At 47.4% G+C, this 71,375-nt stretch overlaps 1 protein-coding gene and 1 long non-coding RNA gene across 2 annotated transcripts; one reads left to right on the top strand and one right to left on the bottom strand.

Moving 5' to 3' along the window:
- Nucleotides 1-8,421: 8,421 nt before the first annotated feature.
- On the bottom strand, nucleotides 8,422-37,630 carry GARS1 (glycyl-tRNA synthetase 1). Its single transcript, XM_059818547.1, has 17 exons — nucleotides 37,555-37,630; nucleotides 33,786-33,887; nucleotides 30,744-30,846; nucleotides 29,479-29,620; nucleotides 28,399-28,487; nucleotides 26,875-26,951; nucleotides 24,976-25,121; nucleotides 23,771-23,920; nucleotides 22,024-22,186; nucleotides 20,958-21,122; nucleotides 18,195-18,302; nucleotides 17,516-17,661; nucleotides 15,559-15,644; nucleotides 13,240-13,349; nucleotides 11,237-11,330; nucleotides 10,144-10,334; nucleotides 8,422-8,771 (listed from the first exon to the last, which is right to left on the bottom strand). Exons 1-17 carry the CDS (start codon nucleotides 37,612-37,614, stop codon nucleotides 8,646-8,648), a joined length of 2,058 nt encoding a protein of 685 aa, XP_059674530.1. The 5' UTR covers nucleotides 37,615-37,630; the 3' UTR covers nucleotides 8,422-8,645.
- Nucleotides 37,631-62,700: 25,070 nt separating this feature from the next.
- LOC132317240 (uncharacterized) lies at nucleotides 62,701-64,592 on the top strand. The gene is made up of 3 exons (XR_009484042.1): nucleotides 62,701-62,841; nucleotides 63,428-63,580; nucleotides 64,171-64,592. It is a non-coding gene; the product is annotated as an uncharacterized LOC132317240 (long non-coding RNA).
- Nucleotides 64,593-71,375: the final 6,783 nt, after the last annotated feature.

Genomic DNA, 71,375 nt, shown 5'->3' on the forward strand with positions numbered 1-71,375 from the left:
AGAAAATAAAACAGATTGGGAATATATCTATTTTTTCCTGTCTCAGTGGTTGCGGGTCTACCATGCTCTGGGGATGGCTTTATCTCACCTGAATTCATGTCTCTACAGCACAAATAAAAACATCTGAGCTGGTCATCCCCCATTTAAAATCAAAGAAGAGAAACAGAGAGATGGAGAAAGTGATTTTTCTGCCCTATTTAGATGTCTACTCCAGGATGAGACTCCGGGACTTCATTGACTCTACCGGCTACATCTCCATGGGCTTTGGAGGAGCCAGGCTCGGAGGGAGACATCCCCATCGGTTCATGGCAGCTTTAGCCACAGCAGCCAGTCTATTTCAGAAAAGAGCAGGGGCTGTAGGGACAGAGGCTACAACAGCCAGCAGTTATTAGACATAATTAGAGCACAGAGTCAGCACTGCAGATGCCTCTGCTGCAAAAACGTCCTAGCCCTTAACAATTTGTTTGCTGCACTGCGCCGTGCTGATGAAGCTCTGCCTACAAACAGTCCCGGCTGTGTGTGGCTTCCCAAGGGAGTGAGCTGGTGCAGACAGAGGTGTGGAAAGGCCGGTATAATCCACACAGAGGGAGATGCTTATTTTCCAGGTGTATTTTTTATGACTTCTTTGTTTTTATTTATTGGTAGGCAGAAGGTAGCCATGCAGAAGACAGAGGAGCTAGCAGGAGTTGTGGTCACCCACTGAAATGTTAACATATTTGTTGTTCTTCCTTACATTCCTTTTACAAAGCAAAATAAATTACATTTTGCAATTGTCCTTCTTTTTAATATCACGTCCCAGCACATTTTTGCTATATAGGATCCTCCAGCTATGAGATTGACCTCTTGCCCCTAGATTTTTTCTGTATTTCCTCTGATTTGCAGATGGTTTGCCTCTATTTTTCTAATAAAAAGCTGTACTAAAAGAAGCTGTGCTTCAGTGGTGTTGAATTCAGGTCATCCCGAATGGGATGGTGGTGGGGGAGGTGAGAGCTTGGGATGGAAGCAGCCACCTGGGACCAGGACACCAGCATCCTCATCTCAGTTCAACCCTTCATCCCATGGCAGGTCTGAAGGGGGGATTGTGTGAGACTGAGGTTTTGCTATAGGAATTGCTGAGAAGGAACTTAACTTTCCAAGTCTCTCTATAAACACTTGGAAAAACACATGCAAGGTCCTCACTCATCTTGGTGTAAATCAGTCTGCAAATATCAGTCATAAACAGAAGCAAAACACAGGTGAAAACTGTAACCGATGAGAAACCTTGTCTCCAAGCGTCTGGTGCACCCTGGTTGTCTCCTGCTCAGGTCATTATTGTTTGCTGCTGATCACAGTTTTGTGAACAGGAGCTCCTCAATGGGGAATGAGCAGGAAATGGGAACGAGACCTCTCTTGTTCACATTCACTCCTTGCATCACGAGCATCCTAAAACCACTCTTCTCCATGCCAGCCCAGTGCCGTGCTTCCTGGGACATGAGAAGACTCTTTTTTAAGAAGCAGAAAGTAGCATGGTGGAAAAGATACCAACCACTTTTATTTAACAAATCTCCTGGTGGCGCACTCAGCTAAGATGCCGGTCCCCAGGCACTCCTGTTCCCTTCCCGTGGTTTGCCCCAGACCTTAATTTTGCTCTGTGGTTTGTCATGGCACGTTGACTACACATTTGGGGACCTCTCTGAGCCAGACATGTGTCACAGGCCATTCAGTGACACAATGGGATGTTTCTTTCCAGTGTCCCTTAGCTATTTTCTGAGCAACTCTCACCGACCAGGTGAATTGCTGGATCGTCCAGCCTCCATCAATCCCCATTTCTGTTTGCACCAGCCAGTCGAGAGAGCAGACTTGCTCCTTCCCTCCTACAGAGGGACATTTGTTATTCAGAACAAAATATTATGTTGCCATGTTATTTAATCAAGTCAAAATTCATAGGCAGCATCTGTGCAGAAGATAAAATGTTTCAGGACAGTTTAGTCCTTTTCTTATCTGAGTGATTACGGTTATGTAAAGACTTTTCTTTCAAACATGGAGATGGAGTTTCATAAGCAAGGGACCAAAAATAGTGCCAAGTAGCCAACCATCTCCCCTTGATCACACTGGATTAGTACAATTAATCTGTAGGTATTAGTGACCAGCAGGGTTTTGCCTGGAGGATATAATATATATTTATTATTTCATATCTAATTTCCCCCAAGTGGCAGAAAATTCAATTGCGGGCTTTTCTTTTCATCGTTATATTTTTGCAAATGGGGTTGTGGGATTTGGAAAATTACTGAGGGGCTCCTGATAGGAGGGGACACAGCAAAGGGGGACGAGAGCTCTGCTCTTTTTTTACGTCTTCTGAGAACAATGCAATTGGGAATTGCCTGCTGGATGAGCACGAACCGGTACGGGACCTCAGCCAGGGCCTTCTGGGGTTAGTGGGAGGGTAGCAAATATCCACCAGTATAACCAGCCCTAAAGACATATTCCAGACACTCCTGCTATTGCTGCCTAACACTGGAGGAAACCAAAGCTCAGAAATACGGAATTATTTACCTGGGGGAGGATCAGGAATCCTTACTCTTGTGCTCCTGTTCAGTTGCTGTAACAACACATCTCATATAAATACCCCTTTCACTGATGTGAAGTCTTTGAAGAAAGAGCAGAGCTTTGCTCTGTTCCCGAAAAGAAAACCAAAAAGGAAAGTCCCTAGCAAGCTTTTTTTATTTTGGGTTTTGGGGAATAGGTGCTGAGAGTTTCTCGCTTTTCTTCACAGAGTCACAGAATCACAGAATCACTAAGGTTGGAAAAGACCTGTAAGATCATCAAGTCCAACCATCAACCCAACACCACCATGCCCTCTAAACCATGTCCCACAATGCCACGTCCACACGTTCCTTGAACACCTCCAGGGATGGTGACTCCACCACCTCCCTGGGCAGCTTATTCCAGTGCTTCACCACTCTCTCAGTAAAGAAATTTTTCCTAATATCTAGCCTAAACCTCCCCTGGTGCAACTTGAGGCCATTTCCTCTTGTCCTGTCAGTTGTCACTTGGGAGAAGAGACCAACACCCACCTCTCTGCAACCTCCTTTTGTGTTATTGTAGAGAGCGATGAGGTCTCCCCTCAGCCTCCTCTTCTCCAGACTGAACAACCCCAGTTCCCTCAGCCGCTCCTCATCAGACTTGTGCTCCAGACCCCTCAGCAGCTTCGTCGCCCTTCTCTGGACACGCTCCAGCACCTCAATGTCCTTCTTGTAGTGAGGGGCCCAAAACTGAACACAGGATTCGAGGTGCGGCCTCACCAGTGCCGAGTACAGGGGCACGATCACCTCCCTACTCCTGCTGCCCACACTGTTTCTGATACAGGCCAGGATGCCGTTGGCCTTCTTGGCCACCTGGGCACACTGCTGGCTCATCTTCAGCCGGCTGTCAACCAACACCCCCAGGTCCTTTTCCGCCGAGCAGCTTTCCAGCCACTCATCCCCAAGCTGCAAAGCAGCTGCATTTCACATCAATTTATAAATGAAGACGTAGAGCCCTGGTCTGAATCAGTGCCTCTTTAACCCGATTACAGATCAATTGGTTGCTTTTAGCACTGTATCAGTTAAAGGTTGGCGTAGATGGATTTAGCTTGTGTGGGCTGATTTGTGTGCTGACCGCTGGGAAAACAACTGACTACAACTCTGGTTCTTCCCATACCTCCAATTCTTCACAGACCTGACAGCGGCCACCAGAAGATGCAAAGCAAAGAGAGGAAGAACCACACACTAGACGGTGATCTTTCCTCCGAGTAGCTATTTTGAAGGTGTCACCTGCCAATTTTACTGATTATTCACCAGTTCTTGTATCAGAAGAGAAAATGAACCTCTCTTTTCTGTTCCCCTTCTTCACACAGTTCCTGAAAGTGGGGATGACCCTAAATGCTGTCTACATCCAGAGCTACAGTCCCGGTGATGCAAGCCGAGATATGACTTAGAAAAGTTCAATTGGCTTTGCCAGTGCTTTTCATTTTTCATAGCTTTATGAAATGAATGAGCAATGTTCTCCCATCCCCTTGCAGGGGAGATAGCTGCAGATTGCAGCAGAAAGCAGAGTGTTACATGATCAGCTTGGATAGGAACATGGAAATGAGTGCGGCAGAGCGATGCGGAGTTAGGTTGAGGTTCAGCAGCCCCCACTTATAAATACTAAACTCTGCCTATCTGACGCAGAAGGTGAATTGCAGGTCACAGCAAAGATAGGAATCAAAAAGGTTTAAGCTGAATTTCCAAAGTACATCTGTTGGATATGTCTTTGCTAGGACAAGCCTGTCACCTTCGGCTTTTTTTTTTATCAGGGGGATTTTTGCAACGCGCAGGCTAGGCAAGGTTCACGCCGCTACCTTCGGGCGTTGGCTGTGCTCCGCTCCCCGGCGTCCCCCTCCGTCAGTGGAGCAAACCCAGCGGTTTCGTGATGCCTGTTTGCAATGTCTGCTTAAGACTGAGACAAATCCTGTTCCAGACTCCGCTGATCACAGAGGCTGCCCAGGAGGCTACAACCATTCATGCTGTGAATAATTGCATTTAATCAGATGGATCCCCCCCAACTCCCTAAGTTTCATGGCAGAGGGATCCAAACTTCACTCTTACACCCCAGCTATGCACTCCCCTGAAGATGAACTGCTATGAACTACATTTCTAAGACTTTCTTAGGATTGTCATCTCACTTGCATTAAAATCTGGGTTGCAACAGCATTTTCAGCCATTGACTTAACAAAGAGCATTAGAGTAACGCGGTGCTGGAGGTCCAGGGCTGCAGCACAACTGAAACACCCAGAAGAGTTAAAAATAAAATAGATGGTTTCGGTGTCTAAATACCTTCCTGGCGCTTGCTATTTTCTGCCTGACAGCACCCTCTTCTGGGAAGCGGGTGCTGCTCGCTGAAGGGTGCACCCTGCTCAGCTCGCATCAGCCCCGCAGTGCCTGAGCACCAGCAAGCAAAGGGCAGAGCCCTCCCGGGGTGAATTTAAGCAGAGTGGCACTGGACAGTCTCTTCTGAGCTATTTTTTGCAGTTCCCTTTGAAGGAGTTTGAAGATTGTTGCATGATCAAGTGTTGGTCAAAGTCACAGCACCCAGCTGTTTGGTACCCACCAGCTGATGGATGGGTGCAGCTCCCAGCAGCCAGGAATCAGCGCAGGCACCTGGCAAATTGCTGTTTTGCATTGCTGGAGCAGCAGGTAAAATCTGCACCATCCTAATTTTTAATTAAGTATGTCCTCAGACACATCCCAGCTTTTTTATTTGTTTGCTTGAAACAAAGGCAAGCAAACACCTTTTTGCAAATCACGTGCATATTAGTCAGGACAAGAACGCGCGTGTTCAGCTGACTGTATCTCATAGCGACATGGACTGTGAGCTAAGAAGAGGATGAGCAGCTCAGCTGCCCAGGGACCCCGGGCAGGGCCAGGACAGCCACCATCAGCATCCGTCTGGCTGGGCTCCAGATTGCACCTCCTCCAAAATCATCCTCATCCCTTGCCCTGTGCAACAGCAGGAGCGCCTTGCTTGTGGCTAGTGTTGGTCAGGTCTCTGCTTGAACGGATTTAACATAGTGCAGCTGGTTGCAGGGCTTGTTTGTATTTTAAATAGCAAGGTTTTTAACTACAAACCACATGCAGGGTTTACCTGCGTCCTGGGCTAACGCTCCCCTTGGAAGGCCAAGCAGTGAAGTTGGGACACAATTTGCTAATGAGTTCCCCAGTGATGGATTCCCACTCACAGCTGCAAAGTTTTATCTGTTCTTACAGTAAAGAAGTATTGCTGTTGTGTTTGCTGGCAGCATGGAGGTGTTTAATTACCTTTTTCAAGCATGGAGAGCAGCAGGGAGATGGACAAAGAGGAGTTGACCTGAGTTTCCAGCCGCTGCTCAAAAGGCAATGGTGGGCAGCGGGAGCGGCTGGAAGTGACCGGGTCTGACACCTGCTTGGAGACAGGAAGGTCCTTCGATGCAGCTCAAAACCCAAGTCATTTCAGGGCTCTGCTCAGATCCTCCGAAATGGGGACACCCCAAAGCACTGATGGCTGTGGAAGGCCCTGCCTGCCCTCTGTACTCCTCTCCCTGCCGTGGGCTGCTGGCTGGGTTTGTGCAGCGCCCGGCACACGGGCACCTTGCCTTGTCCTGTCTGTGTTTCACTCAGATTAATAACCAGGATTCATTTATTACATTAGCTCTGTGCATCTTGGAGCATTTACCAAAGATTATGACCCTCATTCACCCCAACACAGGGGAAACTGAGGCTCGGAAAGCCTCCTAGCAGGGATCCACCGGCACACATCTCCCTGGCTTACACGTTGCAGGTACTTGGAGCAGCCCCAGGTCAAAGAAACACCCCGGCGCGTTCGCCCTGCTCCAGGGCAGGCAGCTCTTTCCGCAGGCCCCTTTCAGGCATAAGGCAGACACATGAAACTGCCAGTTTAACTCAAGGATGCCCTTTGAGGAGGAAAAGCACAATGGAAAGCGGTGACCACATGCCTGCTGTCACCACCAGGATGAATTCATGCAACCAAGCCCAGCAGAACAAAACAAAATCAACAGCACAGTGATTTATGGGCATGGTGAAACCACCAGCCTCCCTCCCTGCCCCTCCTTCTCCAGTGCCCCCAGTCCATCTGCTTCTGCAGAAGTGCAGCTAAAACTAAAGAAAATGACTCAGAAACGTTCACTAATTACTGTTTGCCTGCCAATCTGGAGAAGGTATCAGCCGCTAGGGCAGAGAAAGCAGCTTCCAGTCACACGGATCAATCGGTGTTTTCAAGCATCCTCTTCTGAGTTCCTTTTTTTTAAGCCTTTCCTTGCTGAGTATCAGACCTGCTTATGCAAGGCTCTAACGCAGCGAAAGCTTCTTAGAAGAGGTTTACGCACCTGTGGCTGACAGTGCCAGCAGTGGCAGATGCCTTATTTACATCAGGGCTGAAGAACGGTGGGGATCAGGCCTCAGGTTTAGTTATCAGGGACAGACAGGCAAGGGCAGGCAGGTAAAAAGCAACCTCCAGCTATACTGCTCAGGGTCTTCCCATTGAAACACCAACGTTGCTTCTCTCCACTGGCAATTTTGGGAATTTTTTTAGGGCATGAGGTCAGAGCCTCTCAAGAGCATCCAATTTATTTCATATCTAAGGCTCTGTGGTTCAGAAGAATTTATTATTAGTAATTTTTTTGGCTAAAGTTCTCAGGTCATCATTTGATTTCACTGCGCAGCATTGTCCGTGGTCACATTTCTAAGAGAGCACTTGCAGACGTGCCGAAGACTCAACCAGTGCAATGATTTCCAGCTCGGCTTCCCCTGCAGCCACGCAGCGGTGGCAGAAACAGAGACCGAGCCCTGCAGGAATCACCCCTGGGAGCCAGCTGCAGAGACACAGCAAGGAGAGGCCACGGCTGAAAGCCATGCCTGCTGCCAGGGCTCTGGAAGCTGCACAGTGCCTGCTCTGCCAGCCCAGGACGTCACCTACCCTAGCAGCTCTCCAGTCAGCCACGTCCAGCACAGTGCTAGAGTTCACATTTTCTAACTTGTCTTTAAATGAGTGTTTTAAACCCAAGCAAAAGCTTGGAGGAGGATGCTTCCCTACCGTCTGAAGGAGATAGGGATAGCCCAAGGATAGAAATCCCTGTGATGGTAGTATCACAGCCCTAAGTGCTAGAGGACATCTAAGTAGGCTGAGAAGAAATGACATAGAAGGAGACAAGACCTTGCCTCTCCTCTTCTCAGTGGGATGAGAGGCTGAAGCACAAGCAGGTGCGAAACGTCTCTTAACTGGTCTGGGTCAGGCAGGGTTTAGTGCTCCCCAAACTCTAAGGTGCCATTCCCACCTCCAGCAAGACAGTCAGCACCTGGGTTTGAATTTCTCCAGTGCCTGGGGAAGTCAAAGGGTACCTGGCTCTTTTCCCACCAGCTTAGGGGAGTCTCTGGTATCAGTCCTTGCTGCCAGAAGACATTTCATGAAAAAGCGACCCTGCCAGTGCTCCTAACTCTCCACGCTCCTAGCTGCTCGCTCCCTCAGTCAAGCAAACCAACCATGCCAAGCAAGAGCAAGAGGATTTTCCACCCCCTGTTCTGCTGCATGCAAATGCTCCTAATTCTGCAGAAATCAGTATTAAACACCTGCAGCCAAAAGAAAGCACTGAACCCATCTCTTAAGGTAGCCGCTTGAAGCACTGTGCAATGGTGAAAGGAAGACTGGCACCTTGATCATCCCTTCATAAACACAAGGCCAAGCATCTAGCACTGTCTTGCACAAGAGTCCGAGGTGATCTGAACCCAGACGAAAGGATCTGTGGTCCCTACTGCTTCCTGAGGCGCTGTAATAAACCTGTAACACCCATAGCCATAAGCAGGGGGTGGTGGGAAGAAGAAAAAAAAAAAGACATTTTTGAAGAAAGTACAAGGCTGCATGAACACAGAGAAGCAGGCATATATAATGGCGTTTTTATTCATAACACCTTTAACTTGGACTGCAATTATTTCAGTTTTTAAAGTTAAATTCGGGCAGCAGTTGAGGAAAAAAAACAAATATTCCCTGTGTGCACAAACAATGCAGCTTTGAATAATACACCATAAGTTTATTTCATATTAACATGAACAGTAAAAAGTGGACATTTGACAGGATTTTACTTCGGGTCCTTTTCTTTATTCCTCTATTGTGTCCTTTTTGCCAGTCTCTTGTCCCTCAAACTGCGGATACTTTGCCTCAACATCAGCCCAAGTTAGATAACCGTTCGCCAGGTCACGAATGATGGCAGGAAGTTCAGAGATCTGCAGGCAAAGTCACAAAGACACATGAAACACAAAGCCATCAGAATCAAATTGCTCAGCTGGATACTTGGGGAACATGGGTAATTTTTACATCAGCAACAGAACAGGTGCAAGGTATCTTCCTGCAAGATCATTTTCAGGGAGAAAAAACATTAACTAGGAGGACATCTTAAATCACAGTCTGTGTCATCTCAGCAGAGTGCTCAGTTATTCAGGGTGACCCGTGAGGGAAATGCAACTGTCCCTGTGGTGGCCCACAGCAAGGTTCATCCCTGGTAGAGTTATCTTACAGTTTTGGAAGGGAAAGACAATAATACACACATCCAAAAGATGTTGTAAGCCAGGATTTAGCCAGGCCCTATTTACCGTAAGGCCAGCATAAAAGAAGAAGCCAATCGCCTTTTCTTTGCTCCTCATAGCACACTGTCATGGAGTGAAGGATCAACTAGAGAAACCAGAAAATTTGCAGAAATTGAAGAGTAGCAAAGTCTCATCTCTGCTGCTCGGCAGTGAGAGGTCATCCGGGTGATACAGACAGACGGGTGCCCTGAGGAGCTGGCACTGCCTGTTACACTGAACCAAACCCACAGCCAGCTCAGCAGCCCCAAGCAGTACTAGTGCTTTTGTACAGAGTGGAGCTAGAACAACTCAGCCTCGCAGATCAGCACTAACTCCTCCTCCTACAGGAGCCAAACGGTGTTCCCGGTGGCGGCCAGGGAGAGAAGGGCACGACAGAGGTGCTGAGACTGCATGTCCACAGCTCTGAGCAGGTTTTGCTCGCAGGTGATGAGTTTGCTATTCCAGTCTGTATTACGGCTGTACTAGGAGAGCGTGGCTTAGGGCAGGCATGGCTTTTGGCCAACGGTTCACCAGCTTCACTGGTGCTGCACAGGTAACGCCAGCAAGAAGCAAGCTTTGAGGGGTTATGTCTGTGCTGTGCTCTGCCAGCCAGCCTGTAGCAGGCAAGGATCTTCTGCCTTTTGGTGCCTGTGGATTCAGAGGAGCCCTGCCTTTGAAAGTCAGGCACAACCCAGCAAATGCATTTACTCAGCAGCCCTCACTCAGAAAGAGGCACTCTGAAGAGCAGTGCAATCAGCACCAGGCATGGCTTTCAAGTAAGATCAACGCCTCTGCATCTCAGGAAAACAAAAGCCTCTCCTCACATTAGCAGCAGGGCTGGCATCTTCTGTTTGACCAGTATCTCTTCCCTGGGGATTTCTCAGAATAGCTAAATTGCCTACAAGAGCTGGAGGAAGCTCCCGCATAGACCAGAGTCATCACTGGATCAGAAATAGCAGCTAATGCTCTCCCCTAGCCCATAAGAAACAGACTTGGCTCTGTCAGCAGCCAAATGCGTCTGCCTGCCCTTTACCTCAGCTCGGATCTGGCGCATTGAGTCACGGTCTCTCAGGGTGGCAGTGTGAGGCGTCCGGTTAACGGTGTCAAAGTCGATCGTGATCCCAAAGGCCACGCCAATCTCGTCAGTCCTGGCATAGCGCCGGCCGATGGATCCAGAGGAATCATCCACCTTGTGAGAGATGCCATTCCTAGTGAGTGCTTCAGCTGCAAGAAGCAAGAAGGGGGGATCACCAGGACTCGTTACGTACTCAGCAGGCAACATAATCCTAGCAGCGACCTCCCACATCCTCATGGCACTACCTGAAGTGAGGCACCATGCGTCCTGGTTTCAAGCAGCATCGGGAGACCCTCATTTTTATTTTGACAGAAGATCCAGTGTTCTAGTCCCTGCCAAGACTACAAGCTCAAACCCACCCCTCAGGTACATCGCTAGTCTCACAGCTCTCCACATTGCATCACTCGACTCTCACCCAAAGAGCAAAGTCAACGACTTCTTCAACCTGTCATTGGAGTCCCACAACTCCGCTTTAACTCAAAAGCACGCCAGCCTTACATGTGTGCAGGGGCATGTCCAGCATGGGGAGGTGAGGTCCAGAGCAGAACTGATGCTGACAGCAAAAGGCACTGTCTGACATGCTCCTATCCTTCACGCATTCACTTTTAGATGGTACCAGTGAGCATTTTGACAGAACGCTTGGAGGATCAGCAGCTCTGGGACCGATTCAATAAATCAGCTGGCCAACAAGAGTGAAGAAAAGAACTTTATTCAAAAAAACAAAACCAAAAGCCCACTGCTCCTGACAGCTTATCCTAAGCAGTAGGAAAGATTTCTTTTTGACACAGAAGGAAAAAAAGAAATGTCTTTTACACTGCAAAACAACATGGGGAAGGGCACAGAGTTGGGTTTTTTGAGGCTAGACTGAAGAGTTTGATAGATACCCAAAGCTGACTAATACTAACCAACTCAGCTGTTTTAGTTCAACAGCTCTCCCTTTGCATGTGAGAGCCATGTGATCCCAGTACTATTTTCTCCCCATAGCTCTGAGGAAGAAACCTCTCTTCCCAATGCACATCTCTACTAGAGCCACAGCACTTAACACACTTACATAATTCCTTGACAAAAGGCATGAATTCCTGATTCTGGCTTAGAGGAAGAACGGAGCACTTGAACGGTGCTACAACTGCTGGGAAGCTGAAGAACTAAGGAAAAAAAGAAAAAGCACAAATAAATACAAATGTAATGGTTAGGCCAGATTCTTTGGAGGTGAGAATAAGCTCTGACTGAGGTTGGAGGCAGCATGACTGTTCCAGGGGAGTAGCTAGCCTCCTGCAAGACATTAGCATTTAGGGCTCCAGCAGTAACACCCCACACTGCTGAAGCAAGATTGATTTTCTCCAGCTGTCCTCCACTCCCCCTTCCCTCCCGACAGCTAAACATTACCTCCCACCAAAAGAGGTCTACCAGAGCCCTCCCTGAAGAAAGTGAACCTCATTTGAATTACAGAAAAATGAAGGGTAGAGGGGTCTTTCCAGGAGATTTAGTCTTATGCACAGTCTAAAGGGAAGAGTTCTCACAATCATCCCACTCCCTGTTTGGTTCCCACAGAGACTCCACACACAAATCAGACTCCACACACACATGGAGCATATGCAGCTCAAAGGTCTTTAGAATCCTCCACAGACACCCTCAGAAAAGAAAAATGTGCCAAAAGGGGGAGGGGGGAAATACCTTTCCTGGCAATCAGCAAGGCCTGTCAGGGTACAGAAGTAATACAACTGAGATGTACCACAATACAGAGCAGCCCAGGCTACATAAGAAGAAATGGGTACTAGAAGGAAGATAAGTCCAATGACTTCATGAACAGTTTGTGATTGAAAGTCAACTGTGTCCTAACTCTGGGCTCCTGAATCCTGTCCCCCTGACTCATAACTGTATCACATCCCGTGCCAACCATAGAATCATAGAATCATTTAGGTTGGAAAAGACCTTTAAGATCATCAAGTCCAACCGTTAACCTAACACTGCCAAGTCCACCACTAAACCATGTCACGAGCACCGAGTACAGGGCCACGATCACCTCCCTACTCCTGCTGGCCACACTCTTTCTGATACAGGCCAGGATGCCGTTGGCCTTCTTGGCCACCTGGGCACACTGCTGGCTCATCTTCAGCCGGCTGTCAACCAGCACCCCCAGGTCCTTTTCCGCCGAGCAGCTTTCCAGCCACTCGTCCCCAAGCCTGTAGCGTTGCATGGGGCTGTTGTGACCCAAGTGCATGACTTGGTACTTGGCCTTGTTGAACCTCATACAATTGGCCTGGGCCCATCGATCCAGCCTGTCCAGATACCTCTGCAGAGCCTTCCGACCCTCCAGCAGATCAACACTCCCACCCAACCTGGTGTCGTCTGCAAACTTGCTAAGGGAGCACTCGATCCCCTCATCCAGATCACTGGACCAGAGACACTGAGGAGCGCTGTTATTTTTCTTTCCTATAAACACAGTCTAGCAGCCAGAAACAAAGAACAGAAACCAGCATCAAGTTTGCAGCCAGCTTCCCATGGGCCACCAGCAATGGTGCACAGCATCACAGTTTGGGCACTGGCTGGAACAGGCTGGCAGTCTGTATGTAACACACACTTCCCTCTGGCCCTTGCTACAGCAAAGTTTCAGGCCAAGTTTTTAGGAATGCCCTGAATCAGGGAAGGTTGAATTTCATGAGGGACTGAGGAAACAGTTAGTCTATTGTCCATCTTGCTGCACAGAACTATGACTCCAGGAAAAGCAGCAAAGAGAGAGGAAATAAAACACTGAAGAGATGCCTTTCTCTGAGTGATGGGACATTGCCAAGTGTGAATCCAGAAGGAGGAATTTCTCACCCCCTTGCCAGTAATACAGTGAGAGCTTCATGTACACACAGCCCCAGAATGCTCTCAGTGTGCATGTATAAATGACACGTACGCTGGCAAAAATAGCAATTCAACAGCCCACCTGGGTTTTCCCATCTCTACTGTGTATTGTGGAGTCTTATTTTAGCCCTTCCCCTGGATGTTAGGGAAATGCAAATGCTTGCAGCTGGTTTTAAGCTGAGGCCTAGCCACAGGAAAGCTCACCGTTCTCTGCTCGTCTCCTTCCCGGATGTGGAATGTGTGTTCAAACACTGTGTACATGATCCTCCCAATACCAAATGAGGGTTCAATTACATTTGGGATGATTTCTTCCACTGGAATACAAAAGAACCCACATCATCATTAAAGAAGAATTTATACACAAAAAAAAAAGATGTGTTTACTGAAGCTGCCTTTCTGCTCAGAAGTTCTGATTACATGTAGCTGAGCAGATGGCAATAAAGGTTAAACATTTCTGCTCTAAATACAAATACCTGAAGTAGAGATTTGGACTCAGTCCACATACAGAATGTATTTAGGCTGTAAACAGCAAGTCAGGGCCCCTTCTCTGGCCCTGAGAGCACACAGCACAGCACAACTTGCATCCACGCAGATAAACCCTCTTCCACTTCACAACAGAAAAGCCTCATCCAAACTGTTTACTGGGAACAGTCCCTGCTCCACACCAAGCCACAAACTATGTCCAGGCATTGTCTGGGAGAGTGCTACTTGGCATAGACCAAAACTGTGCCAGGGAATATGCTAACAATTAAACAGCCTGGATGCTGGCATGGCAATGCTCAATCCCTGGCCCACTTTGGTTTAATGTGCAGACACAGCCTCAGCATCCAGCAGTTTGAGCAGAGAAGCATGGAGCTTCAGATCCAACTCAAATTCCAGCAAAAACTCCCTCCATATTCTTGAGTCGTTCAGCAGCCTACTTCAATGCTACTACCCTCCCTATTCTCCATCCCCCTGCAACGTATCATGACAGCGGGAAAGAACAAGGATCAACTAGTTAGCGTTTGCAAAAATTCTCAGAAGATGTCATGTGCTACGTTACTATATGCCCGTCATTCTCTCCAGTCCTTGCCACATGTCTGTCAAAGAGGCTTTTTCCTCCTTCTCCCCTCTGTGTATGAAAGCAGCTCAGTGGACAGCTGCCCTGCTCAGACAGTGCAGCTTTTTAGAAAAAGCCCAGATAGCAACTGGAGAAGAAACAACAATTATAGGCATCAGCTGCTTTAGAAAATCAAGGGTAGAATCCAGCTCTCCAGCACTGCACCTGGACTTGCCTCCCACTCTATGTGCCTAAAGAGTCAATCCTCCTCAATTAAGCACCGAATCCGGGGTGGGACTTCACCTTCCAAAAGGATGATCTTGTTTTATTTGTGCATTGACCAACCAGTTTTCAAGACAAGAGAGAGGGAAACCATAAGCTTTGCCTCCTGCTTGCAGACAGCAGCCCAACTGCCAAATGTACAAATTTAAAGGAAAACTTGCAACTGGGGTTCTACTTGCTTGCCCCCAGCAATACTACAATCACTAACGGTTACAACTCTGATTCCTTCTTTGAAGTTGTGACAAAGCAAAGCCTGGCACAACAGCAGCATGTGCTGAGTGAAAGACACCTGGACATCTCAAAGGCTCAACAGCTGCAAGAACAAATATATTCTGCACATGCTGTAAGTTGCTCTACTCCTTCCTAGGAGCATTTATCATGTTTCCAACCTAGGGCAGGATGGTCCACTAGTTACAGTATGAACTGGGAAAAAATCTACCTCAGTCTCCAGCTCTGTCAAAGACTTCCCAAGCAACCTTGGGTGACGCGCTTACAGAGCTGGCTGGAAGACAAGACTTCTCTGAGGAACTAAATCCATGCATTTTGGAAAGTTACCTTCTAGCCCCATTTCCCACAAAAGCTCTGTGGAGATGCAGTTGCTGACCAAAGCTGATGTAATTATGGGCTACCAGAGGAACTGACTGGACTTGTCAGCTTAAAGAGTCTGGTCAGCACTGCAGCCTGGCGAGCTGGCAGATGCCAAAAGACTTGACTCCAGGCAGTGGAGTAACAACAGGAGCTCTAAGCACAGGTATCTGCCATAGGGCTACCAACAGACTGCCACAACCCATCTGCTGCACTGCAACGGACTTGAAGATGAAAGCTCCCAAAGCTAGTGCACCTTCCCCAGCTCCTCCATCACTACAGCAGCTCGTTCTTAGCACCACGTGGGACCTTACAAAACCTAGTATATGCAACTGAAGCAGCATGAATATAATACACCACCTAAAGTCTATTAAATGGGTTACTGAACAGATCAGGCGAGAAGACAAGCCTGCATCAATGCTCACTGAAATCCCACTGTTGTGTGAAAGTTTTCCAACTCTCTTAAACTGTTGAGTTTCAAGAAAATAATATTTGGCATTTTTCCTGTGCCACTGCAGAATACTAACAGGACAATGCAACTGATAAAGTTCACATTCAAAGTGTATCCTGATCTGCCTCTTATTTTTGATGACGAAACAACAAAGATACATATTTACCATGTAATGTTTTCTGAAACCTCTTCACAGTAACCATGTCCTTTGTTAATTTAAAAGTTTTCCCTTCAGTTTCAACAGTGAATTCCCTGCAAAAGAAAAAGAAGTCACTTAAAAGCTACAGCAATAAATAAACAAGTTTTATTTCCTTAATTGCGCCAGTTGACTTTAAGAGTCGGATGACAGAAGCCAGGGCAAATCCCAGAGATCAGAGAAACATGTGGCATACTCATTAAAAGAAATGTACGTTAATAATAAAATTGCTACACGTACATTAAAAGCAACCATCTTCATAATCACAGTGAACTTACAGTGTGGTTAACAGCCTGAAGCAAACTTAATTAGGGAATGGAAGAATCTCAGGATGAAGCATATACACCAAAAGAAAAAAAAAGGGAAGCACACAAAACAGGCACTTGCTGCAGACTGTACATCTTGTCGAGTGCATGGACTTCTCATGAAAACTGAGCCGTGTCAGAAGGTACCGTGCATTTTCACAGATACCAAACAAAGGGGAGGATACAGCACAGTTATTTTATTGCTTATTTCTAAAGCTTTTGATATTATGGTCTTCTAACTACTTTCTCTTGCTCCTTGCTAACTTGCAACTAACACATACTCCTTGCTGAGGAGAACTTGGGCTGTATTGACCTATCCCACTTATCGGAAACAATGTCTTTATTATTATGCGTCCTAACAGAAAACTACTGCTGCTGTAAACCTGAGGGCTTCACGTCATGGATTTATACAAACCTGGTCATATGAAAGGCAGGTCTAACATAATGACACTGTCAACATGTACTGAGCAATGGTACCCTCCTTGCTGAAGCATTCAGATCGGCATAATACAAAAGCCAACATGTTTAAGAAAAGTGTATGCTAATCACCTGCATTTGGACCCAATACCAAATGGGCTGAAGTTTATAAAGGCTTTGCTCTGAATGCAGCTACAATTGGATGCTGAGTTTAAACAGTCATGATTTGCAGTCCACTATCAATTCAAACCTGGGATATTTCTTATAACTCATCTATTGAATCATTTCAGTGGGATTCTAGATGCACTAAGTTCACTTTCTTCTGGTTTTGATGTGTGTATACATCACCATATTCTGCAATAGTTTCTCTCCCCATTTTGAGTGCTACTGTTTTTTCTACAGTTTCACAATCATAGAAATGTAAAAGAAAGAAATCTTAGCTCAGGGGGGAAAAACCAACCAAACAAAAAAAGATGTAAATGTTACCATTCTGGAATGTATTCATTGATCCTACGCCTTGTACCTCTTCAAGCAGGAAATAAAGTTTATTTTTTATTATTGCACCATTAGCCTTCTCATAACATATACAGCTGTTGGCCTGCTTCAGCCAAATTTGACAACTGTAGATATCTCTTACATTTTCAGTTCCTGCATGTGTTAGAAATACAGGCAGACAGGTTGAAGAAAAACATACAAGTTGCTACCCCAATAAGTCAAAGGCTGTAACAGGTCCTAAAGCATATCACTGAACATTGGAGGATACTCACACAAGTTTGGTTCTCATTTAACTATTTTGTTCCATCACTCACAGAATTATTTGATTAATTTTAAAATTAAGTTCAAAACCATCTGCCAGCCCTGGTCAACTCTCAAACCAGAGTAGGGAAGCTGATAAACACTTCCCATTTCACTGAGGTGTCTCTCTTACAGGATGATCCTCCTAAAGACAGAAGCTGATTCCCATGCAAATAAACAAAGATTTGAATACCATGGTCACACATTTATGTGCATATATCAAGAGATATGTTGATAGATGACCAACAGTGACTTGGTAGAAGGGACAGCACTAAAACATTTCAGATGATCCACTCAGACTACTCTCACAAGGAAGCTGGTTTCAGGTGGCTCAAATTAATCCAGCAGCACTTTGGGAACCCTCATCAGAGGTGTCAGAGAAGGGTATCACGCACACACAGCCAGCTCACCCTTTCTCGTTGAGCAGCTGCTCCATCTCAGTGATGTAACACTCATCACACATGGAAAGGTATTCCATCACCACCTTTGCGTCCTTCTTATAAGCTTTGCCAATGGCTCCCTTATTTGCCTCAAACTGAACAACATTGACTGTTCTGTACGAGGCAGTTAAGGAGTTTGAGATGACAGAAAGCAGGGCCCGGTTCTTTTGTCAGAGCTAATTGTTACACAACATGAAGAAACCTCCTCTGCTACTGGACTAAGGAACTTCCCTCCAAGAGAGAAAAGGAACAATAAAAAATACTGAAGGTCACAAGGTCAAAAATTTTGAAAGAATACAATTTTTTTTTACAAGTACAGCTAGTAGCAGAACCATGGAATGACATGGAGTAACCTGGGATAGTAACCCCACATTCACATTTACACCATGCTTCACAGTCAAAATAGAGCCTAGCACTAAGTTAGAAAAAAACAAGCACAATAGTAAATTCCTTTTGCCCATCTGAGTAAAGTCACCCACATGCTCAATTTGTTGCAGGTTACTTCCCAAAGTCATGCTGGTCTGTAGCTCTATGTTTCCCTGTTAAATTTACAAATGTAACTTAAAATAGAGCTGCACAGCTCTCCAAGACATTACACTGTCAAATCACTTTTCACTTCAAGTGAATCTGGTTTATTCTGAAAGGATATAGGTTCTTTGAGAGGCTTCTCAGCTATAAGAGGAACTTTGGTGGCACGGGCATGGCAGGAGAGGTCATAGCAGGAACGATCAGCACAGCCAACGATCTCAATCCAACCCTGAAAAAACAAAAGTGGAAGCTTTCACCAACTCACTTTTTTGTCCACTTAACCATCAAATATGTTTATTCACCCTTAAGCCCTCCCTGCTCCCATGACTGTTTTTTCTACATAATTAGCTCTGTTACAATAAGCAGCCCTCACTCACTAGTTGCTCCTTCATTTGAATGATTCCATTTGTTTCCAGAGGAAATGATCAGTTATCTAACCAGCGCCTGTGTTCAGGGCCAGGTTTTCCACACGGTTTGGCAGAACACAGCACTGTGCCAACAGCTTGGGGCTGGGGCCAGAGCACACAGTCCTATCACTCACATACTATAGGCACACAAAGACACCATGCCTTCGGGGCTTTACTGCTCCGCAAGTACAGAATAGACAGCGGGCAACCAGCCACATTAGAACGGCCAAAAGCCCAGCTTGCGAGCTAGTTAAGACACAGATCATATGCAGGGGAAGCATTTCTTTCAACATTTCAGCATGTATGGCAAGGAGGAATCTCAAAACACCACTCACACACACAGAATTGATGAAGCCTTCCAACATTTGTAGCAAATACAACCACAACCTGGATTTTCAAAAAGACAATCCCATCTAAGAAAAGGCACATCAGCTGCTTTCCATTCACTCTGTCACATCAGTATGGATGTACAGGCAGCCAGATGCTGTGTGGTTTTCCAGTCTGCTGTGATATAGCAGGGTGTCAGGAAAGGTGTGTGAACAGAAGAAATCCCTGTGCTGGAAAAACCATGGTGTTCCAGAACGTCTTGGAGAATTTCTACACAAATTAAACCTAAACAAAATTAGGTTACTACAGCTACTTCTCAGAAGGTTTATGTAATAACTTTACAGAATGGATTTTAAACCATTCAGTGCAGTTAAATTCTTACTACTGAATGCTGTAAGTTGATATAAAAATTTTTTGGTCAGAGTTAAGTGACAAACCAAAGCGTCAGTCTAGCTCACGAGGTGGTTTTGTCATGCCCCTGGGATTGCTGTCTTCACCTCTGGATTAGGCTGTTGGACATGCTGCTCTGTGAGTGTTGTCCTGATCTATGACAAGGCTTGCAAAGTTTATTAATCTTATTTACATGGTGTGACCCAAGCATGTCTAGCCTGTTTTGGGTTGGCTGGGAAGAGAGGCTATGAACTTATGGAAGTCAGCTATCTTACATTCAGAGGAAGCCATTCCTTCAATCATTTCTACAGGTCTTTTCTGTATGAAGACAAATCACTCATCCAAGCTGCAAGAAATTTTTTTCTCATCTTAAGTTTGGTGGAATTTTACTGGCTGCTATTGCTCTAAACTAGCTGTAATGAAACATCACTAGTGATAAGCCTGTTTCAGCTCCTTAAAAGAAAAGAAGAAAGACAGAGGAAAAAAAAACAAAACAACCAAACTAAAACAAAAAACCCCACATGGACAAAAACTACCAAACACGCACAACCTCCTCAGCCCTAGGTTGTAGGAGGTTGTCCCTGCCCATAAATAAGGCTGTCTGAACCATCTGAAGCCTTGACCCTGTGTGGACACCTTTGGGCTGAGCATGCTACCAGTTTGGCTATCAAACTGGTCAAGTTCGTAGATGGGGTCTACTCATATAAGGGTGACTGCAATGTCACAGGCTAACCCCACAGACCTCAGCAAAACCCCTTCAATCTTTTGATCCTTTGTTGGGACTAGACCACAAAGAGTCCTCTAGGTATTTTCAGGAATCTGCACATATCCTAGACTTCTTGGAAAGACTAACCAGGCAGAAGAACATATGCTTCACTACACGAGGGAAAAATAATGAAATAACTTTTTCTTTTTTAAACTCAGACTCGACCTAAAAAGTAGATTCTGTACCCTTAAAGAGGGGAATGACTTCATAATCAATACAGTCTAGTTACTACGCCTTGTAACACATTTCTTTTGAAACTATCATTCCAACTGATATACTTGGCTGAGACTTAACTGAAGAGGCTGAAAGCTCTCCAAAAGAATCTAAAATCTGTCTAAGAGCCTTGCCCCTAGCTACCTACTGCTGGTTTACCTGATAAAGACACATTTTTCACAACCCACCCAAAAATATAAGAGAAAAACAAAGCACCCAACAAGGCCTGAACTGAAAAGCTCTTAGTGATTCACAGCAGGAAGATAAAAAATCCTTGAGAAATTTTTCTCCCAGCACCAGCTGTCTAAACTGTCAAGAGTGAACTCTCATTTCTCACAGCTTGGAAATGGGAAAGGAAGAGCAAGGATTCCAGCAGGAAGGAATCTGCCCTGGAATAACACCTACATCAAAACAAATCCTTCCCCACTGCTGTCACAGGAGTTCTAGTCTTTGAAAAGCACTGGGACCTTTCCTTTAATTCCAGATGAAATTCAACCAGCAAAATGTCCACAGGCAACTTCAGGCTCCACCAAAGGAGTCTGAGGCATTGACCTACAAACAAGCATGAACAGTTCATAAACTCTGTGCAAGACCACTGCACGGAGCTGACCTGTCCCCTCAGTCCCTGATTCAGAATATTTCCACTACCAGCGTGGGGCTGGACAGAAACATCAGACTCATAGGCCTAGTTTTAAAAAACAAGAAATAAAACGGAGCCCCTTCCTGCATTATCAACAGATCTGACAGGGAGTGCCATTTGCTGTTTCATTTTGCCACTTACATACGATGTTTTGGACTCTGCATCCCAGCAGTCACAGGCATAATGAGCCATCTCATTCTCCATATGCTGTCGGAAGCGCAGCTTCTCTGGGGATACACCGACCTTTGTAAGGAAGAGGTAGATTCTGCCAATGAAGTAACCGAGAACGGAGTTATTGATCACGCCCTGGAAAGGGAAAAAGCAGGAAGAAAAAAAAACACATAGACATTAATTCTGAAGGAAACAAAGGCATGATTTGTTGTCCTTCTGCAGACAACCTGACACGTTACAGACAGAACTTCTTGCAGCTGCCTGTGATAAAGTACTATGTCTCCCCCGAAACGATGACATCTTTTCAAATTCACTTAGTGCCACTGGCAGTATCTCCATCTGAACAAACTAGTACATTACTATTACTCCAGGACTCATCACTAACTGTCTCTGAAGATCACCTACTTGAAAATACCCTGCTGTATCCAGCAGCGCAGTCACTGGTATTACAACAGTGCACGGGAATTGCAGTTATAGCTCAGGATCCCGCAACAGCTGTACCCCACAGTTCACAGCCGCAATACAACAGGGGGGTGGTGTTCTTTTTTCATTGTTGTTGTTGTTTTGGTTTTTGGGGTTTTATGTTTGGGTTTGGGGGGGAGGTATTTTGTTATTTTTTTTATTTGGGGTTGGGGGGGGAGGGGCTTGGTAAACCCACTCATTCATAATTTGCATGCATGGAAAATCAGGTAGTGAAATGCCAACATGCAAGCCATATACTGACAGGATCGGCAGCTGAGTATTAGATTCCCAGCCACTGCTGAGCTTTTGGCAGATATTAGTATTCCTTACTGTTTCTCTCCCATCAGCTAAGCGTGAAGCTTAACCTCTAACGACTGTCCCAGCACCACCTGCAGCCTTTTGTTACTGATAACAAGTGCCAGGCTTGGATCTCAGTCACAGTGATTCACCAGAAAGGACTGACTCTTAAACCCAGGAGCAAACCCTAACTGGCACCAACACAACAGTTTGTAATTTTGCTCTCTTGAATATCGCTCTCAAGGCTAACTCCATGTGCTCGCAAGGGGAAAGTTACCTGTTGGACAGCATCTCCCAGCCGCATTACATGGGCGGACTGCCCGCTGACCTGGGCCTTGGAAGAGTACAGGAGAATGTTGAGATCTGCCACATTCTGAAACTTGGGGTGATTTTTCTCACTGGGATCCACAAAGTGCTCGATTTCTGCCATGGTGAATTCCCTAAGTGGGACACAAACAACCATGTGTATTAAATATTTTATGGGTCAGCCATAGTTCTTCTAATAAATGATTGTGCGTTATCCTCTCACAAGCAAGTCAGTAGTTTAAAAACATACAAACTCAGAGCCAAGGCAATGTATAGACTGGAACATGAACCAGTCTTGACACTAGATTTATTTTCAACTTCAAATTCCTAACAGAACTTTCTACAAATTCATCTAGAGATCTCCAGGCCATGGTTATCACCACTGTGATTCAGAGCAGAGAATACCACCTTTGGAAATACTTTCAGAGGTTCTCTGGAGTTTTTCCAGACTGCTGGGATGCCCGTATTAGAAGTATACATTTCCTACAGGGTCAATGAAGAGCAATCCACTGATTCATTCAGCAGCCTTAACTCATATCAGAAGTGCCTAAAATAGCCAGGTGAGGTGATAATTTCTTGAAGATAATTATACTGCTACATTCAGCACTGGTGTACATTCTGTTTTAAGAACTTGTCTTTAATACATTCATACTCATACATTGATTCTTAGCCTTCTTGCTTGAAATCACTTTACATTGAATTAGCTTGTTATCAAGAACCTTTAAAAAAGCTCCAGGTAATCATTAACTTTAAATCACAGGCAACAGGATGTAATTTGCTATGACAGCATAATAACAGTCTCCAATAAATGCGCCACAAGCATATAATTTATGTTTGACTGAAAATGCATTTCATGAGAAAAGTTCTCATTTCCAGATGCGCAAGAGAGAACAGGAGGGTTGAGAAAATTCCAAAGAGTTCCCTTAGTGCTAACAATGGTACTGCCTCTCACTGACATTTATAGCACCATGTTAATCAATTACCAAGTTTACAACACATACAGCGTGTGCATACGGCAGAACCACACTGAATGTGCATGGGAGCTCTCGTTCCAAATTAGACGGAAGAGACTTCTGTTCAGAACAGTCCAGTTAAAATACAGAGTTTATCCTTAATGAAATGCAATAACCACTTTTATCCTGAGACAGAAAGCTTCAAAAGTAATTCTCAATAACCCTGAGCTTTCCTGCTTGACTGATCTTGGGACACAAACACATGTCCCGAATCAGGTTATCTCCCAGCCTCCTCTCTGTAGTAAGCTGCAGAACTGCAGACTCTGAAGAACTGAGACAAGGAAATACTGCTGCAAGGTCAATCACGTTTTGATTGCAGATTTCACTTCCAAAGTAAATCACGTGAAAATAATGAAACAAGCAAAGCTGCATGTCCCATAGAGAACACAGCTACCTTTAATATGATTCATTTAGATTATGACGGAAGCCAAATTTTGTTAGTAAAATTGAGTTTAATCTAGGTGTTCCTACAACAACAGCTATTTCAGAGATCCTACTTCTCACCAGAATTAGATAGAATTCTGTAGTGAAAACCTTAACTAAATGTGTTCTTTGCCCGTGAACACTGAGACTCACTAGGCACATTATCAGGAGTCCTCTGGAAGAAAGCACTCATGTGAAACAATCACGTACAAACACTGGAACAAAAGGAAGGTGCTACCTGCTCCCAGGTACCCTTCTGCTGAAAGAGGAAATTTGCAGTACCTCACTCTGATAAGGCCGGAGCGGGGTGAGATTTCATTTCTGAAGGAATTTCCAATCTGGGCAGCAGCAAAAGGCAGTTTGCCTTGGTTAAACTCCAGAAGACGTTTGAAGTTGAGGAATATTCCCTGTGCAGTTTCTGGCCTCAGATAGCTGAAAGGAGACAGGGGAGAGGAAAATTCAGGAAGATAAAAGGGTGGGGAAAGCAGTAGGAAAAGAAAAACACAGTTACTGCAAAACTTAAAGGTGGTACTTTTTCTCTGGAGTCTTTTAACTCCAGACACAAAACAATGAAGCAATAGACTAAGGGGAAAACCACAAACATCAGCTGCAGCCCAAACACAGCACTCCATAGTTACTCCCAAAAGTAAGCTGGATGACTTGGCTGCTTTTGAGATGCAAGCATGGAATGGAAAGAGATGTTTGAATGAAATACAGTGGCCAGTTACATAACAGAGGTCAGAGGGAATGTACCCTCCTTGCCTTTCCTATATGGGCCTAAGCTGTACCAGGCCGCTTACAAACGCAATTTTGCAGGCAAACCATGACTGCAGGTCTGCTGTTACACGAACTGTGAAGTGGCTTTAGTGTAAGGCCTCTACAACCCCTACAGCAATTTGAGACTTTCACAGAGAATACTACCTACACAGACTATTTCATGTAGTACACTGAAGAATACGTATGACATGTATCTCTGATCCCATCCCAGAGCATATACAAGAATCATATTCTCCACTCTTCAATAGGGGTTTTAGTTTTGGTTTTGGAGACCCCAACTCAGGACAATAGCCTCCACGTTTTAACACACTAACTACAAACACCTAGTAAATGATGCTACCACTGGATCACTAAATAACTTCGTCCTGAAACAGGTACACTGAAGCAGGTTCTCTATAGCCATGAAGTCACTGACAACTGGGGACCCAACGTTAACTGGCTTTATGGAAACAACTCCAACCAGCAAGGGCATTGCTGTGATCCACATAGTCTGCTGCTTCAAATATTTTCGTGATTCTGCAACAGCTCCTTGTTTCTCCTACCTTTCACCAAGAGCACAAGGAATGCTAAACTGCCAGAGAAGACTGGGACTGAAAGGCAGGGGAAGGCTACTCAAGAAATTGCATATTTCAATTCTGTTCAGGCTTCATCTTTATTCCAAGTGATCTATGAAGAAGGCAGAGCGTAAGCAGAATAAGATTAGTACCTACCCAGGCATGTTTCCTCCAGGCCCAATGGAGGTCTTGAACATCAGATTGAAAGAAACAGGAGGGGACAAGTCATTCCCAGTGATAGGTGATTTCACGTTGTAGTTCACAAAGAGATCTGCCAGTTCTTGCTGGCCATAATTGTCCAACTAATATCAAAACACAGGAGAATTATTTTAATTACTAGACAAGATAACAGGAGTGAATTATGTCCTCTTCATCTTTTACTGAGCATGATCCACAGCTCTGAATCACCTGCCCAAAATATTCCCTTTTAACCTAAATTTTCAAGCAAGCTAAAGTCTGGACTGATAATAGAAGAATACACTGCATATTTGCAAACCCGTTTTAGTAATATAGGTCCACAACTCAGTCATACCACAGAAAGTCTGAAGTCTAGATAGAAATGCTAGCACTGAGCATAAGAGTGGGTGTAAAGCAGAAGAAAAGTCATTGGGACTGCATCACCACCCACCAGTAGCTTCTTTTGAACAGTTTCAGCTAAAACATGGGGAGCAGTGTGTTGGGAAGAAAAAAAATACAGCAGTGAAAAAGAAAGCTAAAATTTCTTCCATGCTTTGTTGGCGTTCATTCCTCTTTCTTCTGCTGCATGAAACAATATTCAAGCCACGCATCAGATGCTGCCTTTTAGAGCTGTTCTGCATTTTAGTCAAATAGAGCAAACCTGCAACACAGGGCTTCTTGGTGAAAGACTTTCCATTTGCTCTGAAAACAACTTGGTAATGACTGGATGCTTTCACAAGCAGGATAATGTCAGCCCCTTCCAGGGCCCTACCTTCCCCTTTCTCAGGAAGATGGGAATCAAGCAGCAGTAGAGCCACAGATCCAACTGCAACCTAACCACACAAGAGCAGCAATTTCTGGCATTGTTTTGTGCATTTATGTACTAGCCTTTTGCATATGTACATTTAAATGTAGCTTCTAGACTTAAGTACCATAAAGGATCTATATTGAACAGTACAGCAATGATTTAACACTCAAGTTTAAAATCAAATGAGCTGCTTCTAGCATTAATTGTTATGATCCTTTATATATCAGAAAAAACTCAAGACAGGAGAAAAAGAGTTTATTAATAGAGGAATTCCCCTAAAGGATGGTCAAAGCTCAGTGTTGTACTGTGGAAAACCTAATGACAGCTCTTCAGTGATGCAATACACTGAAAAAAAAAAGTTGCTCTTTCTGGAAGGAAACATTCATTCTATGCATGGCTCGGGAAGCATTTATCCTAGAAGTCATGAGAACAAACATTAAAAACAAAGTAAGAAAAACAAATGAAAAAAATAAAGGCAAACATCTGTACAGCTGCTCAGGAATGTCAGCCTGGAGCACCAACTATTCTCACGGTAAACACAGGAAAAATCTGTGCTAGAGACAGAGGAAGAAATCTCAAGTGCTTCAAAGCCGCGACAACTTTAAAGACATACCAATCTAGTGCTAAGGTGATTCAGAAAAACCCTGACAAAACTTCTCAACCATCTCTGTCCCTTTGTATCATAATCCTGCAGTCAGGGATTTACAAAGGTGAAGGGAGGACTCAGAAGAAATAGGCTCTTTGCCAGGGTGTAAAGTGGAACAGAGCAGACCAGCTCCAAGGACAGAGCTTCAGCCCTACCAATCCAACATTCAAGGGACTAATATAATAGCAAAAACTCTGCAAAATAGCAGGAGGGAGATGCGATTAATGAGCAAGTTTACAGTATTTGTTAACCTGTAAGTTTTCAGTATTTAGGAGCATGTATAGCCCGACATGTATCTCTGAGGTAAAGACTTCTGAGCATCTTCAGAGACACAGAAGGGACATTGCCTCTGGACTCGGTGCATCGCATTTCCTCTGTTACACGCACATCCCTGAAGCATTCACCTCCCCATGCAGGCACCCACCTGTGTTAGAACATTTTCCATTTCTGCCTTTTTCTCTGCTGTGCACTTCTTGTCAGACATAAGCTTTTGCAGGTGAGCTGTGAGCAAGAAAAGTACGTAGTGAGTTTATATTGCGACCCCATCACTGACCCCAATCTAAAGCTTGACAAATCAGGAGGATCCTCCAGCATGCACGTAGTGTTATGTCCACCTGTTGTCTTGCTAGTGTCTATCAGGGTAATTCCACTTATGTCATCAGGGCAATGCTGATCTACAGCTGAGGAGCTGCACCAGTTCACTGTACTGGTGTGCCACAGGGAAAACAACAGGTTCTTATCTAGTTTCTTTCCAATACTCATTCCTCTAAACCCAAGCAATGGCTTTGTAGTCCCTTTCTCCTTACTTCCTTTCTATACAGACTGGAAATTAAAAGCAACGTCTGATCCCGAGCCAACAAAGCTAATTTTATCCAAATGCACTCAGAGGCACGTACTGACTTCGTACAGTAGAGTTAGATGGCATTCCACTTTAAAGCACAATATCCTCCATGAGACACAAAGGCAGACAGTGATGCCAAAAGTTCCCACTCTCATTTGAAAAAAGTGATCTGACTTTTTAATGGCAGTAACAGCAGGTGGCTGTTCACCAGTGATAGGCTGCAGAAGCAACAGGGACACTCTTCTTTATGATGCTGCTCAGTGTGCAAAGTGGGCAGAGGTTAGATGGCTTCTTTTAGGTTTTTTTACTAAAACAAAAATTCTAACTGAATATTATGAAAATAGCTTTAATGCCAATATAGATTGTTCTACATACATAACTTCCAAGGAAAAGGCTGGAAAACAAGAGAGCACAACCCACTTAAATCGAGAGTGGAACAATCTTTCCTTTCACAATGGAGCTGTACATGAAGAAGTTTTCAAATAGGTTTCTTATTTCTAAGATTCCTTCATGTGATTTTTTTTAACAAATTTTAATCAATAACCGGAAAGAAGTGTGAGGACTTTGCAAACCTAAGAAATGTCTGAAGTCTATTTAGCATTTCCAAAAGCCAGCTGAGTTCTAAGGTATACAAAAGTCAGCAGCTGCCCTGTTATTGACCTTCGCATAGGGAAAGCATGCTCTGTCCCCTTATGTCACCATTAAATTATTTCTCAGTTCTGAACAAAAACCAACTGAAACTCAAGAAAACTAAGACCAGAACATGGTAGAGAACAGGAATCTTGTTATATAGGGAGTCCTCAGCTTAAACAACACAATGATCTTTTATGGCCTGATGACGCAGGATTTTATAAAAAGGGACCCAGCTATGTTTTTACTAGAGATCCTGTACCTCGTTAAATGAGGTGTCTTAAAGAAACTAACACACCATTTGGGTGGAACTGAGAACTTATGGGATCTTTGGTATGGTATGATTAATGAACTATAAACACAGGTATGAAAGATTGGCTACACCAGCTAGCCTTCCTTGAGAAAGATACTCTTTTCCCAGGTTTGTACCGCTACAAGAAATCCCCAAGCTCACCTAGCCCTGGAACAAAACCAAACCTTTTAAGAGATGATCAGCACGAAAACATTCTCCATTTTTCACATCTTTCACCATGAAGTCAGCAAACTTGTCTACATGGCCAGAAGTCCTAGAAAAGATGATACAAAAAAGGAACATGAAAGCTGCCACCAGACAGCCCCAGGTACTGTGTAATCCCAGTGGACAGACTATTATCAAAGAGAAGTCCTTCAAACTACGTGCCCAAAGTGCAGGCTCACTCTTGCTTCAGATTATAGACTCACATTAAGCAGTACCATCCCACGGAAAATATGATCTGTGAGAAAGTATCAATACATCTAAATCTTAAAATGTGTCACTAAGATGACACTTAGCACCTTTAGGAAGTCCATCGTGATCAAAGCAAGACATAGGTGCAGTTGTGAGGAGTAACCAGTAGTCCAGGTGGACAGATTCCCACTATTTTATACCAGTGATCCGCTAAAGCTTCTGCCCGTTATGCCGCGACACATACAAAGTAACACAGTTGACTCAGCTCAGACTCTCATTCCAAAAGCTCCTGACATATTTAGCAAACCTGTGGGTAGTCTTAGCGGAGATACTTGGAGATGAAAGGGTCCAGAGTCTGAACTATGCTCTCACCCTGGAAGGTGGTCCCTCTACCTGGTCTGTGGATAAAAAGAGGGCTTCAATCCCCAGAGCTACAGAAGCATCATTTGCATTCAGAGCTCAATTAACACATGGTGGTCAAGCAACACATGGATGGTCAAGCAACCTGGCCACTGTCCTGAAGTATGACCTAGGTGTCCCAGATTTAGGCAAGTCACCTAATCCTTTTTCTTGTCTTCTTGATCTTTTAGAAAAAGGGAGAATGGCAATTTCTTACCTAATGGGACTGCTAGGAGACATTAAGACATTAGACTCTCAGACACAAGTCCCACTGCTCTCCCTGATTTATGGAACAACAGCTTCTCACACTGACATCTAATTATTTTGCACTACAAAACAGTATGAAATTGGGTGACCCAGTCTCAAGATCCCTGTGGGTAATTTTACAGAAGACTGTAAAAAGTAACTATGACCAGAAATTTCATGCTGCAGAAAAAAAGACCCATATTTACTTCAGAACCGGCTCTGGCGTGAGCATGGTACAGTCAATCTCCAGGATTTGCTCTTCCTGAATAAAGTGCTGTCTCCATGCCTGGATGATGTTGTTCTTCAAAGCACACCCAACAGGCCCAAAGTCATACAGACCGCTGACACCTGCAAAGACAAAAATGTAACAAAACATGGTAGATGCGAGATTGTATGAACCTGCACTGTTTGGAGGAAATGTCCTCCCTTCTCAGCATTTCCATCAGTTGGTTTAAGTCTGAGGTCATTTTCTGAGCCTGAAGCATCAGCTTCTCTGTGCTAAACAGAATATAGAATGTGTCTCGCTGTAGAGAGCTTTTTACATAAATACCCATGAGATAAAGGCTGAAAGTAAACTCCGTGAAGCACCTGGACAGACACTGCCCTACACTAACCAGTACAGTTCAGTTGCAGAGTGCACTGGGGCATCAGGTAGTAGTAGAAGCTGAAACTGATAAATACCTGCAGCCAACAACTGTGAAAGCCACACTCCCTCCACCAATGGATTATACTTTGTGGAGAGTTTTGTGGGAGCAATCTATCTGAAGGAGAAATATGAATACAGAAGTGATAACGCACGTGCCAAAGCAATATGTTATTGTCAGTAATAAAACATAGCTGCCAATCACTAGTTCAGACACAAAGATGAAAAAAGAAATAAGCCAACAAAACAACCCAGAATATTTATTTTAGTATCTTAGCTGAAAGAGCAGTAACCATATAGGCACTGTGCTGCCCCCCGGCCCCAAGCTGCCTCAAATCAGCTATGTGAAGAGGTTTAACAGCCGTATTTGTTCACCTGTTCAATAAAGTTCACTGACAAAGTTCCGTAAAGTAACAGGTTCTAAAGTTCACAGTAGTTTTGAGCATTATCTTGCCAAGGAAAGCTCAGATAGAGACAAATGGTTAGGAGAAAACAAGCTGATCACTCCCTTAAACACCAAAACACCCTACCCCTCTGCAAAGAAACCATTTTCTACGATGTAATGCTCAGAACTTGCACCCTAAAGTCCACTCAATTGCATTCAGAAAGCAAAAGACATTTTGAGCCCCCTCCCCACCCAAAGACTTTAGGAAAGGGGAAACTTTTGAAAGGCTTACAGACTCAAGCAGGACAGTTTAAAACGAACTTTAAAAAAATTCTTTTTTGTTGCATTAATATAATGTCACGAGAGTACAGCATTTCACGCAGCTAGAAAGACCAGAACATTAGCCTAAAGGGATTAAAATGTAAATGTCTTCAAATCTGTACCTCCATAAATAGAAAAGGCTTGATCATAGAAAAACCTCCTTTTCAGGGTGTCTTCCATTTTAACTCTGTCCACAATGTCATCTTTGGGCTGTAAGGCCAGCTCCTGTAATTCAAGCAAACTGAAAATAGTTAATAGCTCCAGTTTCTGGCAGGAGGACAAATCCTTTTCATTCACCCCTATGAGTCAAAAGTCTGTAAAGACCATTTTGAAGCAAAGGTATCCTGCCAACAGGCTCATTTTCCAAAGAGGAATGGTCACACTGAGATTCAAGCGCTCAATTACAAATATGATTGTCTGAATGCAGCATTTTAGACACTCGAGGTGGACTCATCTGCCCTAACTTTCAAACAACTAAGTCTGTGCTAGTTATCCTCAGCTTTCTTTACAATCAGTGGAGAGAAATGGCAATTCCTAAAGCAATTCTTCTGACCTACTTCCCTCTCCCTACCTTAAAGTGACTAGCTTAGACTACAAACATCTAACTCTCAGTATATATGAAGCTTTCAATTAAGTGTTCCTCACTTGAATTTTGACTATGAGGATTACTAACATCATCATCCTTCTGCTCTGCCAAAGGTGTGTATTTAGCTATTTGTACAAAGAATATCTATTTGCAAAACGTAGGCTTTCACAAATATGGCCCCCTGCACTCAGAAAATTTAGTTACAGAGTACCTAAATGCCCTGACTAGATTCTGTGAAAATGTTTTACAGGAGACTCACTATTTTATCTGAAAACCTATGATTTTTGCAACCAACTCCATTAGTGAAGTCAACGGACTTAAACGATTTTCCTCAGCAAAGATGTTTTGATAATTAAAGCAGAGTTAAGCCAAGAGTTCAATAAATTAATTCAGATCCTCCTAAGTGGCTAACACTATCGTTTTGAACAGCCTTTTGGCAACAAAAAGTATTGTATGACCAATAATTTCAAACTTGCTCTTTTGTTTAGCATCTATAAAGACAAATAAACACGGTCTAATTTTAAAAGCACTGTACCTCTGCTGCTCCCATGAATTAGCATAAGCCAAGGAGTAACTTTGCACGAGAGACAGAAAGAGTCAAAGACAGACAGAGAGCACACATGAGAGCAAGCACCAGAACAGTACTTTTAAAGCATGGAAAGGGAATCCATTTGGCACTCTCTGCCTAAAAACACAGAATCGCATTTCACAACGACCAGTGTTTCTTAAGAGAAAGGATGGCTTTTGCCCAGAGATGGACAGGAGGAGAGCAACAGTGACACAGCCCAATTCTGAACTGGCAGGGAGAAACAGCCAGCAGCACAGGAGTAACTGGAGTAGGTACAGAATTCTGTAGAGACCCCCCCCGCTTCTACCACCTAAAGAGAACAGTTAATGAACTGGTGCAGAAGTCAAAGAAACAGTCTCTTCTATCCAGCTTACATTCATAAACATAAATATATTCCTAAGTAGAAGGCAGAAAAGTGCCTGTGTTAGCCTTCAAGGGGAAGAAAGACCCTGTATGGGAGCAGAATCATATACTGACGTAAGATACAGTTTGAGGACATAAAGCCAAGGAATTTTAAACACTCAACTGCCCTGCCCTGTTCAAAGCTTCAAATTTGGAGTCACTCTGCCATCTTTAAGTAGGAATCACAGGGCTTGAAAACTGTACTAGCAGCTGCTAAAGCTAACGAGCATTCACACTGCTGCCTTCTGCAAAAGTTGCAAACAACGGTGATGCACTGCTGGAAACGCTGTCAAGAGAGAAAGACTATACTGGAGTGCTGCATTCACAAGAGCAGATGCTGCATTTGCAAGGTCATTCTTGCACTGACAGGGACACAGCCTACACAAATTGTGTAACTGGCGAGCACGCCTCTACACTGCATCCTACAGGCACTCTTCCAACAGAAAGGTGGGGCCCACAGGGATACCAAGGCTCCTAACCTGCCTTGCTACATCCTTCTACGTCAAGCTTCCGACGGCTGGGAAACAGAATTGGGAAAACATTTAGAAACTATTTACTCCAGGACGACCTAGCTATCAATACAGGTTTCACGCAATGGTTTCAAAGCACAGTTCTATGCTGTATACTAAGTAAAAATGACACCTCTTTACTTGGGTTAAATGTATGCAAACAGGTAGCCGTAACGCCAGACCTGACAGAGAGCACCTCACATGACTCTGTAGGACAAAGAGGGTCAACTGGCTTCCATTCAGCTATATTCACATTCTCACAGTAAGTTAGCTGCAAGCAGTTCTTTATTAATTTATTCATTTATTATTAAGAGTACCACCAAAGCACAACTACAATCATTTTTATATGAAATACAAATTAGAAAGAACCTCGCAGTTTCCTGGATGAATCTGCACACGTGACTGTTGTTATGCTTCAGGAGTTTCTTTTTGTTGTTTAAGTCTGAGAAGGGGAGGGAAGTTTGCAGGATAAGGAAGTGTACTTTTACTTGTTTATTGATCTAGAGACAAAACAAACTTGAAGTTCCACCATTTCATTTGCAGAAAGACTTTTCAGAGCACAATCGCATTTAGAAAAGGGGCACAATTTCAATACATCCCTCTGTTTAAGGCTGAGGAAAACCATAGGTTATTTGAAACATCTCCAAAAACCTTGTTTAAACTGTAGCAAAGAAAACGGTTTCTAAACGGTTTCTAAAGAAACATGTTCTATGCTAGTCTGGGAATTTAAATGCTACACAAAGAGTCTGAAGATGAAACTCACTACAGTGAACAGCATGTCCTCTCACTGTGCACAAAAAAGACCTATACAGTAAGCAAAGATTAGTGACATATACAATGAATTTCAGCTTTGACTATGAACCTGAACTCCTATTTATTTGTTTGCACACTGTGATTTAATGCTAACAGGCATGAGCATAACAGATAAAGAACGAAATTGCCGCTAGTAGGAAACTTGCAAACTGTTTCAGCAGTGATTCAGTCAGTCTACCCTGCTATGACTGTTTAGTTCAAATCTATACTGTAAAAAAGCATTAAGCAGAGATTTCAAGGCTTTTCAGACAGAACTGTGGAACTCAAATTTAATTTCCAGACTCACCTTTGCTTCTAGGACCCTCTTCCGAGCTTTGAGCTCTGCTACAGCTTTGTCTATATCCACCTGGGGAGCTTTCTCTTCCTTCAGCTTCCTTACCAGTTCTCCCTAGAAGGAGAAAACACAAGATATAGGTTCTTTCTCTGAATGCCAAAGACGAGAACTCTCCTTCTTTCAGCTCCGCTGGCAATCCAAAAGGAGGGTTTTGTCCTGCCTCTCCGCTCTCCACGCAGGTCTCAAGAGGCTGCTTCAATTGGTAGAAGTGAGAAACACTTAGGCATTTGAGAGCTAGCAGAACTAGACATCATTACAGAAATTCAACCCCCCCACACTATTGTTAAATCCCAGATCTGTTATTAAATCTCAGTGTGCAAAAATACTCCTGTATGCACCACTCATGGCAGATTCCCACAAATCCTAGCTTTCCACCTTTGAGAATGAACTAAGTGGATTCTCAGATGGTTAATACAGGCTTTGTGCTCTCTTTCTCAGTAAGAAGTTTTCTCTTCCTTCTACCCCTTCCCTTTTCTTCAAAATTTATGACCATTTTAGACTGCTTTTCCTCTGTCAAATCTGTTCAAAACTGGCCAATAAGTACACAAATCTTTAGAAGAAGGCCTGATAAAAGACAGACATTTTTAGCCTAATGTCTAAGCAAAGAAAGCATTGCATTATCTGTAAAAACAGTTATTGTTTTTTAAAACCTGTCCAGTAACTTTGGGAAGGAATGGAGTGAGGAAAAAAAAAAATTAAAAAAAAAAAACCACAAAAAAACCCGCCAATGCCTAAATATTTCACAGCAGCAAAACCCTGCAGTGGGCTTACACCAAAGTCTTGACCCTAGTCAAACCAACATCACCTTGTTACGGTTCCACAAAGGCCTCTTTGCCCTGTGGGGGTGATTCTCCCCTTTCATCCCAGGGAAGTGCTCAGCCCCTAAATACCCAACAGCATGCTTTTCTGAACATGATCCTCAGCAGTCATGCCCAGTTTGCTCCTGGAGACAAATTAATTAAAAGTCTTCCTTTCAGTCCACTCTTCTTCAGCCAAAACCAAGGTCTATCTTGAATTACTGATAAGGACAAAGGAGCTGACCCAGGAGGAAAAAGCAGAGAGATGTCAATGCCTTCTCAAGTGGGATGTTCTAAGAACGGGATGCTCCAAGTTCAGCATTTTTCTTGCACCTTACAGTTCTTCATTAAACAAAAAGAAAAAAAAAAAAGAAAAAAGAAACAATCCAAGAAGATTACATTTCCACAATACCAGCTTTTTCATAAATTTTGAGCTTTTCTGACATTAATATTACAGGCAACTGAGAAACCAAAAAGAAGAGAATACACAGATTGCCATTTAGTAATCAGATTAGAAAAGCTAAAAGTACTTCAGAGACTAAGGGGTTCAAAGGCTAATTTTATTAATAAAAGGAGGAAGACTCAAAAGACTGCATTAAAACAAGCACACACAAAGAAAAGAAAGAAAAATAAGAATCCTGTCAGGCTCCCTAACCCCGTAGGCTACAAGAACAGACCAAATCTGCTGTTTCCTTCCTGTTAACCAGTTATACCCAAACGTGAAAGTTTCACTCCAGGGCTGAGGATTTCAACTGCCATTCCTGGGTAACGTGGCAGAGGGAGGGATCTGATCTTTTTTTTTTTCTTTTAAAGTAGTAAGTCCAAATTGCCTTTGTTGAGCTAGGGGGTCGGCAGTGGAAAAACATCAAGGCAGCAGCAAAGCAGCTACTGCTGACTCAACAGAGCTACCACCCTGCTCATTGCTGAGCATCTAAAAGCAGCATAGAGCGACTCTTTGTCCTGATCTATAAGTAAAAGAGCACTCAGACATATGCAAGGAGAAAAAAAATACAACTGAAGCAAATAATTATGTTTGCCGAGAGGACTCAATCTAATTAAAGCTATGAGCTCGAGCCCAACCCAGAGGGGGAGTGCACAGCAGCACTCGATGTGGCAAATTTTGCTGCAGCTTTGTCCCATAGACCAGTAGAGCAGAGAGGGATCCACCCCTGGATCACAGCAGCTTATTGCATCAGGCACTGCTGCAGGAAGATACGTTGCTCACTTTCGTCTCCATAGGTTAAGAGTCCCTTAGGTTTCATTGAATCGCTTCTCCACGAGCTGATAGACAGGGTCCTCCGCATCATAAGGTATCAACTACCCCAATCTTCATTACTCCCTCCCTTTCCTCTTGTGCAAACATCTCAGTGAATTACTACTGTCAGCTGTACGACACAACATCCGTTGTCCCAGCTACACAAATTTACCCACAAACCTTTCCTTGGCACCCCCCACTCCTGTTTCAATCCCACAGGCAGCCAGAAAGAAGGGGTGCATTGATACTTTAAAGGCAAATAACAGCATCCAAGATACAGGATTTAAAAATAAATAAATTGGCTAGTTCTAGAGATCATAATTTTATTTACAAGAAGCTCTCTTGCCAAGGCATTATGCTGTACAGTGATTCATAATAAAAACTCATTGAAGTGCTGGTATAATTACAGGGCCATAAATCCACTCATTTAATGGGAAAACACATGCACAAATCTACGAACGCATGGGACACACACGTAGCTATGTGTGCAGCTAAGCAGAAGACTATGGATTCAGCCACTTAAGAGAGGCATGTGGGGAACCCACACACATAGGTCTTGCTGCTAAAGCAGGGAGGAAGGGGAACTTCCACGAGCATCGAGCAGGCTCCGCTGCCAGTAACATACACAGCAAGGGAACCAAGACCAAGATTCACTTAGGAAATAAAAAGACTGGCAAATCCTTCATAGGTAAGAAGTAAGCTAAAGATAATAGCTTCATCTGCAAAAGAGATGGAAAGAGAATGCAATGCAGTCCCAGCTAATAGGAGACAGCTACGTATCTAGAATGATTAAATGGAAAATGTGCAAAGGAATTAATATCCCTTACTATATCAGGCAAATATGCAACTCTAAAAAATATCATTTACCTCCAACACCCAACACAAACTCAGCTTTAAAGGGAAATCATTGCTTGACGCTATGGGATGAGGAAACCTATGCAGGCTGTTTTATAAAGAAAACGTGAAGCTGCGGGGCCCTAAAAGCATGACAAAGTCAGCCCTAGCTTGGGCACGGAAGACACATCAAGCCCAGGAGAGGAAAGCCAGGTAGAATGACACACAGATCCAGTTCTGCAGGACAGCTCTAACACACACCGTCACTACGGGGAGGGGAAAGGGCAGTCTACGGGAAACCCCCACAGGCAGCCACCCACGCCTCCCCGCCACCCCACTTCTCTGGGGCACAGCGAGACCCACCCGAGGGGGGACACCTGCAGACCCCGCACCCAAGGGAACCGACGCCGGCCAGAAGCCCCGGGCAAACCCACGGGGACCCTCCGCTGTGGGCTCACCGCTGTGCCCCAGAGCGCGGAACCAGAGGGTCGCAAGCAGGGCCCTGGGGGGCTGAGGGGAAGCACGGCACTGACCCCGCAGGGGAGGGGGCAAACCCCCCCGGAGCACACCCCACGCAAGGCGGCAGGGCTCGGGGGGGAGGACGGGGGACACCTCCCCACGGACGCGAGCCGAGGCACCGGCGGGCCACCGCGGGCCCAGAGTTCCGGGCGGGTCTGTCACACACGCGGCCCCCTCAGCGAGACCCCCGGCCCCCGGCCCGCACCCCTCCCCAGGCGGGTCCTCCCCGGCGGGCGTCCCCCCTCAGGCGCCACCCGCCTCAGCGGGACTCCCCTCAGCCGGGGGTCCCCCCCTCAGCCGGGCCGAGGCGGGTTACCTGGTGCCGCACCGCCTGCCGGAGGGGCGCGAGCAGCGCCTCGGCTTGCGGACCGTCCATGGGGGTCGCGGCCGGGGCGGGCCGGGAGCGGAGCGGGGCGGCGGGCGGGCAGGCGAGGCGGCGCAGGCGGCGCAGCAGGGCGGGCAGGGCGCTACGGGGCGGCAGCGGCATGGAGAGGCGCGGCGCGCCGCCCTGCCCCCCCCCGCATGATGAAATCCCGCCCGGCGTAAAGCCGGCCCGCGCCCCGCCGCCGCACTTTCCGCACGGGCAGCGGCCGCCGCGACGCCGGCGGCGCCCGCCCCGCCGCAGATTCGGCACGCCGGCGGCCGCGGCGGGCCGGCAGGGGGCGCGCGGGAACGCCCGCCTCACACACACATCGCCGCCACCCCGCTCGCCTGAGCCGGGCTGCGCCTGCGCGGGAACACCGCCCGCCCCGGAGTGTGCGTGCGCGGGGGGGGCACGGCTGCACCCCCGCGGGCGGGCCCGGGGCCGGGCGGTACCGGCTGCCCCCCCCCGCCCCGGGCGGGCCCGGGGCAGGGGCGGTACCTGCTGTTCCGCCCGGGGGCCACTTGTCCCCCCCAGAAGTGTAGATGCCCGCGAGGGGCACACCCGCCCTGAGCGCCCCTGTCGCAGGGAGCACCCCCCCCCCCGGGCCCACACCGGGCTCTGCCCCGCCGGCCCCCACCCGGGCCACCTCTGCGCCGCGTCCCCGTGTCCCTGAGCCGCGTCCCCAGCACGTGTCCCTGCCCTGCGGGCAGGGAAGCGCGAGGGGCGGCGGGGGGGTGTGTTATTTTTGCCATCAGCTGCAGCGCTTGAGCGCCAAAGGCTTTGTAGCTTTTGGGCTCGGCTGGTCACGGAGCCGCGGCCTTCGCCCCGCGGCCTGGGGACTGCGCCAGCAGCGCGGCCCGAGCCGGGGGCTGGGCGGAGGGCAGGAGGCCAAATCCTGCCTTCCCCAGCAGACACGAGTGCGCTGGGTCTTCCCGGGGGGAACGAAGACGACCCCACGCCAGGAAGAGGAGCCGTGAGGAGCACCGGTGTTGCGGGAGAGCATCCCATCCCTGGGAGTTAAAGCCCTCCGTGAAGGCGAATCCAAACGCCGGTTGCATAAAGCAAAATTTAAGACCAATTAAAAAAAAAACCACCACACTTCCCACTTACGCTTTCCCCATTGCCCCCATCCTCCTCCTCCTCATCTCCCCCTCGCCCCCTCCCGCCGCCTGGGCCCAGAGCATCGGCGCTGATGCGACGTTGGCGTAATTGGAGCATTCAGGCTGCTGTTTTGTACCTGTCTGTTTATTTGAGAGACAGCCTCAACCTCGTAATGAACGCATCTGAATATTTATCTGCTTGTTCCGAATGGTATATTTGTATTTCAAATGCTTAATTGTTATTTTTATTTAGCTGCAAATTGCTGTTTTTATTTCGCTGGCGTACCTACTTGGAAACCGCTCTAGCGCGAGGTTAACGATGAGCTTTTCTCTATTCCTGAGCAGATTTTTTAATTAATCCATTGCTGATAAGAACTCTGCAGCCCCCTTCTAGCTTGTCACAGTAATAACGAGGATGTGAAGATACTGGAATCAGCCTCAGAAGAAACTGGCTGGTGTGGAGGAATCGGGAGAGGGCAAAGCAGCCGGGACCACAGAGGAAACGTGGGCAGAACTCAGAGAGACGGGAAAACCCAGTGACCGGGAGAAGTTCAGTTCTCCTGTGCTGAACCCAGAGGACCAGGTAGCAGTGCTTCTCCAAAATGCCTTTTTTTCCACTTTCTAGAAGAGTTCCTCCCTTCATCTGTGGCTGAGCGGGCTTGGCCCCCAGGGCAGCACCCTGCAGCCCTCCATCCGGAGCACGGAGACGGGTCAGGCTGCTGCCTCGAGCCTTCTTCCCTCAATGAAATCCTTCCTCGCACACTCTGCCGACTCCAGCAACGTCTCTTCTTGCAGATGAAACATGCCTGGGACCGGTTACCAGCGCCGTGGCCAGCTGGTACGGGACAACCTCAACACAAGGGCCAAAAAGACCTTCTCCCTGCCCGTTCCCATCTAGCTGGGGGTCCAGCTCTTCCCCCAAAGGACTTGAAAAAGCATCTGGCTGAGAGTACCTATGGAGCAAGACCAAGCCGTAGGACCTGGCCTTGTGAATAAATCCTTCATGACACATCTGATTGCCCATGCTCTGGGCTCACGCAAGGATTGGACTGTACCATCAACTTGGACTTCTAGAGTCATGTTGGGTTTTTTAGATAAAGGAATGAAGCAATAAAAGAAGAAAAAAGGGAAGAAAAAGGAGGGTGGACACGTTTCCTGAGGAAGGTTAGAGGCGGGTGGGTAGGGAGGGCACAAGGAAACCCTGACCGTCCCTTTTGCAATGGTAATGCTGAAGACTGAGAGCATGATTTTGGGTCCTAGGTTGTGCAGGGAGGGAGCAAAATTAGGCAATGTTTTGCACCAAACCATAGCTGCAAACACGAGACCGTGAGCAAGCTGGACCCCCAGAACTGGGTCACACCCGGGGTCAGCTGGACCCCAGCTCCAAGCTGATTTCAGTGGGAAGGGCCAAATATTTTTGGGAATTATCCAGAAGCTAATATTGGAGCTAAAAATAAAGCTTTATATCAGTGTGGAGCTGCATGGAAGGGCTTCATGCATCCACTGCCGATGGAGGGTCTGTTGACCTGGGCACAGACTCAGTACGTGCCCGTACCATCTCCCCCAACCCCTTGGGTCTCGGGGAGCAGACGCCCACCGGCGCAGAGGATCTCCGTTGATCTGATGCTGCAGAGAGCCCTGTGCCTCATACTAATCTGCTAGGAGGACCCAACGCTGGCTTCATTTTCGACACCCCGTGGGTGGGTGAACCACCAGCGCTCCCGGGCACACCATTGCCACTGGTTAACATCTCATGACTGTCCAGAGCTCAGCTTTTCCTCTGCTTTTAAATCTGATCCCAGATCTGTGCCGCTTTACATTTGATAAGCACCTTGGGGGGGGGCAATTTGAGGATACCCATGTTGGGTCTCTGCTCTGCAGCCCCCCCAAAAGGACCCCGCAGGGCTGTGGGGCAGAACAAGATTGTAGGGAGTGCGTTACTCCATCCTTTTCTGGGGTGGCCTTTGAAAAGCCATCTCCATTTCCTTCCCTGGGTATAAGGCTGCGCTGTGGGGATAAAATGTGACATGTCACCCCCGTGACACAGGAGAGCCCCCAGCACATGGGGGGGTTGGGGAGGGGTATTTATTGCAAGAGGGAATTTGCAGGAAGAGGCAAAGGAAGAGAGGGTTCAGGCATCCCCCCACACACACCTTCCGCTTGCAAACTTTTGGGTGCAGCGACGGGGATGTATCAGCACCCCCTGAAAGGTCTGGGGGGTGTTAAGGAGATATGGGGTCACCGAAGGGAGAACAGAAACGTGGCTGTGCCCCCTCTCTGCTCCTCCCTTCTGGGTCCCCATCGGGGCCGGCAGCAGGGTGGGAGCAAGGAGGCCACAGAACGGGAGGCAGGAGGGAGGCTGCAGGAGGATGGGAAGGGGTGGGGAGGAGGGGAGAGCCCTGCTCCAGCCACGGGGGATTTCTTTTAGGGGAGGGAAGGGAGGAACAAATCCTCTGTAGAGGCGTAAGGAGGGGGAAAGGAGCCGTGCAGGAGTCGGGGGGGGGAACAACACACACACACACACACGCAGGAGCACGCGGCTCCCTGGTGCAGCCCGGCTGTCGGTTTGCAAATGCATTTATGCCGCGCTGCACTTACGTCCCGGTGCATTTTCCTGGCAGACGCACAAGACCCCGCTGGCAGAACCCCCCTCCCACCCCCCCAACACAGAAACCGATCCCCCTGCGTGCAGAGGGGTGGGGGAAAGGGTGTCGGAGGGGTCTGGGCTTGGCTTTGGGGCCCTTCCCTCTGCCTGGGCGGCGGGGGCGGGCACCCCGGGCCCGGGGCCGCTAGATGGCAGGCGGCGCCTCGCCGGCCGCCCGCTCCGCTCCCCGCAGCCCGGACGCTCTTCCCGGCCCCGGCGCGGGGCCTCCCAGCTTTCCAGCGTTCCCGCTGGCTCTTTGGGAGGCGCAGCGTGGGCCAGAGTTTCCGTGCCGGGATGCCTTGCAAAACCGAGGGGCACCCGAGCCCCAAGCAATAGGGTCTTTCGCAATGCGGGGCGACGGCGAGGACGGTCCTCCGAGGCTCGGACGCCTCCGGGCTGCCTTTCCCCGAGACAAAATCCTCCTTTTCCCTTCCCTCCCGCCCCCGGGTTTGGTTTCTTTCTGGTTTTCTTCTCTGTTTTCCTTTTTTTCTCTCTCTCCAAAAGGCTGCCTGCTTTTCCCTAGCTCATTTCCAGCATCAAGGTAGCAAAATCAGCCAGATGCATCCCTCCGAACACAGGCTGAGCCGCAGCAATGTGCATACAAGGTTCAAGACGATTTCCCGGCACCGGGGGATTTTTAGGCTGCCAGTAAACTAAGCAGGGCCTGAGGCAGGCACATAAGTGCCTTAACCTGGCTTTCCTCTATAGGGCTGCATTTTTTTTGGCTCCAAAACAAGGTGGCTGCATCCAGCCTGCTTCTAGGGTACAGCCCCCAGCTCCTGGTTTGCCCCAAGCCGTGTTTGAGGGCTGTCTGGGGAGGGGAATAGCCAGCCCCATCCAAACCCATGGCAAAGAGCATACAAATCACCATGGGATAAATCTGTGCCCAGGCCCTGTTTTCATCTCTGGGTGTAAAGTTAGCTGCAACAACCATCTCTGCTCTTTTCGGTGCATCCCTCCTCCTATGAACCGTTCAAAGCGTGATGCTGCTCTGCCCCTGGGCCCCGGGATGCTGACTGCAGGGAAGGATGCTCGGAGGGTGCATCTGCATTGTGGGGCTTCCACGTGCTTTATTTTCATCACACCCATTCTGGATAGAAAGAACTGGGCTATCTGGGGGGGGGGGGCGGGGCAGACACATTGGATGTTACTGAAACTCACGCCTGCCTGGGACAGGGCTTTTTTTAGACTGAAATAGGAAGCACAAACCTCACCCTGAGCTTCCTCTAGGGTTTGGTTCTTCCTAGAGGTTTCTCCATGCCAGAAATTTCTTTTCTGCACCCCTGGCCCTGATCCAGCCAAATGCTTAAGCACACGCTTAGCTTCAAACCGCCTAGCCCCCTGCACTCCTGCAAGTGCCTTTGTGGATGGGGCCCCTTGTCCCTTCTCACCTTGGGAAAGCTCGTGCCTCTCCGTGCTCCTGCTCTGAGATGATGGGTCTCCTCCTCTTGCTGCCGGCAGCGGGAGGCAGGAGTATCAGCTTGCTTTGCAGTGCACCGGCCACAAAACTAGCCCTGTACCTATGCAGGGAGAGAGTTCTCAAATCTATGGCGTATGCCGTGAAGGCATGTGAATCTTCATGATCTGGGGTCCCCAAACATGAGCACCTGCAGCCCTGAGAGCTAATGTCTACAGCTCAGCCCATCCTCATCCTCTCCACTCTTCTAGCCAGGGGATGGTCAGGTAATGCTTAAATTGCCAATAGTGCCTGTGAATATTTGATACTGGCTGAGATGGCCAAGCAAAATGCTGTTGCTGTCACTGACAGGGACTCAAAAACTTGCCACCATGTCAATGATGTGCCCCAACACCTGTTCTCCAGGTGGGAGACCAACTGGGACCACTAGTTCATTTTGGCACAGGCCACCAATAAAGTCTGATCCATTTGTTCGCACCCGCCTGACAGCTTGGACCCAGGCAGTCTCCCCGGTTTGGCTGTGCAAGAGCTCTTGATAGAAATTCAGGTTGGTTTCCCAACCCTTCATCTGCTGTGAATTTAAATTCTGCAAACCCTAATGCAAGGAATTGAAATGCATATTGATTAAGGGCCTTTTATGGATGCCTTGCAGAGCATATTAAAAATAATTTAAAACTTGCATTCCAGTATTAATGACTCTCATCTCCGGCACTTTGCAGTGATTCAGTCTTGACTTTTAATTGAAACACTTTAGTTAAGACAAATTCCTTCAGCCAGAGAAGATGGAGTGCCCCTTCAGGTGTGCACTGCGGAGGGGCTTGCGACCTCAATGTTCCCAAATTGCAAAGCGGCTGTGACACTCCTGGAGAGGAGTCTCTGTCCTTCAAGTGGGTTGTCCTCCAAGGAGCCATTTCTTCAGACTTCCCCTCGGGCACTGCTGATTTGAGTGTGAGGGACTGCAGAACAAGTGTTCTGCTGCTCTGGCACTCAAGGCAATCACATGGGAAAGATTAATAACCTCCCTCAGCGACCAGTAACTGCACCCATGTGCCGCACCCAGAAAACGGTGGCACCTCAGCACTGGTGATGCTCTTACGTCCCACTTCGGACAGCACCGGTATGTATGCATGAGCTGAACAAATCTGAGCCAATTATTGCTGTTGCCAGGTTGAACACCTCACGCCTCCTTAATCATGTTTTCTTCTGCCTCTACATCTGATCCCAGGTGGCTTGTTCCTAGCCTCGAAGCTCGGGTCTGAAAGGGCACCTTGGCTTGACTGCATCCCCCAGAGAGGACGTGGCATTTTGTAGAAGGAGCAGCAAGAGATGGCACCTTGGGGCTGCCAGGATGAATACAGCCCAGTTTGGTGGAGACAGCAGCTTATTTAATAATTGATGACTCCACGGTGGCCGACATAGGAGACAGGGGTCTGCATTGTGGTTTGGTATAGAAAACCAAGATCTTGCATGTTATGAAGACTCATTTCAGTGTTACCCTCCTGCTCCATGACTGGAGCCTTCAGTGCAGCATGGGAGGGGATTTGTCTTTGTATTCCCTTTGCCTCCAAGGAGAGACAAGCCCACAATAAGTGCAAGGCCCCAGATGGGTGGTGTGATGTCTGGTCCGGTGCTCAGCCCACTGGGGTCAACACCTATGAGGGAAGCTTGAGCCCCAACAGTCCTCATTCTCACTGTTTTGTGAGGAGAGACAACTGCATCTGTGAATCCGCCTCCTCTCCTGAGCTCTTAAAAGAAATCAATATTTTCCATCCAGTCTCTGGTGGGACAGGGTATTGAACAGCAGTCAGTGCCTTCACCCCCATGCATGGGTCCAGAGCCAGGGGGAGCACTCCAAGACCACAGGGATTTCCAGGCTGTTGCCCGCCGTGTGGCATCAGCACAGGATAGGAGAGTCCCCCCGTGCATTGGAGGGGACCTCTGACCATGAGAGCTAGGGATGAGTGACTGGCCATGACCTATTTCAGTTCTGGTTTAAAAAACCTTACTCCATCTGCTAAATGATCGTTTGATTTTTTATGACTAGATGTAAAACGTGAAACAGCTGGGATCCAAAGGGCTTCTCTCCAATCTAAGTGGCTTTCCTATAGGTCTCATCAAAGCCACCAGTCACTGGACACTTCCCCAGGGACTGAGTTGTCTGTCCAGACAATCACACGTGCAGTACAGCAATGCCTCGTATGTACATCCTGAGAGGAGTCACAATCACCGGCGCAAATCAGGTGGTGAATAACCATTACCCCGTAGAAGGATATAAAGAGAAAATATTTTGCCAGATGCTGCAATTTTTTTTCCCCTTAAGTATTCATTTTGTTCCTTCTCTGTTTTTAGCTTCTTGGTAACTTCCTTGTCCCACCCATCACGAAGAAAGCAGCTCATCTTGTTAACCCAAAAATCAGTTTCTTGACAACAGCTGGGATGAGCTCCCACCTTCACTGTCCTGCTCCTTGAAGGGACTCTCCTGCGGCGATACAAACCCTTTGCTCCCTAAATGGACTCAATCTGATCTGGCAGAGAAGCTCTTGTGGGGCAGCAGGGAACCCCTAAATTTGAAGATAAGCTCCAAATCTATTTAGGCTGAATCTGCTAGAAATAAGCACTGGTTTAATTTCATACCCAAAGAGGGTCCATGGCTCCTTTCCTCCCAGGTGGTAAAAATACTGCTCCATATCTGTGCCATTGTGGCATTTTACAGGGCAATTGAGTCAGGCTGTGTTTATAACCAAGGCTTTTTGTTGTTGTCATTGATTTTACCTTGTGAGTCACACAGTAATGGGCTTGACTCTCTGGGTCAAACGCTTGGCTGGAAACCATGGGGTTCATCAGACAGCAAAGCAAGTGTTTGCCCAGTGTGATGTCAAGGAGTTAAAAATCGTGAGCTAAATCTCCAAACCTCAGGCTGAGGCATCCTCCAGACCCAATGTCCTCATATTTGCCTAATTCTCTCAGATTTTTAACCAACAGTAAGAGCTATAAACTCCAAGGGTAGGCAAGAGTGCATTCACATATGTCTTGACTACCTTAAGGAGCATATGTGGTGCTGTAGTTCATGTGTACAAATAGGACCTTGGCAAAGACTGCCCAGACTTTCCAAATTGTGATGCTTCATGCACATGGGTAGATCTGAATGTAGCCCTCATGAAAGAGCCCATCAAATGACTAAACGCATCCTACCCTCTCCTCCTCCCCAGGCTCCAGTGCTTACAGATGACAAAAGCATTACTGTGGGGCTTCCCGCGGGCAGTAAGTTATGATTAAAGTTGGTGGTTATTTATAATAAATGGAGCACTCAGGTGGAAAAGTTTGAGTTACTCCTCTAATCGTGCCCTAGGGTGGCTGTGTGCTTAGGGACACTCTCCCCTCACTGTTGTACCACAGCACTGTACGTCATCTTCCAAAGTGATTTCAAAATGCAGCAACTTCAGTTTGCTTTTGCTTGGAGTCAAAGAGTTTTGTTGTTCAAGGAGAAACTAAGACTTTGGCCTCTTTTTTTTTTTTTTTTTGAAGGTAACGTTGGGACTTGCCTTTCTATGCACAAAACGAGGATGCTGGTGGTAACCTTTGCAGAGACGGTACATATTATATCCCAGCAGTCAGTGTCCTCATGCCTCTTCCATCTCAGAAACACACTCCCACAGGCCAGGATGCTGCTTTCCTTCTCCTCATGGAAATGACCTGCAGGTGAAGGACCAGTTGGAGGACGCCATGCCTAAAGCTGAAGAACGGCCATGCAACAACACGTGATGTTTTCATCCTAGCGATTCTGAGATTTTTTTTCAAAGTCTGGTGAAAGTTTCCAGAGTGGACATACAGCTGCATTGCTATAACACTAGGCTTCTTCAAAACTGAGACCTACACGCAGATCCATGTTTGCTGGAGGATGTCACCTTCCTAATGACCCACGTGAAAGTACTCAACCCAGACACTCCTCACCACTTAGGGCAATTCAGAAGCCAGAAGTGAAGTGTTGTAGCTTGAACTCATCTTCAATTATCTGGAGTTTGTTCACGCTAAAATCAAACAATCAGAGTGAAATGTCCTACCAGCATAGCCCATAATTCATGACTGTGTTGATTTCTCTCCTAGGCTACAGTGACATCAGTAAATAACAAAAGACTGGATCCTGTCAAAGAAATCCAGGAGGAGATATCAGAGGTACTGGACAAATGTTCTCCAAGGGACATGGTAACTACAGCAGCCTGCCATCACCCTGCAAGAAAAATAGAGTGAAAACACGTGAGATTTAATTCATCAAAAATGTGAGTTTAATGCAGATTTGTGTTTATATATTGTAGCATCTGGAGTTTCAAATTAGTGTGACCACATCCTCCTTGAATTCAGTAAGCCTTTAAAAGTGAACCACAAAGGAAACACAGAACTGATTTATTTAGGGAGGAAGAAAAGCTTTTGTTTTCTGTTATTTTACAGAATGCCATTCTGACACAACCCTGCTTCTTCTGGGACCTGTGCTACGTAAGCAAATCCTTGTTGTCCCAAAGGACGTATCCCAGTCTCCCGTCTTTACAGCATAATTCACTCTCCTGTCTTTAAGACAAGGTAACAGTATTTTCCTGACCTACCAGACTAGAGAGGAAACATTAATAAATATTTGTGTTATTGTACTGCTAGAGCATGTGAATAGTGTGGCAGAATAAGGAAACCGGATCTCACCTGCTTTTTTCTCTTCAAACTAGTGACAGACGACATCAGGGCATCTTCTTTGATTTTCCATCTCTCAGCCTCCAGCAGCACCTGTCAACAGCCCATTTGTTGGAGAGAAAACCCATTTGGCTCCGCTCTGTAGTTATGTAAAGAAAGGAACCACAAATGCTTACATCATTCAGGAGTCAGAGTCCCGTGGGAAACCATCAGGTTTTGATTCTTAACTCACACCATAGACAGGTAAGTCACTGAGACCAAACTTGAGCATTACCTGGTGGTACAAAGCTGGTGGGATATAAATGTGTTCCCATGATTTTTTTTTGCCAAATCCAGAGCATGTGCTGCAGTGTTCATGGTCACTGGCAGTCCATCCATCCCACCAGCCACTGCAGCCAGCACAGCCACGTTCCCTGGCACACCAGGACATGTGGGTGCTCTTGCATGGTGGAAAGGTGTGTGGAGGCCATTGCTTTGAGGACAGGCTGATGTTTCTGGGTCACTACCTTAGCAAAAGCCTCAGGAAAAACGACGAGACAGGATGCCATTGCATTGCCAGGGCATGGCATGGCACCATCTCCACACCTCTACTTCCCAGACGCCACCTTCAGCAGTGCCATATAGGAACAGTGACCCCAGGAGTGGCCATTCCCCAGGTGACAGGGTGGTGGAGATAAACACCGAGTCTTTGTGCTGGGGATGGCTATCATGAACGGCAGATGGTGCAAGAGGAAGCATAGCTGGCAGGATCAGCCAGCATTTTTCCTAGATGATGGTGAATCAAAGCCAGAAAGCTGCTGGCTCCTGCCTTGCATGGTGTCCAGTCCAGGAGACCAGAGAAGACTGGTGGCGGAGGGTTGGGCCATAAATGTGGGAAGATCTCTGGAGGAGGGAGAACCTTGAAAGCAGGAAAGTGAAGCTCAGGGAGACGTGCTGAACTCACTCTAGACTGGGTGGAGCAGAAGACCAAAACATGAATCAGCTACTGAGCACTGGAACGAGGCTAGTGTTGGTCATTTGGAGTTGGCTGCCACTGACTCGCCTCATTGCCAGTCAGTTCAACACAAGCTGGACAGGATATGCCTGGCAAATAGCCTGCTGAGGTTGATTAAATCACCATGCTGTTGGTGCCTGAAACCCTTCTATACCCTTTTCTGGAGCGGCTTGTGCAGCAGTACACTAGCACCCTTGAGCATCTCCCAGACATCTTCTCATTCCTGCTGGACAGGTATAGGGCAGCAATGGAGTGTGTGCTTGGTTAGCGTAAAGGAAGGTGGACCATTGTATTGATCGTTGCTTCTGTACTGTGATCTTTTCTGTTTTGCCCTGCAGGATGTAAGAGCACGAAGGACTGGAGGAATGAACCACAGCTGAGGAGAACCAAAACCACCAAGGGCTTCAGTGGCTCTCTCACTGCTCCATGGGAACCAAGAAGGATGAATCATGAGGCATAATAATCTGCTTGCTCTTGGGACTGTGGCATACCTGATGCCCCTGAATAAAGCGATGTTCCAGGGAACCCCTGGCCATACTCTGGAGCTATACATCTAGCCTAACATTGTGCTCAAGAGACCTCTCTGTGGTAGGGACAGGGCACCCCACTGGTGCCAGCAGATCTCCCAATGTCCTTGGCCTTCAGAGAGATCAGCCATGACTATACGCTCCTCCGTGTCTCTAGGTCTCCGCTGGAGTAGAGGTGGAGCAGCAGCCCCATGTTCCTAGCCTGCACCAGTGACCAGTGGAGAGATGGCCAGGAGGGACAGCTAGCTGAAGCCACATGAGCCAGCTGGCTCTGCCTAGCTCCTCATGGGAACCTGGAGAACATCAACGAACAAGATCTCCCTGCAAGACCTGTCCTATTGCTCCACAGGGACTGGCCTGGGCCTCTCGCTGAGACTTACCAGCTCTACCTCATTGTTCTTTGTGTAGGTGAGTTGAGTTGCTCAAGAGTCCAAGCGTGTGGGATGCTTTTCCAGTGAGTTTCATAGGAAGGAGCACAGTCCTGTCCTGAATATGGGCAGAACTTTATCATGGCTGGTGGTTACAAAAAGTGGGGGAAATATAGCAGTGGGTCAGGAAAGTTTGGGTGAGTATCCAGCAGAAAAGGGCAAACCCAAGGCAGTTTACAGGGAATGACAGAGTTATCTAGAGATTTGCAGTACAGACAGCAAAAAGGTAGGTGGAGGGCTTGGGGGAGATGAGTCTGGGCTAGCTGCAGGGTGTCCCAGCAGGGAGGTTAGCAGAGCAGCAGAGAGATCTTGTGTTTGCAGATCTTTTAAACCATGGAAAATCTTTCCAAACAGTACAACAGAGTCACTTTATATCGGGTTAAAGATCTGGTTCTTATGGCCATAGTGTGTAGATCTGGCCCTAAAACTCAAATTACTGCACTGCCTGATGATCATGGCTTTAGGTGCTTTGAAAATCTCATGTATATCCTACGGCATAATTGGTCTAAAATACGTTTTCCTCGTTCTTCTGGTGCCAGCATCAGAGTCAGACCTCCTAGGTTTTGTAACCTGCTTGTTTACACTGCTTCAAGCGAGATCAGAGTCAGGCCCCTGGATGTGGTGGTGCCTTTCACCGCATTCTTCCTTTAGTCTTTCTTTCTGCCTTTTCCGTCCCATCCCTGATAGGGGAAGCACTGTTCTTTCCGTGCTCCTTGTTTCTGTTTGAAGCAGTCATAGAAAAAGTGACAATTAGGAAATAAAGAACCTACAGTATCTGCTTTGGCAGGGACAGCACATCCCACTGCTGAGCAGCGCCGAGTCAAACCAGCGACTGCCTGCCTGGGTCAGACGGAGATATTACTGCCCTATATTCTTGGATCTGCCTGAGATAGCATGGTGCACTGTCACACTGCAGAACGAGTAATAATCCAACGTTAAAGTCGAGCAATATGCATTTATAGTAGTCCTGCGAGGAGTGGGGAGTTGGACTCAATGATCCTTGTGGGTTCCTTCCAACATGAGATATCCTATGATTCTATGATTTCAGGATGCTCAATTGCAATTCAAAAAATAAAACTGATTAGAAGCAAATGGCAAGGCCAGATAACTTACTATTTGGGAGATCAAGTAACCATCTGGGGCAGGGTAACATACAAACTTTGGCCTTCCCACATTATTTTTCTCTGCCAAAATGATTAGAGGTTGCTAAGCAGTGTCAGTGTATATCCCCCAAACTGAAGAAGCTAACAAAAGCAAATGAGTTCACTGCAGTTGAACTGAACTTATATCAAGCCTAAATATATATAATCATTGCTAATGATGATTTCTGTTCCTCAAAGCATGCTGGGCACCTGAAACATTTAATGAAAGCCAAGATCCTTTCTTCATGTCATTTATAGTGTGGAAGTCTTCCGGACCAGCCAAGGTGGACCTGCAACCCACTCTCCAGGTCTTGTCTGGTGGTTTTAAGGCCTTGGTTCAGTGTCCAGGGCTGTTGCTAAATGCTGCCTCAAGCCCCCTTTTCCTTCCCCTCCAAATCCAAGGAAAATGAAACCCAATCTCAGATCGTCCTGTGACTTCTACTTCCTCCACCCCAAATGATAAACCAGAAAATCTTATCAAAGCACAACTTTATGAAAGGGAAGGCAGACAAAGAGAGTGGGAAGAAAGAGAAGATAACATCCTAAACTGTGAAACAAGCCTCATTTTCCCAAGGATCCCACGCGATAGCCTCTCCCTCCTTATTTTACAAGGCAGCAACCAGCCCCTTCCTGTCAACACATCACCTTCATGTTTTGGTGGGACCTCCACCCCCTTGCCCGGGGGAGGGTGCTGGGTCTGAAGGTCCCCCGGTAGCTCCTGCTCTCTGCTAGTCCCTCCTGGTCACCTCTCTCATCTCCACAGGACACTTTCTGGTGCCTCCATAGGGCCACAAGCCTAGAGAGAACCCAAAAAACAGGATTTGCCGTGAGAGGAGGAATTTCCCAAAGAGGCTCTTGGGACTATGGTAGAGTGACAAAAGGAATCTGGGACTGCACATGGAGGTGACATGGCAAAACAGTGTTGTAATAGATGACGGAGGGTCTAGGATAATAGACGAGGACCTGAAATTGTCCCCTGTCACCACTCGCAGGAACACAAAAAGGAGTCTGAGGTGCACAGTGGAAAGTTATCAGTGGCACAGGGACCATCAACACTTGCTGGAGGTTCACCTGCCCCCGCCATGTGAGGAGCAGACGGCAGCGGAGATGTTGAGTAACGTGGGGCTGGTCTGCACTCCTCCGCTGCAGCCAGCTCCGTGCAGTTCATCTCTCCAGATTTCCTAGTATTTGTTCTCTTGTTCTGGGAAGAGGAGAGAGCTGCAAGAGGCCCATCTCACAGGGATGTTTAGAGAAAGGAAAGTCCATTGTGTGAAAGAATCTGGTATTTCAGGGTTTGTTTTCCTTCTGACACAGAACAAAACACCACCACGTCAAAACCCTCTGTAAGGCAAAACAGAACAAAAAAACCCCAAAAAACAACAAACAGTGGTGTTCAGTTTGGACATGGTCTGTGGAAGCATTTCTCTTTGCTTTTTGGCTTTTCGATCTCAGGATACCTACTACTGCAGCTATTTCAGGAAAAGAAAAAACAAACCACAATAAAATCCACACCAGAGCAGAGAAGGGGAGCCTTCCCCTGTGCCAGGGTCCAACCCCGCCTCTGTGGGTTTGCTGTGTGGTGGCACCGGGATCAAAGCAGCTCCCCTCTTTCTGCCCTAGGTGGGAAGCAGAGCTGCAAAGGAGCCTCCCAGTCTTAAGTGGGAAAACCAAGGAACGGGCAGTGCAGAGGCTCTGCAAGACATCAGCAGAGTTATTTTGCACCAGCTTTCCTCGAACAGAAGAACTGCTGCAAAGCAGTCAAGACATTTCAGAAAGGTTGGACATAAGGGTTGGCTCCCAGCAATGAAACTGGGGGAAAGCCACTGATCTGTGTGGTGCTTTGGGTCAGCCCCTGCGCGTGTCCGTCATGTCAAGAGCTCCCGAGCTCCCAGCCCAGCTTTCCCAGCCTCCCTGATGGCCCTGGGTGGGCTTGAGTCTCTCCTCATGCTTTCAGCCGCTGGGACGGTGATGTTTTGTGGGTAATGGTGCTTGGATGAGTTTCCCCCATGGGGCAATCCAGGGTGCCGATGCCTTCAGCGGCGGCAGAGAGCAGCTCGCCACCACCTCTCTCCGCGAGAGTTTTCCGAGCGCTTGGCATGGCGCCCGGCTGCCTTTCACTGCTGCCTTTTCATTCGCGTTAATTCACTGCGTTTCCTTTCTTGCTCCTTGCGAGGAACAGAGGGAGAGCTTGTTCCAGCAGACGGGCCCCATCCGCTCCACCCGGCTCTGCTGGAGCGAGGGCTGGAAAAGAGGGATGGAGGCGAAGGGCTATCTCCCACCCCTCCGGGGCCCCGCGTGCCGCCTGCGTGCTGCTTCTCAGCAAATACGGTAAGCGTTCAGCCTAAAAATGTAAGTCTGATCTCATGACACAGGGTGGCCCTGCATTCCTCACCTCTGACATAACCCGCTGGGAGTGTGCTCCGCAGAAAAACACAAACAAGATGTACTGGCGGGTTGGCGGCGGGGGCCAGGCGGCTGGCAGATGTGCTCCCGAGCCCCCGCGCAGCCCCCCGGGGGCCGCAGCGCTGCTCCGGCACAGCCTGTCCCCTCCTGGGGAGGGCGAAGCCGCAGCCCTCGCTGCCAGGATGGAGCCATCCATTGCTTCTTGCACCAGGCGACGGGCGGGTGCGTGCCCCAGGCTCCCCCCAGCCCTGCGCCCCGGGAAGGGGGGCGGTGGGAAGGTGGCTTGCTGGGGTTCAGTATTACCCAGGGAGGCAGCTGAGCTCCCCTGGGATTTTGCTTGGCGAATGCCTGAGGGCATTTTTAAGGACCTGCGGTGCTTTTGCGGTTGGTTGGTCACTTATTTTTTGCCTTGTTTTTGTTTCTTTCTGCATCTGAGTCTCTCTGGGACAAGCTCTGCGCTGGCTCTGCCATGGCCGTGGCCGGTGCAACTGCTCCAGCACCAGCCTCCCATCCCCTTTAGCCCCCCACTCTTCACAGCAGCTCCACAGCGATTCCCTGTTTAGCTCTGGGTGCATCATGCCCAGGTACAAACTGTGCTCCACAGAGCTTTGCACCCAAAGCCTTGGGTGTCACGGGGCAGTGATTCCTTCCTCTACCCAGACAGGGCACTAGGATTAAATGATTTGCCAGGGATCACGTGGAGAATCAGGGGAGGGTAACGATCCGAGTCCCGCTGCCATAAGGCTGACTTTCCTCCCAGGAAGAGCCAAACCCTCCTGCAAGTACAGCCTCGTCTCAAGCAAGGGGTAGATCCTGCTCGGCACAGAGCTGACCTTCCATCTCACCCAGCCACCCCGCACCACTTACTTTCTTTTGCAAATGCCCTAAAACTTGACAACGACCTATTTTCCCTTCTGTTGCGCAAAGCTTCTTTCCTAGAAAGAGGCTTTGCACCGCACAGTCCAACCAGCCCAGCTCTCCTCCGTGTCTGTAAAAGCAAACTTTTAAATCACCGGCAGGTTTAGCTTCGCTCAAACACACCCAAAACCCACACGTGGATGAGTTGGGAGACTCGGTCAGATGCTACCTGAAACTATCCTGTGAGACTGCCAGCCCAGTTTGCAGAGGAATCAAATAAGCTATAAGTCAGCTTTCAAATCCACTCCTCAAACTTACTTTTTCTTATCAGTGCTTTTCATCCGTTTGCTCCTGCCCCAACATTCAACAAAGGTAGGAGAAAGCTTTTCTTTTCTCCAGACATTTCTCCCCTGTTTCTGTCCTCACCTTTCACTGGCAGTGAAAACATACGCGTTTTTTAATTTCACATTTTTAAAAAGGGAATTTTTTTTAAAAAAAATTCTCTTCCTTCCTCCACAATACTTCCAAGTTCTCAGGACTGCTACTCCTCTGGCAGAGGATGGTTTGCAAGAGAAAACGAGAAACAATGGTAACAGGAAACAATGGTAACAAGAGAAACAATGGTTCAAATTTGCATCTTCAGAGCACACAATGTTTGATCCCAGAGCAGGAGACTGCCTTTGCTCATAGGTCCAAGCCTCTTTTCAGCCACCCCTTCACCTTGGGGCTCTCCATCCTTTCCTTTTTGTCAGGGAGATGCCCGACAGCTCAAGCTGTCAGCTGCATGGGGTTGTCTCCTTTTCCTCGCACTGGTGGTCACATACAGGTCTTTCTATGATTTCTTCTCCATCTCTAATCTACAGCCCAGCTTTTTAACTTAACCCAATGTCAGTGCTGGTTTATTTTAACGTGCCAGGCTGTAACCTGAAGCTAGAGAAATAAATTCAGCCTAACCAGTTCCCCTTGGCCAGCTGAGAGCACAGGTTAGAGATTAATCCAACAGCAGCTGATGGTCTGGGTTGCATGCTTGCTGCTTGCCCACGGCTGCTCCTTCCCATCCCCTTAGTACCTGCAGCCTGGCTTGGCATCTAACCGTGCTCTCGCCTGGATGGACGAACTGCTTTACGCAAAAACGTATCTTGAAGCCTGATATGCCGGGGACAGGGTCTGGTTGTGAAACAGGTCATGCACCCACTGACACCTACACGTGTGCACACACGCGTTTTCCAACAGCTGAAGTCACCAGACTTCAAATCACTGCCAGTGGCTCCTAACGTCTCAGTTGCCTTGTCCACACAGGACAAGAATGCTGGTGAGGACCAGGTTTAAGCCAGAGAGGCTCTTCTCCAGGTCTTATCCCCAGTTCAAATGAGCCTGAGATGATACAGTGAGTGGAGACACTGGGGTAGGTAACAGATCCCCTTGCTCCTTGGGAAGCCACGTGACTGGTGTTTAGAGGAATGAGTGGTCCTGTAAGTGACCTGGTCTTCCCTGGATGTAAGACTTCAGGAAAGACATGGACCTGTTGAAGTGGGACAAATATTTTAGCAGGGCCTGTTGCAATAGGAGAAGGGGTAACAGTTTTAAACTAAAGGAGGGTAGTTTTAGACTAGATATAAGGAAGAATTTTTTTACTATGAGGATGGTGAAACACTGGCACAGACTGCCCAGGGAGGTGGTAGATGCCCCATCCCTGGAAACAGTCAAGGTCAGGCTTTGAGCAACCTGATCTAGTTGAAGATGTCCCTGCTCATTGCAGGGGGGGTGGACTAAATGACCTTTAAATGTCCCTTCTAGCCCAAACTATTCTATGATTCTGTGATTATAGGTGGAACCCCTGAATGGGTTCAACAAGTGTGTCCCCATCTTTCTTATAAACCCCCTTTAAATATTGAAAGGCCGCAATAAGGTCTCCCCGGAGCCTTCTTTTCTCCAGGCTGAACAGCCCCAACTCTCTCGTAGGAGAGGTGTTCCAACCCTCTGACCATTTTCATGGCCCTCCTCTGGACCTGCTCCAACAGGTCCATGTCTTTCCTGTGCTGAGGACCCCAGAGCTGGAGGCAGTATTGCAGGTGGGGTCTCACCAGAGTGGAGTAGAGGGGCAGAATCACCTCCCTCGACCTCCTGTCCACGCTTCTTTTGATGCGTGGCCAGCTCTTGACCGTCTCTGTGATCAAGAAGATGCAATAGGCTCCTTGTATTTTTACATAGGGACCCAGGGGAAAATGCCACCATCCTGCCTGGTTCCTGGTGGTAGGACACAAAACTGCTTTCAGTGTCCACCAGTTTTCCTCTCTGAAAGTCTTCCCTGAAAAAATAACATGATCCCTATGTTAACTACGTAAGCCCTGCCTGGAAAACCCAAGGAATAAAGGGCCCTCAACTGGAGTTATTCTTTGAGCTTCCTTAGCCCTACAAATAATTTTCCCAGGTTTGCTGGCAAGTTTTGAATGTGGCATTAGGCTGAGGTGATATGAAATATAAGTGGTCTTCAAGGAAGTGTTATCCAATCACGGTATTTTATTTTTTGCCTGATTCTAAATGCGCATTGAATGCAAACAAGTAAGGAGCTGGCTGGTGGGCTGATGTCTGTGCTTGCTTATACAGGGATTATTGGTCACCTGGGATTTTCAGTGGCATGACACTGATAGGGATAACAGACAGGGAGCATCTTTGGGGATCTTGGCTGTGAGCAGAATCAGGGTCCTGAGCTCCTGGCAATGGACTACTTCAGTGTCCCCATCACATGCTGAAATCAAGCATCTCTACAGCCAGTCAGCTGTACTGCAGCGGTATCTATTTTTTGTAGTCAATGTGCTGTATATGGTACTTTTGCCCATAACAATGAATAGTCAGTCCCAGCAGTCCATCTGCAGAGGCAGAAGCTAAAATTCGGGTGCTATGAACAGACCAGGGCTGGGATGTTGGCAGGTACCTTTAGCACTGAGACAACACTAATATATTTCCAGTTTCATTAGTTTTCTCCATTTTAAAGCTGAAATTCTTGGAGTCAGCAAGTAGGGGAACACCAATCTTAGAATTAAAAAAAAAAAAAGAAAAGGAAAAAGCCGCCTTTTGAGCACACAAAAGGCACAGCAACCAGAGGGAAATAAACCACGTCCCAGGGTTATTATCTTGCTGTAATTCCGTGCACAGCTACAGGATAAATAGCCTATTCCTGGAAGTGCTTTTTCTGTGATTGCGTCTATGGGCTTAGATTTAAGGTCAGACTACCTGACTTAACAAATTGAGGAGTATCAGCTGATCCATGGTAACTAACCAAGTTCGTGCAGGAGTACTGCCATGCCTCCTAGCCTTCTGCCTCAGTTTCTGAAATCATCTCCCTTAAACCAGTAATTCTCAAACCCCAATGCCTGGGCTGTGACCCAGCGGTATAAGGAGCATCCTAAAAGACAGCCCCTAAAATATACAGGCATAAGCTAACAACCTATGCTTGGTCTCCGTACCAAGCTTGACATTTCCTTTCACATTGATTTCAAGGGTGGGAGAGAGAAAACACAACCCTGTCTACAGTTGCTGCTGGACAGAAAAGTCCCGTTGTTGCCTCCTCCATCAGGCAGGAAGGACCTTCAGATTGGTGCTGGAAGGTCACATATTTCATTGCTATCTTGTTTTCCGTGAAACTGCAGCCCGCTGCTTCCCAAGGCTGAGGACCCAGCCCCTCTGGGCTCACTTAGGAGATGTCACAGACTGGCTGCCATCCGCAGGTTTCTCTCATGAGAAGTCAGCTGGCAAGCTGCTGGTCCTCACACCGCTCGTGTGTTTTGAAATCTGTTCAGCTTTATTAGGAGCAGGAAACCAGCACAGCATCATGAGCCGAGGATGAAAACAGTGGCACTGCAAAGGTCTGGCATTTTTAATTTTTCACTCTGATTTCCTCTTTCTAAACCCAAAACTTACAATGATTGGGGTTTTTTCTCCCTAGGTTTTTTCAGGGTGGGAGGCATGCAGCAGTGCGTATGGCAATCAATGAGGTTTGTGCTGTTAGTTGATCCAGGAAAGGACCGATGTGGATAGCAAGGCAATTTTCAAGATCTGCACAGAGAATTGCATGGCCATTATCATTGTGTTCAAATAGTAATTTGGTTTCTAAGCCCCCTATAGAGTCCTAAAATACTACCCCGGCCATCAGATGACCTGGGATGTATGACACGGAGGAGACCTGGAGCCAGCAGTCCTGACACCCTCAGCTCGCTTGTGCCAGATGAGAGGTAGGAGGTTGGAAAACCTCAGGTAATCGCTTGGACCACATTCAAACCACTTCCTATGGAGTCTGATAAAGCCTTAAACATCAGCGGCACTGGGGGACGGGTGTGAACAGTATCATCCAGAACAGCAACAGACTCAGCATGCTCTGCAGCCAGTGGGGAGCTGCAGGACCCCGTTCAAACAACCCTTAAATGGTGCTTTTATTTTTTCCCACTGATGGTGTACAGAACTAGAGGTCTGGCAGCCCTGGCAATGCAAAGTCCTGAAGTAACCATGGTTTTCATGATAGCAGTAGGTACCCAAGTCTGGAATGAGCTCCACAGCTGGCAGTTTGAGGAGAGCCCTTGGTTTTACAGTGCTGTATCTGGTGGGCAAATTTTTCCCAGCCCCACACCGTGACCCTGATGTTTGCAGCTGGAAAACCACAAAGGAAAAAGCCTCATAGTGCAACATCCTAAGCCATTTACTACAAAATAAAGCAATTAAGGACCGGAAACACTTCCAAACAAAGTGCTACAGAGACATGACGATGTTAGTTTTGTCTGGACCTGAGCCCGGGACCTGTGACTAGACCTGTTGTATACCCACACCTTCAAAGACAGAGCCTGGGCTGTACTCCTGTTCTCCTATCGCAGGGTGAGAGCTTCCCTGGAGCCGCCGAAAGAGCCCAAACACTTTCTTCTGTAATCTGTCATGACTGTCAGGATGCCAAGAGACATGCCAGACCCAGACCCTGGGCCAAAATAACTATGTAGGCATGCCCAGAAAGGAGAGCTGGCACAAGGTATTGTATAAAGTGAGATATGTGAAGCCGCAGGCAAATAGTTTGGTAATCACACGGGTAGGTTAGGCTTGGCAGAAGGCAGAGTACGTCTGCTCATCAAGAAAGGAAGAGGTAAAACTTTATCAGCTTGGAAAAGGCTTGGAGCCTGTCTTAGTGGGAGCTCAGGAGAGCTTCAAGGGGTTAAACAAAAATAATTGCCCCAGAAAGGTTGAGGCGAACAGACTGAGTGATGTCCCAGTGAGGCCACAAACACCTTTTCAAAAGAGGTTGTCCCAGAAAAAAGGATTGCATTCCCAATAATGAATCCCGTTTCATGATAAGGTTCAGGAGTAACTGGAGGAAGGAGCATGCACCTTGCTCAGTGCTTGTGCAGGGGGATCTTCCACGTGTCTCTTCATCTCAGTATTGAAAGTTAAACCCCAAAGGATGGGAGAGGACAATTCGGTCCCCGCAGCTGGGGATAACTATGGCACAGTGCGTCAGCGAGGCAGACCACGGAGACACTGCACAAAAGCGTTGCACCTGATCAGCTTTGGCAACTTGGGGTTATATTCCCAAAGAGGTTGTTAGCCGTGCTTACAGCCATCCAGTCCCGTGCTGAACATTTTTGATCAAAGTCTTTCCAAGCTGATCTATTTTCAGCCCAACCCACTCAATACCTTGAGTGCTACACAGCTCTTTTAGCTGCTCTTAGGTAAACATGCTGTCGCTCTTTGGCATTTTGCCTCGCTAAGCCCAAAAATACAAGTGGCACAGAAAATAAGAGAAGCTGTTCTCCTTCGCCAGGAAAAATGATGCTATTTCTGAAATAAACTGTTTTTAATACACCTTACCAGCCATGCACGTATACACGCATGTATAAATATACTTGAACTGGAGGTCCAGCTGTCGGCATCATGTATGCCTATATGGAGGCAGAAACAGAGAGGGAATTATGTACATATAAACCTGGACACAACTTCAGTCCAGTCTGTGTCCGAATGCAGAGTCTTGGTTATGCTGAGATATCAGGGTCTGACTCCTATTAAAACAGGTTCACATATACTGGTCCAAGCTCAAAGCAGTGGGTTATAGTCTGTCCTAGAGAGCTGCTTCTGCTGTGGCTGTCCTGAGGGAGGGTGACCACCATGATGCCCATGCTGGGAAGTGCTTTGCACCCCATGGTGGAGCGGGGGGTAAGGAACAGATGCTCTAGGGACCCCTCTGAGCTAAGATCCATACTTCGCTGCTGGTGGCTGTGCACGCCAAATAGGTGTTGTCCATTCCTGGCTCGCATCCTTGTTTCTCCACGGGCTGAGGTGGCCCCACGCAAGCACTGCACAGGAAACATTTCATGGGTCTTCCCTCTGTCAGCATCCCTGGGGCTGAACCAGAGCAGGCTGGAGCAGATCAAAATCAGAGCTCAATCCATGGCAGACCTTGTTTTTGAGGAATGACAGTGACACTGGCCAGATCTTGAAGTCATGTTTTCAGTTTTCCCCTTACTAAGTAAACACATAGAAGTCAACAACAGATGGAGCATCACATGGAGTTACGCAGGTCAGCACAGACTTCAGAGACCCTGCGAATCTGAAGAAGAAATCATTTGGAGGGGGAAGCAGCTGGGAGATAATTCTGAGAGATTGAGAAAGAAAGCAAAAAATATGGGCGTGAGCTGCCTCCTCTGTCATATGCAGCTGAAAGTTTTGGTTTCATGGAAGATGACAAAGATGGGCAGATAACAAAGCAAGCCAACAGCTCCTGCGTAGGAAAGTTTTTTGGTTTTTTCTTTGGCTGGAGACTAAAGAATGCAAGCAAAAAGGTGTTAAACAGATAATGAAACGGGCAGGAGTAAAGCAGGCAAATGCAAAACAAAACCAGATTCTGTGTTACAAGAGCAGATTGAAGCGATGTGACAGAGAAGGAGAGCTTTTTCAGTTGTTTATATAGTACTGCGGGGAGTCTGGGGTGACAGACGAGGGATTCAGGCGAGTGGAGTGCTGCAGTAATGGGCTGTTACGTGTGGAGGAAGGCGGAAGGGAGGAAAGGGAGCAGAGGACACCTATTAATAAAAAATCCACATTCCAGTTAAGATTTATTGATAGCTCAGAGCCAGAGAGTCTTTCATGCCTTTGCATCTTTGAGCTAACATTACCCAAGAGTGGGTAGTGGTGGGGATCTGTTATGAACCATTGAATTCAAGTGGAGAAGAGCTTCAGCCTTTAATATGCAGAAACGAAAAGACTTTGGTTAATAGAGATTTCAGTCCAAGAAACCTGCGCTGTAATAGCAGAATAGCATTAGTGTTTCTAAAAACACAGCTGGTCATTTCTGAACATGCAATATCACGCATCGAAAATGAAGTCACTCAGTTGAGGACCTCAGTATGGTGGCTATGGTTGAATTCAAAGCTGGACGAAAAATTAATGCTTGCCTTGGGACCGGTGTTTACTAGCTAGTGACATTCAAGGAAAGGACAGTCCCATCTGGTCATGGGGAGAGCAGTGACAGTGCAAAAAGACAGAGTGATCACCGTGGCAAGCAGCAGGCCAAAGGAGGGTCAGAAGGGACTGGTTCCATCTTGGAGGTGGAGGGCTGAGTCAATACGAGAGGGATACAGAGGTAAGGTTGCTTCCACGCAGGGTGTTAATGAAACAGGTACCGGGAAGTTCCCGTTAAAAACAATGCTGGGAAGTTGGGGATGGTGAGTCACCATGTCGTGGTCTAACCCCAGCCGGCAACTAAGCACCACAGCCGCTCGCTCACTCCCCCCAGGTGGGATGAAAATAATCTGAGAGCTGGAGGTAATTATCACAGGGAGAGGGTTAACAAACACAAGCTAAAATTGGAAGTGGACTTGATTACAGCTAAGGATTGCCTCCGAGGGGTGAGAATATGGGGCTGCTAATCTAGCAGAGAAAAAAGTGACAATAGCAGAGAGCTGGAAAGCTGAGGTCCTGCATTAGAAAGGAGGCAGTTTTTTTAACGTAGATGGTGATGAATGATTAGAACACACTTAAAGGGCAGCAGTATATGTTCCCCCACGCCAAACCTTGTGTGCAGCTAGCAGACACTTTGGCAGGCCATGGAGGGAAAGAGGCACCTTGGAGGCACCATAACTCGTTTGGTCCATTTTGGATTTCTGCTGGAAGATGGGATGAGTGTGTCCTGGCCTCCATCAACTGTTCCATCCGAATTTCAACAGATGTAGGTAGATAAATCCAGCACCTGATACTTTCAAATCAAGGCTACTCACACGGCAAGTTGAGCTTTAAGCCAGAAGACGGACTCCCCAGGGGTAACTGGTATCTTTAATAGCCTGTGAACAGTCAGAGGTTGGGATTTTCCTGCCTCCAGCCTGTGCATCCCCACTCATGCTGTGTGAGATATGCTGGAGATGCCAGGCAATTTACCTATCGACAGCTCTTCATGTTGAGCAAATATTTGTCTTATCACGGTTTTAATGTGCCAATCTCAGTGATAGCTAAATGTCAACCACAAAATAAAGCAGCGCCGCCTGGGAAAGACCCAGCTCTCTGCCGCACGTTGCTTGTGTAGCTTGAGGTTTTATCAGTATGTCGGGTGCAAAGTCCGACCGTGAAGAAACATGAAGAAACCTTCTATTTCTAAAGGTGGTGTTTGAGGGGAATTGGGGGCATTTTGGCCCATTGTGGCTGTTGTAGCAGTCCACGGAGTATTAGTACTGGGTATGGTGATCAGTAATGACCACTGAGACCAAGCCCCCAGCTTTGCACCCCCTCTCCCTCTTGTTCCTGGTGGCTCTGTCGTTTCTGACACCGATTTCTCTCTGGTGTTTGAAGCCAAGTTTCTCCTCCAGTGACGGAGTGTCCCCCCGTCCGGAAGGGGCTGCAGCGGGGAGCCATGGCTCCGCGGTGACATTTGGAGTGACCGGGAGGTCGCTCAGATGGAAGAAAACAAAGGCAGCGACCGTCCTGCGGTGCAGGGCAGCCACAGAGCTGCCCCTGCGGAGAGGAAAACACAAGCAGGACATTTAAGACCTGCATTTTGCTTCAGACCACATTCCTTCTACTTTCTGTAAAATATTTTTTAAAATCACTGGCAAACCTTTAGTTTTCTTTCTTTTCTCTTTTCTCTTTTCTCTTTTCTCTTTTCTCTTTTTTCTTTTCTTTTCTTTTCTTTTCTTTTCTTTTCTTTTCTTTTCTTTTCTTTTCTTTTCTTTTCTTTTCTTTTCTTTTCTTTTCTTTTCTTTTCTTTTCTTTTCTTTTCTTTTCTTCTTTTCCTTTTCTTTTCTTCTCCTTTTCATTTTTCTCTTTTATCTTTTCTTTTCTTTTCTTTTCTTTTCTTTTGTTTTCCTTTTTTTTTCTTTTCCTTTTCTTTTCTTCTCCTTTTCATTTTTCTCTTTTCTTTTCTTTTCTTTTGTTTTCCTTTTTTCTTTTCTTTTCCTTTTCTCTTTTATTTTATTTTATTTTCTCTTTTCTTTCCTATTTTATTTTATTTTATTTTATTTTATTTTATTTTATTTTATTTTATTTTATTTTATTTTCCTCTCCTCTCCTCTCCTCTCCTCTCCTCTCCTCTCCTCTCCTCTCCTCTCCTCTCCCTTTCCTTTTCTCATCCTTTCTCCTTCCCAGTCCTCTCCTTTCTTCTTTCTCTCTCACAGTGAAAAATGAGGACCATGAGGACTCTGCCTCCGTGGACCTGGGTATGTGCTGTGGACGGAGGAGCCAGGGCAGCAGCAGGGAGGGCTGACCTTGCAGCACAGGGGGAAGCGGCTGCCAGCTCCGGTTTGATGGCAGTCGGTGTTTGTGTTACAGTAAGGAGGGGGAGAGGAGTTCTGGGAAAGGGCTGGGGAGGGCTGGGCGGTGAAGGAAAACAAAATGGCAAAGAGCTTGAGAGCGACGCAGCAGGGCTGAGATCTCTTGTGCATCTGCCTCTCTCTCAACTGGGTGTAAAGTCCCCATTTCTCCAGCCAGTTGTAACTCTCTGGGGAGAGGAGGGAGGGAGAATCCATGGAGATGTCCTGGGACATCCCCAAAATGAAGCCAGATTCTTCTGGAACTGTCTGTAGAAACCCAGCGCTGTAAGGGGGACTGAGCCCCTGCTGTAGGATCCTTGGGGCTGTATGAAAAGTCTGTAGGAAGATACTCACCATGGACTGAATTAATTCCAATCTTTCCTTGCCACATCCTTATCATCATCCTTAATGCAATACGTGCAAGGACCCTGGTGAGCACATTGACTTGTGCTTATAGGGTCAGAGAATAAATCGGGTTGGAAGGGACTTCAGGAGGTCACCTAGCCAAGTCTTCTGCCCAGAGTAGGAAGTCACCAAGCACTCATCAGGTGGGTTTCCCCCTCTCAGGTGGCAAAAACTGCTGTACGAGTGCTCTTTCTATTTGTCAGGCTGTATCTAGAGCTGTACAGACTCTGGCCTTGACACCTTGCAAGCTGCTGTGAAAATTCTGCATAATTGGGTGACTTCAAGACAGGACTATATCGTGCCCCATTCTTGCATTAGTGACTTGCCATGTCCCACGCCAGCCTGCTCAGTGAGGTGGCTTTCCCACCCTTGCTGCCTCTGCTCCTGCCCCCTTCCATGCTGCCCTGAAGCTCCCTCTCAGGGCTGGTGATCATTCCCTTTCCCTGGACTCCTAACTCAAACTGCACGTCTTTCTCCTCCTGCCCTGGGCTACCTGCTCCTCAACTTCTGCTTTGGTTTAAAAATGGTTTAAAAATATATCCAAGTATATACAATGTGTTTGCAACATCCTTTGAGTCAGAATATTGTTTGTTGTTGCAACCTCTCTCCACGTTACCTTCCTCTTCCTTTGCCTCCTCTGATGCTCTCTCCCTGACATACTTCACCTTGGAAAGGGCTTTTCTTTGCAACTGCTCAAAATAAGAAGAAGGGAAAAAGCTTTGGTAGGTTTTACTGTTGGTTTTTTCTCCAGAGTATTTGGAAAGGTTTGTGGTGGTTGTTGCCTTTTAAAACCTTAAAGGTAAATTTCAATCCTGAAGCTTTCCATCCTGGTAATGGGGTTTTTGCCAGAAAAATAAGGGGAAGGGAAGCCTGAAGGAGCAGTGGAATTTTGTTTTCCAACTTCATTGCATAAAGAAACATGGACAGCTTTTACCAACATTTTCACTTGCAGAAAGACAATTTGTTAGTGATTTATGGGGTCCATTTTTACTTTAGATGAAGACGAATAAAAGCAAAGTCTTTGCTACAACACAGTGTGCTTATCTTTTCCACTACAGGCTGGAGGACACACTCCAGCGCAGAGGACAAGGAGCACACGCAGGCCTGCTCCTTAGCAGTGGAGCAAGGTATTGCTTTAATGCCAACGGTACTCTGAATGCAGGTCTGTACTCCACATCTTCCTTTGCTAAGTCTAACAAAGACTACAGGCTGCCAGGAAGGAAGTAGGCACACAACAGTAGAGAGAGAAAACAGAGTTCAGGGCTTCCAGCTCCAAACTTGTCAACCCAGGACCTCAACTCCTGGCTCTTGGGCTTGTGTGAGGATGCTCTTCCCAATGTCTGATCCATCCCTGTGCTGTACATTAAAAGACTTCCACCACTTTCAGCAGACTCTGGATTAGCTCCATAGCACACTACCCAGGAGAGATGTGCTGCAGCTGACACCGAAACCCTGCCAGGAGCTGCTGGATGATTATGGGCATTGCCTTGAGGGACGCGAAGTTCACCATGGCTCCAGCTTTTGAAATCCTAACTGTGCTCTCGCTGGGAGGTTACTTAGGCTGTGGTTTCACAGATGTCTCATGGAATCACAGAAAACAGGGTGCCTAAAGTGATACCAGATGTCTGTGACAAGCAGCTGAACCCCGCCTCTGGCTGGGAGGGTGGTGAAGCACTGGAGTCACCCCAGGGAAGATGATGGATCTCCATCACCAGAGGTTTCTAAGGTTAAGGAGAAGAAATGTCCATCAGGAGTGACACAGGCTGAGTCAATCCTGCATGAGGACAGAAACCGAGTCCTGCCCGTGCAGAGTCCAAAGGGCTGTACGTAAGCTCAGGCTCTGCCTTCCTATGATGGTCACTGGGGACCTTGGCAGGATTCAGGGTCCCATGCATAGGCATTGGGGTCTGTTGGAGGTGCCATCAGGGATCCTGCCATGACTCATCATGGTTGGACTTGATCTTACAGGTCTTTTCCAACCTTAATGATTCTGTGATTCTGTGACTCTAAACTGTACCCCTCTGGCCTCGGGGGACACTTATCTCAGCCTCGCAGGGTGACTATGCCAGTCAGCACTTGACTGTCAGGGGCTGTGGAGGAGTTTCCTGACCTGGGGCTCTTGGAGGGATAAACTGGACAAGCTAACATACACCATCAGCAATCCACTTACTCCAGTTCAGAGGGAGATGGGAAAGAGGAGGTGGCATAGGAGATGCCCAGGAGGAAAGCCCACCCAGGAACCACAGGCGAGGGCACCCACATAAGCAGGGGGGTAGCTGGAGAAGCAGCACCCTTTTATATGTCAGTGCGGCTGTGTAGAATCACCAACAGCATTGTACAAGCTACTCTTGGCCTGACCCAAAGCCCTTTGGAGCAAATAAGGAAAAGCATTGCTTCCAAGAACAACCTGGATGGGGTGCAATCAGGGAGAAGGGCAAGAAGAGTTGTGCAACCATCTGCCAAGCATTTGTCTGGGAGAAAATAAATGCCAAGCAGTGCTTGTTCCCTCCCCTGTATCCATTCCCTCCTTCAGGTAGATCTGCCCCAAAGGGAAAATCTGATAGTTTTGGATTGGGTCTTCTGCATGGAGACTGGGCTTAGCGGCAAGGCAGCCAGCCCTCTGTGTGATGCCCGTGCTGGGAACGCTGCACGTGGCTAGGTTCAATTAAAATGTTTCACAGCAGTGAGACCGACGGGGATCAGAGGCACAAGAAGCAGGCTGACCTATTCGCAGACAAATTAGTCTTATAAATAAAATGAATGTGTGCAGGACAAACAGTGAGCCTGTCAACCGAGCAAGTCCTGCTGGAGCACTGGGAAATATTTTATTGGGAAATAAAGTCTTAAATGCCATTCTCCATGCATGGATGGGGACTGTGTGGCTTTTCATCCACGAGCCCTTGCCTGCCCGCTCTCCCCGCTGCCTGCTCCTGCATATTGATTCATGGCTGAACGGAAACCTTCAATTCCCTTTGGTGGCTTCGGAGAGTGTGATTGACACCTGCAGGACTTCAGCTCCTCCGGTGCCCAGAAACACAGCGAGCAGAGCTCGGGGCCATAGGGACATCACCGACAGGAGTCATGTCCTCACCAGGCCAGGCTGCAAGAGCCCTGGTGCTTCCCATACCTCCATCACACCATCTTCTCGCCACTGATGCCATTAGCATGGGGTCAGAGGGGACAAACTGTTCCCAGACACGTTTTTCCCAGGTCCGTCCTCATATCCTTCCCTCCTTGGCCAGAATTAGCCAAAAAAAAAAAAAAAAGAAAAGCTGAATTCCCATCTCTTTCCCATCAAGTTGACTCATCCTGCAAAGGGCTCAGCCCCTCTCACCCTTTCTGAGGACACGGGGACTGGGGGTGTTCAGCAGCATCAGCCCCAACCTCCTGAAACCCCAACATAGGCCAGGTGGGTGTAAAAGAAGCTTTGCTGACGCCTCCAACCCCAGTAGACATTTAATGGCACTTGTACCAGTGCTAATTACATCTTCACATTTTCCCTCTGTATTTTGGTATTTATTTTGGAAAAGCTCCTCCCTGGAGTCATTTTCTTCCTCAGCTTTAAAACAACAACAATAACACCACCGCGCTTGCTTTTCCCTTGGCTGTTTCCCTCATTATTATAACTCTGCCATTCTGCTCCTGTACAGTCAGCAGAGGAGTTCAATCAGGCTGATGAGTAAAAGTGCATAATTTTATGGCTGCATATCAACTGCCTGTTATTAAACTAATCAATCAGCTTCAGTGCTGCTACCAGTACAGCGCAGGAGAGGAGAAGGCAGAGGAATTGCTATGCTGTTATTTTTCCAAAAGGACAAAAAAAATAATAAAAAATCCAATCCGGTCTATCAAATTCTTCAGCTTGCCCTTCTTTGCAGGGACAAATGACTCCAGTGAGTTATGGAGTAGGTGACATGCAGCAAGGTAGCAAGGAGTTTGCACTGGACTTTTCACTGCCCTTCTGCTCAGCTGCAGTGCTAAGCTGTAAAGCTCAGCAATTGCCATGCTCCAAAGCCCAGGAAAGTCATCAGGTACTCTCTTATCACATCTCACAGTGACCCACTATAGATGCCTCAGACCTCCTCCAGCAAAACATTTAGGCATATGTTAAGTTAATCTCATTGAAACCAGTAAGATCATCACTTGTACCCATTTTTGCTGCACAGCACTCAATTTTGGCCTTAGGGTCAGCAGCCATTGAAGAAGTTAGGGAACCGATTTCCAGTGGCCTTACCCCCTGTAGTCACCTCCCGTGATGATTCTGGTGAGACTTATGGTGTGGCAGAAGGAAGAAAAAGATGCATGCATCTCCTCTCCAGGAAGAAAGCAGACTCCTTCATGTATTCACTACCTGGAAATGCAGAAGTGCCTTTGTGGCCAAGAAGGCCAGTGGCATCCCGGGGTGCATCAAGAAGTGTGGCAAGCGGGTCGAGGGAGGTTATCCTCCCCCTCTACTCTGCCCTGGTGAGGCCGCATCTGGAGTACTGTGTCCAGTTCTGGGCTCCCCGGTTCAAGAAGGACAGGGAGCTGCTGGAGAGGGTACAGCAAAGGGCTACAAAGACGATTAGGGGACTGGAACATCTTTCTTATGAGGAAAGGCTGAGGGACTTGGGTCTTTTAGTCTAGAGAAGAGAAGACTGAGGGGGGATCTTATCAATGCTTCTAAATCCTTAAGGGGTGGGTGCCAGGAGGATGGGGCCAGTCTTTTTTCAGTGGTGCCCAGTGACAGGACGAGAGGTAACGGGCACAAACTTGGTCATAGGAAGTTCCACCTAAACATGAGGAGGAACTTCTTTCCTTTGAGGGTGGCAGAGCACTGGAACAAGCTGCCCAGAGAGGTTGTGGAGTCTCCTTCTCTGGAGATATTCAAAACTCGCCTGGACATATTCCTGTGCAATCTGCTCTGGGTGAACCTGCTCTGGTGGGGGGTTGGACTAGATGATCTCCAGAGGTCCCTCCAAACCCCTGTAATTCTGTGATTCTCTGATTCTGTGAACTGACTTCATCATCCTGTTTGAGGCACAGCATACGGGCCAAGGTCTGCTCCTGAAAGGCTGCTGAGGGACTAAGGGACAGTCTGTTCTCCATGTCCCTTTAGGACAAGTGAGGGGCTACATTGCACCAACAGAAATCTAGTCTACGCATCAGGCAAAGCTGCCTGCTGGAGAGGGGTGAGCAGTCACCTGGACACAAGCCGGGACATTGTGGAGGTCTCAGAGCAAGCCCTAGATGTTGCTCCTTCTATAGCAATATCTGTAAGGGCTGGTCTTGGTGAGGTTCTGCTTGAAGCCACAGATGGACATGATGGCCTTGGAGGTCCCTTGCAGCTCTGAGTCCATGGGAGAGGACATCCCATCTTTCTTTGCCTTCCAAGAGAAGGAGGAGAAGCTGTAACAGGACTTTGAACCTCAGAGCAAGTCAGTGGGATCTTCTGTGCTAATAAAGATGACCAGTGGGAAGGAAGGAAGGAAGGAAGGAAGGAAGGGAGGGAGGGAGGGAGGGAGGGAGGGAAGGAGGAAGTTAGGTCAAGGACAAGCAGATCACTTGCCACTTTGTCCCTCTCTCGCTGCAGCTGGCACACCTTGTGCTTCCCACTCTCAGCCATGCTCCTCCATCTCCTACAGACAAATTGAAGAAGTCAAGCGGAGGAAAATGGAGCAGGAAAGGCTCTCTGTGATGTATCCTCTAAATGCTGCAAGGCTTTAGCCTGGACGTGCATCCTCAAACCCACAGAGGAAAGGAAGGACGTCCTCAGCCAGCCTGAGCATCCTTCCCCAGTTAACTGTATGCACTTACAGAGATTAAATTGCATTGGCTCCTTCTTGGCTTATTATTTATCACTTGTTTTACTGTCACATCCACAGGTGCAGGCTGTTCTGTGCTGGACACTGTGGAAGCATACAAATAAATATGGTCCCTGCGCTGGAGCTTGCAGCACCCGCTGACCGAGAGTAACTCGGTGTGGACCCGACCCAAAGGCTCTTCCTGGGCAGGGAAGGCAGCCCTGCAAGCCCCCACGCCGTCCCGCCGGCCGGGGCTTGGCAGCGGGGGCTGTGGGCTGACAGCTGACGTCCTCCCGAGCCCATTTCCTCTGGCTGCTGCCAAGCCATTCGCAGAGCACTTCTCAAAATGAATTTTCTGGAAAACAAATTAAAGGAGGGGTTACATCACGCAGCAGACAGCCCAACCGGCGCTCGGCTGCGCTGACAAATCCTGCCTGTATTTTGGGCTGCGCCACACGCACCACATTGCTCGCAGCTGCTGCTGCTGTGCTGGAATTTGCAGCTCGCCATCTAAATATACTGTAACAATAAACTGATCAAAGCGGCTAAATATTATTGTCTGCTCTCTGAGTATGGTCTCTCGGAAACCTCCGGTTACTTCGGTTTTTCCCTGTGCAAAACCACAGACAAACAAAATTGGGGGGGTGGGGAGGGGGAAGCAAAGGAGACTTCAGTGGGTGTTAATGCAGCGGAGTCGAGGTCTCCAGAGTCAGGAAATTCCAGTCCCTGCAGCCTGCTGGTCGGAGCACGTGGAGGGCAGCGGTGGGCAGGAGGGGACAGGACAAGCTGCCTGCTGGGAAAGGGTCCTGCGTTAGGCTGGGACCTCAGTGATCTGGGCTCCCTCCCCAGCACTGCCACATCCTCCTTGTGCAGCCTTGGGCATACTTCTTCAGGTTGTTTTGGCAGAAATCATCACACGCACACCCCCCCATCAGGTGTGCCCATCCATCGAGACCTTCCTTAGGAAATCCAGTTTGCCCCCAAACCCTTCCCTGATGGGGACACTGGTAAATAAAAGAAGCAGGGATGAGTTCGCGGTGCCCACTGGCACAGCACAGCCGTGTGAGGGCATGGCGGGGGCAGGACCAGACGGGCACTGGGATGGGCATGGGGTCTCCGGTCAAGCAGGGTGCACCCAGTGCCCGGTGCAAAGGGACCATGCCAGCCCACACCTTTGCTTGTGCAAAACCTTCAGCCCTCCATTCCCCCGCCCATAAATCTCTATGCAGGTGAGCTCATCGGCGCTGCCATGGAAAACAAGCACTGCTGCAAATGAGTAGTCATGAATAATCATGCTGGCTGTTTTGAAAAGCTTTTTATCCTTTGCATAAGAGATCCAGAGAAGTGCTGGTTTTAAACAGAAGACTACTCCTTTTAAACGCTTAGTTTACTCTCCAATCAAGAGATCATCTATAGCATCTCACCCCGGTGACAGCCGAGTCCCCTGCCACGCACTGCTGCGGGGTCAGTCGGGGAAGAGGGAGGATGGTGCAGCGCTTACAGCACCGACTTTTGATCATGCATCTCCCTGCCATCCACTGTCCGTGGGACGCTGGGCTTAACCTGCCCTGTCTCAGCTCCCCAGCTGTAAATGGAAAAAAGAGCAATGTGCGCAGATGTTATGA

Source organism: Gavia stellata, chromosome 6, assembly GCF_030936135.1.
Source record: "Gavia stellata isolate bGavSte3 chromosome 6, bGavSte3.hap2, whole genome shotgun sequence".
NCBI classification, from domain to species: Eukaryota; Metazoa; Chordata; class Aves; order Gaviiformes; family Gaviidae; genus Gavia; species Gavia stellata.

Excerpts from the sequence above, each read along its gene's own strand:
- GARS1 (XM_059818547.1), bottom strand. The coding sequence starts at position 37,614 with ATGGACGGTCCGCAAGCCGAGGCGCTGCTCGCGCCCCTCCGGCAGGCG. Across the intron at positions 26,952-28,398 it reads TGCTGATCATCTCTTAAAAG|CTCACCTGCAAAAGCTTATG; the intron begins GTTTGGTTTTGT and ends TCTTGCTCACAG. Across the intron at positions 23,921-24,975 it reads CCTGGAGGAAACATGCCTGG|CTATCTGAGGCCAGAAACTG; the intron begins GTAGGTACTAAT and ends GTCTCCTTTCAG.